At 40.7% G+C, this 72,089-nt stretch overlaps 1 protein-coding gene and 1 non-coding gene across 2 annotated transcripts; both read left to right on the plus strand.

Moving 5' to 3' along the window:
- Nucleotides 1-30,639: 30,639 nt before the first annotated feature.
- Alg10b (asparagine-linked glycosylation 10B (alpha-1,2-glucosyltransferase)) lies at nucleotides 30,640-36,883 on the plus strand. Its single transcript, NM_001033441.3, has 3 exons — nucleotides 30,640-30,937; nucleotides 31,986-32,183; nucleotides 33,653-36,883. The coding sequence occupies exons 1-3, from the start codon at nucleotides 30,767-30,769 to the stop codon at nucleotides 34,706-34,708; spliced, it is 1,425 nt and encodes a 474-aa protein (NP_001028613.1). The 5' UTR covers nucleotides 30,640-30,766; the 3' UTR covers nucleotides 34,709-36,883.
- Nucleotides 30,689-30,741, plus strand: Mir7648 (microRNA 7648). The gene has a single exon (NR_106106.1). It is a non-coding gene; the product is annotated as a microRNA 7648 (primary transcript).
- Nucleotides 36,884-72,089: the final 35,206 nt, after the last annotated feature.

A 72,089-nucleotide genomic window follows, 5' to 3' on the forward strand; every position in this document is an offset into this window, starting at 1 on the left:
AGGAATCTTACTAACAGGAACCAAGACCACTCACCATCACCAGACCCCAGCACACCCACTTCGCCCAGTCCAGGGAACCCCAACACACCTGAGAACCTAGACCTAGATTTAAAAGCATATCTCATGATGATGGTAGAGGACATCAAGAAGGACTTTAATAAATCACTTAAAGAAATACAGGAGAACACTGCTAAAGAGTTACAAGTCCTTAAAGAAAAACAGGAAAACACAATCAAACAGGTAGAAGTCCTTACAGAAAAAGAGGAAAAAACATACAAACAGGTGATGGAAATGAACAAAACCATACTAGACCTAAAAAGGGAAGTAGACACAATAAAGAAAACTCAAAGCGAGGCAACACTAGAGATAGAAACCCTAGGAAAGAAATCTGGAACCATAGATTTGAGCATCAGCAACAGAATACAAGAGATGGAAGAGAGAATCTCAGGTGCAGAAGATTCCATAGAGAACATCGGCACAACAATCAAAGAAAATGGAAAATGCAAAAAGATCCTAACTCAAAATATCCAGGAAATCCAGGACACAATAAGAAGACCAAACGTACGGATAATAGGAGTGGATGAGAATGAAGATTTTCAACTCAAAGGTCCAGCAAACATCTTCAACAAAATTATTGAAGAAAACTTCCCAAATCTAAAGAATGAGATGCATATGAACATACAAGAAGCCTACAGAACTCCAAATAGACTGGACCAGAAAAGAAATTCCTCCCGACACATAATAATCAGAACATCAAATGCACTAAATAAAGATAGAATACTAAAAGCAGTAAGGGAAAAAGGTCGAGTAACATATAAAGGCAAGCCTATCAGAATTACACCAGATTTTTCACCAGAGACTATGAAAGCCAGAAGAGCCTGGACAGATGTTATACAGACACTAAGAGAACACAAACTGCAGCCCAGGCTACTATACCCAGCCAAACTCTCAATTATCATAGAGGGAGAAACCAAAGTATTCCACGACAAAACCAAATTCACGCATTATCTCTCCACGAATCCAGCCCTTCAAAGGATAATAACAGAAAAAAACCAATACAAGAACGGGAACAACGCCCTAGAAAAAACAAGAAGGTAATCCCTCAACAAACCTAAAAGAAGACAGCCACAAGAACAGAATGCCACCTTTAACAACTAAAATAACAGGAAGCAACAATTACTTTTCCTTAATATCTCTTAACATCAATGGTCTCAACTCGCCAATAAAAAGACATAGACTAACAAACTGGCTACACAAACAAGACCCAACATTTTGCTGCTTACAGGAAACTCATCTCAGAGAAAAAGATAGACACTACCTCAGAATGAAAGGCTGGAAAACAATTTTCCAAGCAAATGGTATGAAGAAACAAGCAGGAGTAGCCATCCTAATATCTGATAAGATTGACTTCCAACCCAAAGTCATCAAAAAAGACAAGGAGGGACACTTCATTCTCATCAAAGGTAAAATCCTCCAAGAGGAACTCTCAATTCTGAGTATCTATGCTCCAAATACAAGAGCAGCCACATTCACTAAAGAAACTTTAGTAAAGCTCAAAGCACACATTGCGCCTCACACAATAATAGTGGGAGACTTCAACACACCACTTTCACCAATGGACAGATCATGGAAACAGAAACTAAACAGGGACACACTGAAACTAACAGAAGTGATGAAACAAATGGATCTGACAGATATCTACAGAACATTTTATCCTAAAACAAAAGGATATACCTTCTTCTCAGCACCTCATGGTACCTTCTCCAAAAGTGACCACATAATAGGTCACAAATCAGGCCTCAACAGATTCAAAAATATTGAAATTGTCCCATGTATCCTATCAGATCACCATGCACTAAGGCTGATCTTCAATAACAAAATAAATAACAGAAAGCCAACATTCACATGGAAACTGAACAACACTCTTCTCAATGATACCTTGGTCAAGGAAGGAATAAAGAAAGAAATTAAAGACTTTTTAGAGTTTAATGAAAATGAAGCCACAACGTACCCAAACCTTTGGGACACAATGAAAGCATTTCTAAGAGGGAAACTCATAGCTATGAGTGCCTTCAAGAAAAAACGGGAGAGAGCACATACTAGCAGCTTGACAACACATCTAAAAGCTCTAGAAAAAAAGGAAGCAAATTCACCCAAGAGGAGTAGACGGCAGGAAATAATCAAACTCAGGGGTGAAATCAACCAAGTGGAAACAAGAAGAACTATTCAAAGAATTAACCAAACGAGGAGTTGGTTCTTTGAGAAAATCAACAAGATAGATAAACCCTTAGCTAGACTCACTAAAGGGCACAGGGACAAAATCCTAATTAACAAAATCAGAAATGAAAAGGGAGACATAACAACAGATCCTGAAGAAATCCAAAACACCATCAGATCCTTCTACAAAAGGCTATACTCAACAAAACTGGAAAACCTGGACGAAATGGACAAATTTCTGGACAGATACCAGGTACCAAAGTTGAATCAGGATCAAGTTGACCTTCTAAACAGTCCCATATCCCCTAAAGAAATAGAAGCAGTTATTAATAGTCTCCCAGCCAAAAAAAGCCCAGGACCAGACGGGTTTAGTGCAGAGTTCTATCAGACCTTCAAAGAAGATCTAACTCCAGTTCTGCACAAACTTTTTCACAAGATAGAAGTAGAAGGTATTCTACCCAACTCATTTTATGAAGCCACTATTACTCTGATACCTAAACCACAGAAAGATCCAACAAAGATAGAGAACTTCAGACCAATTTCTCTTATGAACATCGATGCAAAAATCCTTAATAAAATTCTCGCTAACCGAATCCAAGAACACATTAAAGCAATCATCCATCCTGACCAAGTAGGTTTTATTCCAGGGATGCAGGGATGGTTTAATATACGAAAATCCATCAATGTAATCCATTATATAAACAAACTCAAAGACAAAAACCACATGATCATCTCGTTAGATGCAGAAAAAGCATTTGACAAGATCCAACACCCATTCATGATAAAAGTTCTGGAAAGATCAGGAATTCAAGGCCAATACCTAAACATGATAAAAGCAATCTACAGCAAACCAGTAGCCAACATCAAAGTAAATGGAGAGAAGCTGGAAGCAATCCCACTAAAATCAGGGACTAGACAAGGCTGCCCACTTTCTCCCTACCTTTTCAACATAGTACTTGAAGTATTAGCCAGAGCAATTCGACAACAAAAGGAGATCAAGGGGATACAAATTGGAAAAGAGGAAGTCAAAATATCACTTTTTGCAGATGATATGATAGTATATATAAGTGACCCTAAAAATTCCAACAGAGAACTCCTAAACCTGATAAACAGCTTCGGTGAAGTAGCTGGATATAAAATTAACTCAAACAAGTCAATGGCCTTTCTCTACACAAAGAATAAACAGGCTGAGAAAGAAATTAGGGAAACAACACCCTTCTCAATAGCCACAAATAATATAAAATATCTCGGCGTGACTCTAACGAAGGAAGTGAAAGATCTGTATGATAAAAACTTCAAGTCCCTGAAGAAAGAAATTAAAGAAGATCTCAGAAGATGGAAAGATCTCCCATGCTCATGGATTGGCAGGACCAACATTGTAAAAATGGCTATCTTGCCAAAAGCAATCTACAGATTCAATGCAATCCCCATTAAAATTCCAACTCAATTCTTCAACGAATTAGAAGGAGCAATTTGCAAATTCATCTGGAATAACAAAAAACCGAGGATAGCAAAAACTCTTCTCAAGGATAAAAGAACCTCTGGTGGAATCACCATGCCTGACCTAAAGCTTTACTACAGAGCAATTGTGATAAAAACTGCATGGTACTGGTATAGAGACAGACAAGTGGACCAATGGAATAGAATTGAAGACCCAGAAATGAACCCACACACCTATGGTCACTTGATCTTCGACAAGGGAGCCAAAACCATCCAGTGGAAGAAAGACAGCATTTTCAACAATTGGTGCTGGCACAACTGGTTGTTATCATGTAGAAGAATGCGAATCGATCCATACTTATCTCCTTGTACTAAGGTCAAATCTAAGTGGATCAAGGAACTTCACATAAAACCAGAGACACTGAAACTTATAGAGGAGAAAGTGGGGAAAAGCCTTGAAGATATGGGCACAGGGGAAAAATTCCTGAACAGAACAGCAATGGCTTGTGCTGTAAGATCGAGAATTGACAAATGGGACCTAATGAAACTCCAAAGTTTCTGCAAGGCAAAAGACACTGTCTATAAGACAAAAAGACCACCAACAGACTGGGAAAGGATCTTTACCTATCCTAAATCAGATAGGGGACTAATATCCAACATATATAAAGAACTCAAGAAGGTGGACCTCAGAAAATCAAATAACCCCCTTAAAAAATGGGGCTCAGAACTGAACAAAGAATTCTCACCTGAGGAATACCGAATGGCAGAGAAGCACCTGAAAAAATGTTCAACATCCTTAATCATCAGGGAAATGCAAATCAAAACAACCCTGAGATTCCACCTCACACCAGTCAGAATGGCTAAGATCAAAAATTCAGGTGACAGCAGATGCTGGCGAGGATGTGGAGAAAGAGGAACACTCCTCCATTGTTGGTGGGATTGCAGGCTTGTACAACCACTCTGGAAATCAGTCTGGCGGTTCCTCAGAAAATTGGACATAGTACTACCGGAGGATCCAGCAATACCTCTCCTGGGCATATATCCAGAAGAAGCCCCAACTGGTAAGAAGGACACATGCTCCACTATGTTCATAGCAGCCTTATTTATAATAGCCAGAAACTGGAAAGAACCCAGATGCCCCTCAACAGAGGAATGGATACAGAAAATGTGGTACATCTACACAATGGAGTACTACTCAGCTATTAAAAAGAATGAATTTATGAAATTCCTAGCCAAATGGATGGACCTGGAGAGCATCATCCTGAGTGAGGTAACACAATCACAAAGGAACTCACACAATATGTACTCACTGATAAGCGGATACTAGCCCAAAACCTAGGATACCCACGATATAAGATACAATTTCCTAAACACATGAAACTCAAGAAAAATGAAGACTGAAGTGTGGACACTATGCCCCTCCTTAGAAGTGGGAACAAAACACCCATGGAAGGAGTTACAGAAACAAAGTATGGAGCTGAGATGAAAGGATGGACCATGTAGAGACTGCCATATCCAGGGATCCACCCCATAATCAGCTTCCAAATGCTGACACCATTGCATACACTAGCAAGATTTTACTGAAAGGACCCAGATGTAGCTGTCTCTTGTGAGACTATGCCGGGGCCTAGCAAACACAGAAGTGGATGCTCACAGTCAGCTAATGGATGGATCACAGGGCTCCCAATGGAGGAGCTAGAGAAAGTACCCAAGGAGCTAAAGGGATCTTCAACCCTATAGGTGGAACAACATTATGAACTAACCAGTACCCCTGAGCTCTTGACTCTAGCTGCATTGTATCAAAAGATGGCCTAGTCGGCCATCACTGGAAAGAGAGGCCCATTGGACATGCAGACTTTGTGTGCCCCGGTACAGGGGAACGCCAGGGCCAAAGGGGGGGAGTGGGTGGGTAGGGGAGTGGGGGTGGGTGGGTAAGGGGGACTTTTGGTATAGCATTGGAAATGTAAATGAGCTAAATACCTAATAAAAAATGGAAAAAAAAAAAAAAAAAAAAAAAAAAAAAAGAAAGAAAGAAACAAAGTAGTATGTGGGGCTTGGGGACGGGGGGGGGGGGGGCAGGTGGTGGTGGTGGTAATGTTATTGCTATTTTTAAAGATTTTCCTTTTAATAATGTGTGTGTGTGTGTGTGTGTATGTGTGTGTGTGTGTGTGTGTGTGTGTGTGTGTGTGTGTGTGTGTTTAAGGAGGGTTGTATATGTGAATGTAGTATCCTTGGTGGCCAGAAATGGACATCAGATCTCCTGGAACCATAATTAAAAGCTGACATGAGTTGCTCTATGTGGGTGCTGGAAGCTAACCCCTGTTCCTCTGCAGGAGAAGCAAATCCTCTTCGCTGCTGGACCAGCTCTCCAGCCCCTAAACCAGACTTTTATTGAAGTAGGTATGGCATAAAGCCAAGTAAATCCTTTTGTTTATTAACTATAAGACAAACACAAAAAGCAATTTGCAAGGTTACTTTTGGAATTAGCCATGGTTTGTAAGAGAACAGCCCGTGAGCACCTATGACCTCGGATCTTCAGTTAAGAGTTTGTCATTCAGTGGAGTTCAAGGGAAGAAACCTCCGTCTTGATTTGTAGAGTGGCTACACATGTTCATCTCCATTCACTGTTCAATATCCGAACCATTAGAAAGTGTTCATGAGTAGTGAAGGTAATTATTTGATCTTTAATGGCTGCACATCTACATATGAAACTTTAATCAGATGGCAATATTCAACTCTGAAAGTGTCTATATAATGAACAAAGAAAATGCAATACAGTGGCATCTTAGCTACTTGAGAATATTGAAGTTTAAATAGAAAATAGTTAAGTGTTATTTCATCATAATTGCTGTTGTTTCGACGTAAGCATGTTTTATCATACATCAAAAGCGGTATGTGGTCATGTTTACCATATTTTGCAATGTAAGATGGGCACTTTCAACATCGTGCAAAGTTTTGCTGAAGAAAATTAATTTAAATTACACTCATATTCCTCCTGAAGAAGTTAGAATTCAAATACACACACCATTTGCAAATTTTACAGAGAATATGGTTTCCATAGAAGATGTCCATGAAGTTTCAGGGTGAAGGGCCACCTCATAAGAAATATTAACAGTATTTTCAGACTACCTTGAGTCCAGTCCTTTGTGCCTCTCGATAAGCTTGTGAGACTGTTTATTCCATACCTGTAAATACTGACATTAAGATTCTGATTAAATCACCTTGAATGTGTGGATTGCTTTTTGGTAGGATAGTCAGTTTGACAAGATGAATTCTTCTGACCCATGATCATCGGGTGTCCTTTTGTCCTCTAGTGTATTCCTGAATTTATTTCCCCAGTGTCTTAAAGGTTTCACTACCATAGAGTTTCACTTTCTTGCTTTTCCATGTATTTTATCTTATTCACTTTAACTGTAAATACAAGTGTCTTCTTCATGTCTTCTGCAGTGTGGTTATCATTGGTGTATAGGAAAGCTACTGACTTTTGGTGTGTTAATTTTTATCATGCCACTCAGCTGATAGCATTGATTTGATTAATTTTGAGAATTTTTTTGGTGGAATCTTTAGGATCCTTTCAAGTGTAGCATCATATCATCTATAAACAGATTCTTTGCAGGATATTGCTATTGCTGTTCGTTGCACACCAGGACTAGATGGAAGACCCTATAACACATACTTTGCTTGCTGGACGTGGAAAAATGAAGTTTGAACTTACCAGGAAATTCTCTCCCAACTTTCATAGAACCAGAAGGCTCAATGGGGGCATCTGGGGGAGAAAAGACATTAACAGCCTTACCCAAATGCTAGATACTGCATGCTATAATACTTATCTGTCAGGCACAATGGGTCTATGATAGTAACCAAGAGCTTTCTTGATTGGATTTGAGGCCTGATGCACATGGTTCATGTCTGATATTGTAAATATGACCAGGAAACATCGCAGAAGAGAGAATAGAAAGAATAGCAAGCTGGTAGCATGAGGAAGAAGGCTGTAAAAGATGGTTTTCTAGGTATAACATTGCTATTGGCATACATCAACACACAGCAGCTGTGGTCACCTGCACAGGACTTGCAAAAGAAAAAGAAAAGAAAAGAAAAGAGAAGAGGAGAGGAGAGGAGAGGAGAGGAGAGGAGAGGAGAGGAGAGGAGAGGAGAGGAGAGGAGAGGAGAGGAGAAGAGAAGAAATTGAGGCAGTAAGAATAGCAGAACGGATGGGGAGAGAGGCTGCTCACTGAGGCCCTAGCACTAGCTAGGGAGCTATTGGCAGTTGATGGCTTCTGTGGAACAAAGAATTAATTTCCTCTGGGAAGTATCCACTAGGAGGTTGCTTATGCCCCAGTGGAGAACTACATTGCCATGTTCATTTGGGTTAGTGTTTATTTTAACTTAGTGGGTTAAAATAAATCAAGCAAACAAACAAATAAGAAAGATGAAGTTTAAAAGGAGATGTATTAGGACATCCTTGGTGGATTTGGAGGGGTGAGTGAAGGTATCTATAATCAAGATACATTGTATCCACTGATGAATCCGTCAAGTATTATTTTCAAAATAAAAGTAACAGTGAGCTGACGCTGGGTACTGGGTAGGCGGTGAAGAGAGGAGTTCTCTTGGTGCGATTTGATTGCTTGATGCTGAATAAACACTTTTCTGAATTTCCAAGACAAAGCAAAGCCAGAAAATAGCAATAGTGTGTATTTTAAAAATAAGCAGTTCTATAAATTGGGGATGAGAGACATATCAGCAGTTAAGACCACTGACTCATCTTACATAGCATCCATATTCAGTTTCCAGTATCCTCATGACAGCTTTCAACTACCTGTAACCCTATTTCCAGAAAATCCAATGTCTTCTTGCCTCCTAAAGTACTAGGCTCACATGTGGTACACAAACATGCAGGCGCTGACACACATACATGGAATAAAAATGTGTTTAAATCTTTAAATGGAATAAATACATTAATAAGAGACGGGGCACATAAAGACACCAATTTATAGCACGTTGTTGTGAACAAATCTTTTCAAAGGGCACATTATTGCTCTATTGTGCTTATTATAAATAATGACAAAGTTCAAAATCTACCTTCTTGAATAGCTGAGTTAGCCTCTCCAACCTCCACTTTTCCTTTGACATTTTATTTCATATTATAGCTAAAAAAAAAAAAGTACACAAGAAATCATTATGTGGATTTTACAAGTCCAGCATGCTCTGAATAATAACTGTCAAACATTAAGTGGGGTGACTTTGCGTCATGATTCTTACTAAATAGGCACTGTTGTGGGATTTAGGATATTCTATTGGTATTGATGTTTTCATCTACCAACTTTACTGTCAAGAATCCATATGTCTCCACAAAGGTGTAATCAGATTGAGACATTAAATAAATGCAGACTCCTCTCTAATTAAGCTATGGCATTTTCTACACACACAAAAAAAAATTAACTCATTTTGTTGTTCCAGGCCTTGCTTTGTCTTCAACACAGTGAAATCCTGTAATTCGGAAAACAGTTTCCATGGTCCCTGTGTTGGAAATCTGATGTTTGCAAAAAGAAAAAAACAAAACAAAACTGTTTCATTCCTGTATTGATAGTAGTATAGCCATATCACCTCGATTACACAATAGAAGCCACATATGCTAGCATTTTAAAGCTTAACCTATGTACTACTCTAAGAGATTGTTGGTGTCCTGGCATCCTTGCTAGAAAAATGGAACAAGCTTATCAATTTCAAAATACAAACACATATCCTACTTTTTGGGAAATAAGGGTTTTTAATACTAGTTTCTTTAATTTACAAAAAAAAAAAGAATCACAGGTTTTCTTGGAAATAGCATAAATGTGTCCAATGATATATAATGGAATACTTGTATTTCTCTTGAAGCTCTGGTACAATACAATACAATATTACATAATATTACTTTTCTGAGCCTTAAGAAAATAGCCAAAAATGACTTTTGTCAGGATGCTAAAGTTAATATAATGTTGCCAGAAACTCACATTCTCTAGTAGACCATGTTGAACCCAGTAACTTAATTTATGCTGGAAATGATGCTTGCTAATAGCAAAGATTTACTTCCAGAAAGTGGATAAAGTGTTGATTTAGAAGAAACCTTGGCCCTCATCTTTTGAAAGATTTAGTTTCTCTTGTTTAGAGTGTAAGTGCTTCTGAAAGTGCCTAAGAAATAGCTCTGGCACACCTAACCACATCAATTTTCGCTAGCCCAGAGTGACCCGAGTTACTGTGAAAGAGCAGCAAAGTGGGAAGACTGGCAGTCAAATGCATACTTTGATGGGCATCTTTCTGAGAATCGGTACCCCTTCAAGAGCCAGCGTGACTTTCACATGTCCTGGAAATGGAATAATATTTCTCTATTATGAAAGTTTGGTCGACAGAGTAAGTTCCAGGACAGCCAGGGCTACACAGGGAAACCCTGTCTCAAAAATAAAAACAAACAAACAAACAAAAAACATTGCTCTTGGTGGGGCGGTCTTTCCTAACATATTTTGCTGTCACATACCCTGGGGAAAGAAGTGATGGTATTAAGACACGTGTCCGTATATCCCTACACTCTTAGAATTCTCTCAGTGCCCCATCTCAGAGATGACACAGTTGCCAGGGTTGGACGGACACCGGCTGTTCTAGCTGCTTTAAGCTGAGAGTGCTTAGGAGCTGTTGAGCCAAGACAGGCTCCTGGGATTGGCCCACAGTGCTGCCATAGGACCTCCAGCAAACAAGGACATCTGGGGTTCCATTTGTAAGACCATCTGTAGTTTAAAAGCTTTGATACAATGAGCGTCGAACCTAGCGATGCAATTACTACAAAACCCACCAAAGATTAATGACAGGATGGTGACAAAGAAGGGCCCAAAGATTACATGATCCAAGTCCGACAGGGGATGTAGACTTTGATCTGTCCCCTAGCTTTGATCTAATAGCCGGTAGGGAATGTATTCAGGTGGCCTTTGTGTGGAATCCTGAGCATCAGTCTCCACCTGGGATGAGATGCTTATGTAAGTGTAGTAAGGTAAATTTACGACTGCACATAGTCCTCATTGGTCATACTCCTCACTGGCCAGGCAAGCAGGAGGTCTAAAGCCAAGCAATTATGAATTAAATTATCTACAGATGTCTCTGTGAGAGAGAAAGTACGTGTGGCACTTTTTATACAATGTGTTGCTGCTTCCGTTAGCTCCATCACATCCAGTCTAAATTACTGTATGACCACTGATGATATCTCCCCCACCTTATTTTCTAAGGATCCCTGCACTCCATTTAATGATGAGAAGAGGTCGGGAGGTGGGGAGGGGTGACATAAAAAGAGCATGATGTTAGGGAATGTAGGCTGTGATGCATTATCTAGTGTATCAGATAATATATATTCCTGTGTCTAGTCCCGAAAGCAATTAAGAATCTCCATATTAGCACAAGAAACCACCTGGAGCCCAAAATTAATTAACAGTCAGAGGAAGGAGATGGGCCAGAACAGGCTGAATCTGTTCAGAGCTTCTCCTTCATGTATCATCCCTAAACGTGTGACTCATAATGGGCAAGGTTGGCCTTCTCTTGAGACTCTGAACCTCCTTATGGCTAGAAGGTTGAAGATTGCCTCAGGGTCTCAAGAGACTCCTCACTCAGACCACGGAGAAACAGGTCATCTATTAAGGTTACCAACAGGTCATGTGGAGGCTTGACCAATCCATGCCAAACTAAGTGGGGGTTCTCTCTAGAACCTTTGGATAGAGCAGTTCAAGTGAATCGTGTAGCCCTGTGAGTTAGAGCCTCAAAGACAATGGAAGGAGGAATATGCAGGTCAGAAAGAATCAAGATAAGATCCTTCAGACAACTAGGATCTGTGTCAAAAGGGTCTACAGATTGGGAACCACAGAGTGTAGGGGAATACTAAGTTGTTTCAGACATTATCTGGGTCAAAGGGGTCTACAGATTGGGAACCACAGAGTGTAGGGTAACAATGGCCACAACAATTAGTCAGAGATACTGTACCAACCTCCGTTTGTTAAGACCCTTTTGAACGCCCCAAATGGGTGAGGTATAGGAACTAGAATATTCCCTCAGATGTCCCTGTCTTTTACTGGCCAGAATTGTGGTCTGGGACTTCTCTATAGCTTCCAGTTTGAGGTGGGTATTGTTTCTGGTAGAAAAAAAATTGATAGGATCTTTTAGATGTATCAGAACTGGTAAACTGATTGTGGCTTGTCCTACCGTCTTCCTATCTTTCCAGATTGAGGGGGTGAATATTTGTTTCCAACAGAGACAGTCATGGATTCTCTCCTGGAGGCAGGAGACTTGAAATTGAGGCAGGTTATCTCTGTCAGAAGGGCAGAGTTGTGGGAACTATGAGGAATGAGTGTTAGAAAGTTTCCCTGTTGTTAGGCAAGCGATTGTATAAAACTTCCTCGGAGACTGGCCCGATATGCCAATATGATCACAGTTTGCAGGTCTGGGGACCTGGAGAAGAGGTCAAAGCATAATGCTTGGTTCTTCTGCCCACTGGGAAGTTGAGGGGTACCATTCTACTTGTAAGCTTATCTGGGACTCTTCAAATTGAACTTGTATTTCAGGTACTTAGAGTGAAGGTCAAGGATCTATCAGTGTTCAGACGAGGGGGTGGTTGAGAACTCTCGAGGCTCAGAGGACATGCTACCATGCCCCATTATATTGCCTTTGCAGCTGGGACGTAGTCCAGGTGGTGGTAGAACATACTGATCATAGTTCTCTCTTACTCGGAACATTCCTTCCAGAAGTACTCAGGATGTCCATGGAGGAGGCATGACCAAGAGGGGATGCTACAGAATCATCTTTTTGGGTAACTCTCCTTAACAGCCAGGAGGTTGTTGGGTTGTTGTCCTCGTCAGGTTTCTGGTGCTTCGATAAACACCACGACCCAAATCAACTTTGGGTAGAAATGTTTTATGTGACTTACTGCTTATAGTCGACCTTATAGTTCCACCTAAGGTAGGAGCTCAAGCAGAGCAGGAACTTGGTGGCTAGAACTGAAGCAGGAGCCATGGAGGGATGCTGCTTACTGACTTGCTCCTCATGGCTTGCTAAGCCTGCTTTTTTATGCCATCCAGGACCACCTGCTCAGATATTACTTTATCCCCCAGGACCCTGGCCCTCCCACATCCATCATTAATCAAGAAAACTCCCTACACACTTGCCTATAGGCAATCTGATGGAGGAATTCTTTCAACTGAGATTGCTCTTCCCAGATAACGTAAGCTTGTTGCTCTCGCTCTCGCTCTCGCTTTCCTTTCCAGGTATACCCTATAATATACTGAAGTAGCTACCTGGAGCAATTGGTCCAGACTAGCTCTTGCCTGGCTAAGCTAGCAGATTCTTCGACTTTCTAAAGATCTCTGGGACTAATTAGGTCAAGAATTTATCTTTCAAGAGACCCTCTCCCTCCAGTGACTCTGGTTTTCCTGACTGCTTCCCCAAGTCTCTGGAGAAAAATTATAGAGAGTTCAGTGTCGCTCTGGGGAAGGTGGCTGATTGCAAGCAATTGAAAAGCTTTATTTTTGGACCTCCTTAGGATCCCCATAATCCAGTGAATGAAATGTTTTCCGTATGTCAAGCAGATTGGCAGGGAATCATTTCTCAGCCCTGCTTCAGCCTCCATTGGAGCCAAGATTTGGAGGTCCTGTGTTTGGAACATATGGAAATCACTGCCCAAAGCTGTTGCTCTCTCTGTTACTCTCTGTTTTTCCACTGATGTTAAATTTTTTTTTCTGAGATTAGCATAGCATCCTTCCAAGCTAAGTCCAACAGAGTGTTTGCCTGGGGGAAAGCTGGGACATACTGATCAAGATTCTCAATGAAGCTTTGTAGTACCCTTTGGATATCTTTTAATCCCATCAGAGAAAAGAGCCAGTGGACATGGTGTGGGGCACAATTCCTGTAGGGAAAATACCCCTGGAACCTTTGGAAGGGAGACATGTACACTGGGATCCTTTAGAGATTCCAGAATCTCTGGAATTGGTGGTCAGGGTTCAGGGGGAAACAGACAAGGGTAAAGGGACCTTTGAAAAGCCAGAGCAACCAGAGGTGGAAAAGAAAATGTTTTGCCTTTAAAGAAAGAGGGGGAGATTTCAGGCAAGTTTGCTGTAGAATTTATCTGGCATTTTCTAGCCAGTCCAAGATATTCCTAACAGGTAACAGGGCAGTTTTACACAGAGGGCCTTTGTCTATTTTCCTTCCTTTTGGGGAAATAGTTCTTTTCGGAGGAGACCATTATAGTGAAGGAATAACTTTTTCTCAACACCTCTCTAGGGAATAATGACTCCTGGCAGAAAAAAAAAAATCTCTTTTGTTTCTAAGTTTCTAAGGATCTAATTGTTCCCAGTGTTTGAGACGGCAGACTCAGAAGGATCCTGGGCCCAATTTGTCCTATCTGCAACACAACGGAGGATAAAACACGAAGTGTTGTGTTGTGTTGTGTTGTTTTCTCTTCCTCTGCCTATGTCCCCTTTTATGTCTAGACGGACATCTGTAGCCTGTTGGCTTCAAGCAGCTAGTCAGGTCTAGTCCATCCTGGTGAGAGGCTGGACTGCCTGGTGGCATTATTTCTGCATTACGTGTGGCTCAGCCCCTGCCATCTCCCATTTTCCTCATTTAGATCCTCTTTTTAGGATCTTTTTAGGACTAGCATGACGCCTGGCCCCAGTCTGCAGGGGCTCCAACTTGTAGGCTTTGTCTCCTTATAGTCTTTCTTATATTCCAAATACTTTTAAAATGACCACTCCTTAAAACAAAAGTTCTGCCACCTGATTGCATGGCTGAAAGGCTGAAGAAGGTAATGAAAGTTAATTAACACCAAGTTTGCAGGACTCTGCCTAGGAAAGGATTTAAGCATGTCTCCGGTGGCTTTAGAAATACCAAGCTGAGAAGTCCCCAGTAGTCCCAGCAACCATCAGATCTCCAGATCCCTAGAGAATCTGATAAAAAGCCACCAGAAGGCTATTTGCTACCATAGTAACAACTCCTTTGGTACCACCAAAAGCAAGTGGGTTTAGTGAATATGATAGTCCAGATGAACAAGAAGTTTCAGGAAGAGGGGAGACAGATAATGAGGAATAAGCCAACAAAAAAATTGCTATCGGAGGAGTATTGATGGTGTACTAAGAAATGAGAGAGAGAGAGAGAGAGAGAGAGAGAGAGACAGAGACAGAGACAGAGAGACACAGAGAGAGAGAGAGTCTCATTACATTGCTCTTTCCCAGGGCCCCATAAAAGAAGTAGTCCAGATGTCACAAAGGCAGAGGGACCAGTAAGACATGTCAGTTGAGAAGGTTTCTTTCTTTCTCTAAGTTCTTCCCTTGGAAGTGATTGTCCCCTCAGGGTCCAGCAGCAGTGCCTCTTAGATCAGCGGTTGCAGTTTAAATGCCAGCCCAAGTCCTCTGCTGGACAAATTCATTGGTGAAATCTCCCTTTTGAATGTATGAGGTCAAAGTAAGGTATTCCCAGAACCCGGTCCACTAGTGTCCAGAAGACAGCAGGGCTGACATGGGGTCTGAGGGTGGGATTTTTCCTCAGGGTGTCCTCTTGCTTGAAAGGTGCCAGGGAATCTTAGGCACTTGTGAGTCCTTTTACACAATTCTCAGTACAATGGCCTTGACTAGGACTCTACGTAGATCTTGGAGGGATCTGTGATGTAAAGGGGCTGGAGATGGATCATAAACAAATGTCCTAAAAAGACAAAAGACCAAAATGTAGGAGAGACAAAAGAGCAGATACAGAGAGCAAGAGTCAGTGCTTTATTGAGACAAGCTGACAGTCCCCATCAGGATGAAGGAGCCTGAGATTTTGGAGTTCATCAGGGGGAATCTGTGTTGGGTATTATTGGGAAATGGGTCCTCCCATTTCCCTTATCATCCCGTTCAGTGTTTGCCAGTGGGTGGCTTTTCCTTCCTGTCCTTGTTTGCTGCCCCGTTCCCTGGGAGAAGAGGCAGCTATCTTAAGCACACCTCTGCTTTCCCGTCTGCCTATCTCCTTCTCTCCCTCCAAAGTACCTTAAGCAAAGGCGGTGAACTTGACCATCTGGCTGGCTGTTTGATCATGCAAAAGGCCTGGAGTTGAGGAAGGCTAATTCCTTCATAAAGTAGAACTCAAATGAGCATATTTGAACTGCTTATGTTATCATGCTTACTTTTGCTAATGAAATGCTCATTTTCTCAAGTATCTCCTTTTTTTTTTTAACCGAACAACATTTTATCTTATTATTGAAAGCCCGAGCATCTTTGTAGAGCCATTTATATTAATGAGAATAAGTGCTACCAATTTCTAATGTTTTGTCAGGTGTATTAGTTTTCTCAAAGCCTTGTTTTAGAGATGCTGGGTGTGGGTGCAGTAGGTAGGATGCTTGCCTCACGTGCATAAGGCACTGGGTTTGAGCTCCAGGCCCACAAATGAGAAGGATGAATTTGTTTTATCTCCGGTGGTTGCTTTGGTATCGAATGACTACTCCAGAGTCTCAAATATTCACAAGACACCTTTCAAAGCAAAAGACTATAAACTGATTATCTATGGTAATAAAAGCAGTTTGTACTCTTACTTTTGTAATTAGTTAATGTCTTAGTTAGGGTTTTACTCCTGTGAACAGACACCATGATCAAGGCAACTCCTATAAGGACAACATTTAATGGAGGCTGGCTTACAGGTTCAGAGGTTCAGTCTATTATCATCAAGGGGAGAACATGGCAGCATCCAGGAAAGTATGGTGCAGGAGGAGCTGAGAGTGCTTCATTTTCATTGGAAGGCTGCTAGCAGAAGACTGACTTCAAGGCAGTTAGGACCAGGGTCTTAAGCCCAAGCCCACAGTGACACACCTACCTCAACAAGGCCAACCTCCTATTAGTGTCACTCCCTGAGCCAAGCACATACAAACCATCACAGTTAACTTAGTAAGTGGATATTACATCTTTTTTGTGTTTTTTTGTTTGTTTGTTTGTTTTAGATGTTTTAGTTATAAGCAGGTCAAAATAAAACTTGGGGAGAAAAGTAAAAAATCAGGACTGAATGCAGTTCTGGGCCTCTTTTTTGTAAGAGTGTTTGTTCCTTCTGTCTTACATGTTAGATGAGACACAGCTAGACACACCCTCCAAAGCACTTCTGTTCTAGATAACGAAAGCTGGATCCTTCAAAAGATGTAGACAAAGGTGATGTCGAAAGCGATGCCAAAACAAACAAACACCAACAAAAAACAAAACAAAGCCCTAAACCCTAAATCTATGCTGTTGGAAAATAATTTTTAAAAATCATTCTTTCCTTTTGGGGCACGTTGAAACAGTAACTGCTTGTGCTACTGTGAAGGAGATGCAGCAGCCGCAAGGCGGGAGCTCTGCAGTGAGGTAATGGTACTACAGCACAGTACCACCTCCACACAGTGGTTGGTACTACAGCACAGTACCACCTCCACACAGTGGTTGGTACTACAGCACAGTACCACCTTCACACAGTGGTTGGTACTACAGCACAGTACCACCTCCACACAGTGATTAGTACTACAGCACAGTAAAATGAACAGTACTCACTTCCACACAGTGAGTCCAGTACTTGGACACCGAAAAGCATGTGAGCATGGAAATATCCCAGTTCCCGAGAACATCATTTCTGCTTTATCCGTACCCATCAATAACAGGAAAATATCTCAAAGCACAGATTTGATTAAACTCTCCAAACGATGTAATAAATTTGTTGGTCCTAGTTTAACCTGTCACAAATAATGAAAGCAAAAAAAATTTATTCTTCAAAATAAATGAACCAAGTCAATTTGTGGTGCTGTGACCTCGAGTTAATAATGTGGAGTTTTTAAATGATTCATTTGCTAATCAAAACACTGTTATAATCTTTAATAGAGTGCCCTCCGTTCTAGTTTACTTCCTTATTTTAATGAGGCGGCATTCGTTTCCCATGAAATGTTATTTAAAGCAATATTAAGAGCAACAGAAATTCATTAAATATTTACCGGGAACACGTCAAACAGAAAACTCATTATTCATGCGTCAACAGACTATTTTATAGGCTAAATTACTTATGTATTTTGGGGCAGAAGGCACTGATTGCACCATGTTAAGCTCTCTCATCAAGTTCCCATCTTCCTAATATCTAGTCCATCTCTTCAATTAGCTGTGGGGTGGGGGGCGGGAGGGCAGCGGAAGTCGGCGTTTTAAGAATTCTTCCTCTATCACTCCTCACCTTGTTTTTGAGACAAAGTCTCTTACTGAATCTAGGGATCTCTGTTTCAGCTAGGATGGTAGGCCATGGAACCCCAGGATCTCCCCATCTCTTCCCTCTAAAACATACACTGCCGTACGTGGGCTTTGTGTGTTAGCGATTTGTGTGATGATCCTCATGGATTGTAAACACCTCACTCTCTGTACCATCTCTCTATCCTCACAAGTCCGTCTTAGATAACCACAAAACATTAGATTTTCAACACACCAAAAAGGGAGGGTAAAGACAGAAGGTTGAACATTAATATTGACAGGAAGGAAGGTGGTCCACTGACCTCCTGAATCATCAGGTAAGCATACTTAGTGTTTTCTGGGCATAGAATGAAATCAAACTTTTATTTTTAGATGAAGTTTTGTTTATCACAATGCTTTTGAAATTTTCCTCAAACTATGTATGCAACAAGGATTTCTTTCATTTCTAAGTAATCGTATATGGATAACCTTATTAAATAGTTTAGATGAATCACTTCAACTGTGAAATAGTAGAGAAATAGGATATACATGTAATATAGATTCACTTTTTGGACTTAGATGCCAGGGACATAAAGTTACCCTGACAGTTTGCTATTTATAGGGATTGAAAGCCCTATTCAGATTGCTGGTTAGGTGGATTTTGTTGTTGTTGTTGTTGTTGTTGTTGTTGTTGTTGTTTCAACTTTACTCAAGCTGGATTCATTTTAGAAGAGAGAGTATCAATTGAGGAGTTATCTCCACCAGTCTGACCAGTAAGAAAAATCTGTGAGGTGTTTTCTTATTTAACGATTGCTATGAGCCAGCCCAGTCCACTGTGGTCAGTGCCAAGCCTGGATAGGTGGTTCTTGGTTATATAAAAAGGAGGCTAGAAAGCCTTGGGGAGCAGGCTAGTAAATGGTCCTCTGTCCGTGTTCCCTGCCTCAGTTCCGGCCCTAAATTTCCTCGGTGACTGACTGTGATTGGGATGTAGAAGCCAAGAGCACGATTTCCTTCTCAGACTCCCTTTGGTTATGGTGTTTATCACATCCACAGAGAAGTAAACCAATGCATTCTTGGCCTTTGTCTCCATCTGGTCACAAATCAACAGCAGTGTTCGAGATTTGTACCGGCTCACAACACACATTTTTTTTTCAATGTAGGCAATTACATCAAGGACCTTATACCTACAAAGTAAAAATCTGTCCCTGAACTTAGTCCCCCAGGCTAGGACATACTTGGAATTGAATTCCAAATAGTTTATTATGTACTTAATTGATTCTTATATTAATATAAGGAAAAACTTGCCATTTTTCAAAAAAAAGTGATGCTATTCTTACCAATCTTTGATTATTTCTTCTCCATTATAACCATCATAAACTCTCTAAACCCGTCCGAGTGTATGCATTAGCATGGCTTGATTTTTCAGTATTAGACAATGGAGATAAAAGTCCAGAGTAACTTCAGTTATATATAATGTTCTTCTGATATCCCCTCAATGGAAGGTATTTCAATTTTAAAGATTTATATTAACCATTGAAATACAAGGTTCTGACTTATGAAGTCTTCGTGAATGTTTTTAAAAGCACGCAAAAACAGTGAGAAAGAAAATATTCCAAAGGTGCAGCAGCCAAGGCTTGCATTGTGAAGATGGTGAGAACTGGGGAAGTCAGAAAGTAGAAGACAGACAGCAGCTGGACTTTTAAAACTCAGAGGCTGAAAGTGGGCTAAAATGTTATTGCATTTTAATAAAATTATTATTTTATAATGTCCTGCTAATTTGGGATCGTTTAGAGCATTTTAGATGACTACATAAAACCTGTAATAACTATCATGTTTGAAATTCAAAATGTCTAGCTTTCATTCTTGAACAACGATGTGAGAATTATTCTTTTTCAATATTTAGTGAAATCCTTAAAAAAACAAAACAAAAACAAACAAACAAACAAAAACTTTGTGGGGGCTGGAGAGATGGCTCAATGTTTAAGGGTACTGACTGCTCTCCCAGAGGTCCTGAGTTCAATCCCCAGCAACCACATGGCGGCTCACAACCATGTGTAATGGGATCTGATACCCTCCTTTGGCGTGTCGGAAGACAGCTATAATGTACACGTATAAATCAAATAAATCTTTAAAATATAAAAAGAAAGAAACAAGCAAACCCCCCAAACCTTTTTGGGTGATGTTTTCAAATGCATACATGAAAACTAGGCATGTAGGAGTATAAAAGAACCAGAAAGACAGACGTCAGAGTCATCTTCATTGATGCCAGAACTTGGCTCCTGATTCTGGGAACCCTCTCTGGCCCAGAAGCCGACAACCTCTGATCCTGTTAGGACATCGGTCCTCCGCACAGCTGCGACGTTGTCCAGTCGCCATCCAAACATTTGCATGCCTTTTCAGAACTCTTATAATTGCCATCAAAATTGTCTTCTGTTTAAGGAAAAAAAAAAAAAAAAGGCAGCTGAATTGAAAAAGCCCTCTTTAGAAAGAGTGTGTATTCAAATGACCCATAACCATGTCAAAACGTCCTCTTTTCAACCGTCTCCAGAGAGAGCAAATTAAGGCTAAACGAGATACCACTGCGAATGCACTGGTGTGTGTGAGATAAAAAGTGAGCAGCGTCACGTGTTAACCTGGGAACCCGAAGTTAACATGCACCCTGCTTGAAGCAGCATAAACCTGTGCAATCATCTCCTGCTCCCTTGTCAATATCTGGACTAGAAAATATACACACTTATATATGTTCCCTATGGTCTATAACCTTAGGTTACGTAATCAAAGTGCATAAGTGGGATCTTAAAAGTGGAGATCTGCCTTTCCTTTTTTACAGGGGTGCCAAAAGTGTTTGCCTCTTGTCAGGGTTACATGTCCTCCAAACCCGAGGGAGCCTCCGAGCCTCATCCTTTGGCATTACTGCATGACTCAACCCGGGTGCTGTACTCATGGTAGGAGAGGATGTGGACTTGCATCATGGCTCCCTTCGATGGTCATCACTCTCACCTGTCTGAGGGAAGCAGGCTTGCTTTCCTTTCTTTCCTGTTAGGATGGTTTGACTTGCTTCGGCACCTGAGACAGCCCCAGTATTTCATGCTTCCAGCCAAAGCACAGCCGTTGGATTAGTGGGGCATCCTGGCCTAAAGCCTTCTTGGCACTCTAACTAAAAAGGGCAGACTGTTGCCCCTTCTCTCTGTGTCCTTTAGGACCTCTGCTGAGTCCTGGGATGGAAACTCACCTCCCCCCAGAGAGAAGGATTTTACTTCATGTGATTGATGGATCCAGGAAAGCGTCCAGTGTTTTCTATTTATTTCCAGGGACAGCCAGACAATCATATCCATGCCTACTTTTCTCTGCCAGATGCTCCAGTCTCTCTCCTGCTTCCAAAATTTCTGGCCTGACTATATGATTGTTAGAAAACATATCATAGAAAACAGAAAAGGATAGTGAGGAATTATACCTATTGATCATTATGAGCTTTAAAAGCTAAACACAGCCATCCTGACTGGCAGCCTCATTAGGCAACTATCTGATCGCCTATCAGTATGCAGGACTAAAACACAACTGGCAAGGTAATAAAGCGGTCCTGATTTCACAGAAGTTGCCATCGCCCTCTAGTGGGAAAAAGCGTCATTACACCCTTCCAACGGCTTAGACCTTTCTCAAATTTTGGCTTGAATTAATCATCGATAAACTTGATAATTATAGAAAGTGCCATTTGTGGACAATAACAGTAGAGTGTTTTATTTTATGACATTAAACAGGTGTAAGTTATTTAATATAGACAGCCATATTATTCAGGTAAAGAATATAAAACAAAACAAGAAAGAAAGGACAGGACAGGACACAAAATCCGGGAATTCTCTCAAGGGTAGGCTCTGCCTGTGGAATGAAATCTGTACTAGGTTCTGAACTTCAATTTATTAATGGAAACTCACGTTATCTCTGCTTATACTAAATTAATGCATGAAAATAGCTAAAATAATAATAATATTTAAAATGTGTTCCAATCCTTTAACTTACACCCAGTACCAAATCTCTAGATTTAAAGATGCTTACATCTTTCCTCTGCTTCTAAAACCAAAGGGGCAAGTCAGCCTCCCGTCCTCCACTCTGGTCCTCCATCAATTTGGCTGGACCTAGCTTTTCAGATTCACATTTGAATGGCAAAACTCAGTTCTAACTATGAGATTTTTCAAGCTAGACTGTACCAGCATGTCTATTAAAACGGAAGTCTTTAAGGAATTAAAATCGTCACGTCTCATTCCTCATTTTGGTGTTTAAATGGCTCTGATGCTTTAGCACTACGGCGGTCAGACTCATTTAATATCCAGCTCATGATACACCCACACTTTGCATGGATTAAGTGCAATAAATAAATAAGTAAACAACTCATGCAATTTCTGTTTCATGAATGTTCCTCATTATAGGGTGTGAGAACATGAAAATGTACTTTCACTTTATATAGTGATCGTCTGAGAGAGAAAAAATCTGATTATGGATATAAATGGAGAAAAATAATAATCTATATTTGAAGTCAATTGTCTCATTTCTTGGTGAAATAAGTGCATTGACACTATACTTGTTTTTTCTTTTTCTCTTTTTCCTTTGTGTGTGTGTGTGTGACAGGGTTTCTCTGTGTAGCCCTGGCTGTCCTGCAACTCACTTTGTAGACCAGGCTGGCCTCGAACTCAGAAATCCGCCTGCCTCTGCCTCCCAAGTGCTGGGATTAAAGGCGTACACCACCACGCCCAGCTTTTTCCTTTTTCCTTTTTGTCTTCTTCTGCTTCTGCTTCTGCTTCTGCTTCTGCTTCTTCTGCTTCTGCTTCTTCTGCTTCTTCTTCTTCTTCTTCTGCTTCTTCTTCTGCTGCTTCTTCTGCTGCTTCTTCTGCTGCTTCTGCTTCTGCTGCTTCTGCTTCTGCTTCTGCTTCTGCTGCTGCTGCTGCTTCTTCTTCTTCTTCTTCTTCTTCTTCTTCTTCTTCTTCTTCTGCTTCTGCTTCTGCTTCTGCTTCTTCTTCTTCTGCTTCTGCTTCTTCTTCTTCTTCTTCTTCTTCTTCTTCTTCTTCTTCTTCTTCTTCTTCTTCTTCTTCTTCTTCTTCTTCTTCTTCTGCTTCTTCTTCTGCTTCTTCTTCTGCTTCTTCTTCTGCTTCTTCTGCTTCTTCTGCTTCTTCTGCTTCTGCTTCTTCTTCTGCTTCTGCTTCTCCTGCTTCTCCTGCTTCTCCTTCTCCTTCTTCTTCTTCTTCTGGTGGTGGTAGGAGAAAACCAGCAAAGAACCAGAAAAGATACATCCCTCCACAAAGCTACACAAAAAGCAAGAACCTCCGTGGAAATTCACACGCGCAGGGTTCAGATAGAATCTATGACAGTCATAACTTGTGTGTGGAGTGTTGTAGCCTTGTGCATGTGTCATTTGCGTGCAAGTGTGCATGTATGAGCGTGTGCCTGCTTGCGGAGGCCAGACGTTGATGTCTTTCTATACTGGTCTGCACCTCAAGTTTTTGAAACAGGCACTGATGATGCTATAGAGCAATAGTTCTCAACGTTCCTAGTGCTGGAACCCTTTAATATGCCAACTCAACCTCAGTGAGCATTCGCACGTGGAAAACACTGCTCTTCGAGAAGGGAAGTCCTCCTGCAGCGACTTCCTCATCTGATGGTGAGCCCCAACCATGAGATTATTTTTGTTGCTTCTTCAAGACTTTAAATTTGCTACTATGATGAATCATAATGTAAATATCTGATATGAAGTATATATTATATGCGGCCCCCATGAAAGGGTCATTTAACCCTGCATGTGGTCATGACCCACAGGTTGGAAACCACTGATCTAGACTTTACCAATTTCTCTGAACTGGATGGATGGCTAATGAAGCTTCAAGATCCTCCTGCTAGCGTTACAAGCATGCACCACCATGCTTGCCTTTTTGGTCTTTTGGGTTTTGTTGTTGTTAGTGGTGGTTTTTGTTTTTGTTTGTAGCTGTTGGTATCTGAACTCAAGTCTTCATGCTTGTACAGGAAGCATTTTACCTATCAAACCATCTTCCCAGCCCTTTAACTGCTTATTAAACATTGGTTCTATTTCTGACCTTCTGTTTCATGAGTTGCAAGGGCACTGGCATGAAGACTTGGTTTTGTGACAGGTTCTTGAGGGTTGCTAGTATTGCTGGTATGGGGACCCCGTTTTCAAGATATATAACTTTCTAGATAACTGGCCACCAGTGTTTGAGATGCTTAGGGCTAGAACTGGAATTGCTCCAGAAAACCAGGACCACCTTTCCCCTCACCATATCTCCGATATCTTCAGTAAAATCCTTGCTAACATATTTTGTGACAAGGGATGTAAGCTGACCATGGTAACATTGTGTTGGTACCTGGGATGAACTTTATCTGAGTGAGTAAAGTGCCAGTACCCAGAAGTGGGGACCTGAGAAAAACAATTCCGGGAAGAAATGCAACTCAAGGATGCAGGTTCTTTGCAATGGTTGGCCTGACCTCGCTGTTTTTGCTAATTGCACATTTTGGCTTTTGTGACTATCTGCTTAGTCTGCAGCTGTGGGAAGGGAACCTTGTGCACCATCCAGCTAATATGTGTTTTTTCCTTCTTAAATATGTATGGGTCCTGAGAAAGGTTCAGGCCTGCACTTGGCTCCCAAATACCCAGGTATAGTAGCAGCTGGCTGGAATAAAGGCTTCCAATCAGCTCATAGACTCATAGACTGTGTCTGAGAGATCTTCTCTGTGGGAAGCCCCGCACCATTTTGAAGTGAAATGGCATGTTTTCTTCATGCAAAACTTTGTTTGCTTATTTCCCAGTGATAACACATCGACCAAAGATTGATGCCAAGTCTTAAAATTGCACTTTGGAGCCTACTGTGTAGGACATTGATGCAGGTTACAGTGCTCATTGTTGCTAGAACCAATTGTGACCTAAGTAAATCAGCAGCACCACTATCAATTAGTCAAAGTTTGGTTCATCGACAAGGGGGAAAGTGTGGCTAGAGGCAGGATGGCTTTGGACAATGCTTCAGTGTAAGAGGACCCTTACACACACTCTTCACTTACAGGTACAGGACTTGGGAGAACCCTTATTCAGAAATAGAGTTTCACTCCGTTTACTAAACTAATACTATCTTAATTATTAAGAATGTATAAATTCATATGACAATAATAAATGCAAAAAAAACCCCTCAACTGTTTTTCAACCAAAGGTTTACTTCTTGCTAACAATTTCTAGCTTCAGGATTCAGCAAAAATTGCTCAGTTTTTTCATAGCATCAAATATCGGAATCTAAGTTACAAGCCTCAAATAGTTTGACATTTAATAATGAAGGAATTCATCAACTTATGGATGACTCCTCTTCAAAACTAAATATCTATGAAAAATTTAATGTTAATGATGATCCTGTTTCTAAAATTAGGTCTAAGGAGATACAGTGCACTTCAAACTCCAGAAGGAGATATTCTAATGTCTTGATTTAGGGGCAGAGCTTAGGAAAATGTTTAGAATTTATAAAAAAAAATTGGTATTACCATCTAGGGGTCTTGAGTGGGTCCATTTTCTCTGCCAGTTAAAAAAATTAAAAGGCAGGGAAATTTTAGACAGCAACAAAGCATCAAATAGAATCAGCACATAAAGAAAAGGTTGTTAGGGTGAGGAAACACACATGTGCACACACACGTGTGGCACATGCACATGTGTGTACACACACACTCCACAAAGAGATGATCTGCAGTGCAGAGGGATGGTGCAAGAAATGAGAACTGAATCATCATAGGAAAATGAATAGCCTGTTTGACTCCAAAATGGTGAGAGCAGACTTTATTGGTCTGAGAGAGTGGCACAGGTAAACCCTGCAGCTCAGTATAGGAGAGAGTAGTGGAGAAGGCACCTTGCACGGTCTGAGCTTTTGTAGTGGGGTGGGAATGTGTGTGGCTTGATTCACCAAGCTTGCAAACTTCTTATGGAGATAAACTTCAGGGTAGTAGTTAAGTCAGATTGCCTGATTTTGTGGCCTCAGGATTTAGGCACGTGGTAGTGGTTGGTATTCCACTGGTATTCCATGGGTAGCAGGTTTCTTTTAAGTCTTGGGCCCATCTTGTGGCCCTAGTTTGGGGGTGAGAAGTTTCCTTTAGATGGAAAGCCAAAGCCAGGGCTCTTCTTGAAAGCTGGGAGTTTTAACGGTCTTGGGGGAATGTAGTGGGAATTCTGGAATTTTGGCTTCTTTTAAACACACACACACACACACACACACACACACATACAGAAATATTGTAAGAATATGTTTTCATTTTAATCCCAGGTGTGGTGATATGGGACTGTGTCACAGAAGCTCTGATTTGCTGCTGCAGTAAATCTCCAACCCAAATATGCCCCGGCAATGAAAACACGACTCAGTTAATATGATTACATGCTGTGCACGTAGATTGGGCAGATCTACCACTACATGACCATCTTCTCCATCTATGAGACCCCTTAGAACTTGCGGATGAAAAACCAAGACATCAGGAGTTCAGGCAGGTCAGTTCAGCATGTCTGACAATGAAATTCACCAAGACTGTATATTCTGTAATATATAAATCTCAAAACAAAATATTAGTATCATCAAGATAACCTTTTTGTTTGGTTCTCTGGAATCTAGTTCTTCAGGGGGGGTCTCCTTCTATCAAGTCTGATCCATAGAACTCTGGAAGGTGTAAAAACCTTAAACACCTTTTCCAAAAACACAAAGGCAAAACCTTTCCCCCAAATCAGCATATTCTTCAGCTGGTAACCAGGAAAACCTGTAGCTTGCCCTCTGTCCCAGAGGAACAATAAAACCACCACAATACTCAGAATCACACACATTTTAGACTATTTAGGCCTTTCTAATTTGTCATGTCAGGATATTAATCCAAAATTCCCATGGAGTCCACGTTAGAGAATATGAGTCTCCTGCAGACTGTATCATACCACCTTTAAAACAACTGAGTCACACTTCTAGTTTCCTATCCTTTTTCCTATCCTTCCCTTTCTTTTCCTTCCTCCTCTCCTTTCTCCTTTCCTTTCCTTTCTCCTTTTCCTTTCCTTTCCTTCCTTTTTTCCTTTCCTTTCCTTTTTCTTTTCCTTTCTATACCTATAAGAGGCAGCTTGTCAAACTAAGATTCAAACCCAAAATTCTCAAGGAATCAACATTAGACAGAATATGAGTATCCTGTAAGACTTATTAGAGCAATATGTCTTTATACCATCTTTAAGTATCAAGAGGTTATATTTCTCCCTTTATATCAACGAATTACCTGGTCCGGAGTCCGTTGTACCTTTGTCTCCCAATTCTTTATTCACAGGGAGAAGGTGAGTGTAAAAAGACTCAAGTTGTCTGTGTCCCTGTTTGGAGGTGGGGGAGGAAGGGTGGGGAGCAAAGGATACGGGGAAGCAAACACAGAAAGGCTCTCTTGGGCATAGATCCCTTTCTGCCATTCTCTGTAGGTCCCTCAAACCCAGTCAGCTTCGAATCCATACTGCTACAGCCTAGGTCACTGCCCAAGCCCTGTTCAGGGGTTGGGGGCAGTGAGTTTTTATCTCAGGTTAGTTGAGTTCATATCAATACATTGGGCGCCATTTTGTTGTGGTAAATCTCCAACCTAAATATGCCCTGGCAATAAAAACACGACTAGGTTAATATAATTACATGCTGTGCGCCTAGATTGGGCAGGTCTACCACTGCACTACCATCTTCCATGAGACCCCTTAGAACTTGCGGTTTCTCCAGGCCATGTGCATCTGCTCTGCTTTTCTTCTTCCTACTCCTCCTCTGCGTCCTCTCCCTCTTCCATTTTCTCCTTCTTCTCTCTCCCTACCTTCCACTCCACCTTCCCTTTTATCCGCCCAATCATCAGCTCTCCTTTATTTTACAAATTAAGGTGGGAAGCAGGTTTACAGGATATCACCTGAGTGAACTCATTCCTTGTTCAAAACTCCTCACAGGAGATAGGAATTAGCATCAAATATAATTAGCCCCAGGGCTACCCACAACAATTTGCCTCTTGCTCTAGCAGAGCCATGGTTTTGCCAGCTGCAGATAGTTTCTGCCATTGTGTGACATTTGGAATTCTGGGTACTTTTCAGATGGTATCTAAATGCTAGGGTTGAGAGAGGTGGGGTGGGTGGTTATTGGTCATTCAGAGGGGTCAGTTGAAATTTGTTAGTAGTCATGCTGAAAGGGAAAAAAAAAACAAAGCAAAAGAGATAGATTTGGGGATCTCTCTCTCTCTCTTGCTCTCTATCTTCTCTAGCAATAGAGGTAAACCTGGGGAGATTAAAGGCGGCAAAAGGAAGAACCCACAGCGTAGCAGTGACCAGCTACAGGGGAAGTCTTCCTCCCCTAATTTCAGATTGGCCAATTGGAATAAAGGGAGGCTGATGGACCCCTAAATTTGGGGTAAACATGTCCTGATCTGATCTTGCATTTCTCCAGGATCGTAATTTGTCACACAGGTTCACAGGGATGGGGCAGAAAAAGCTGCCAGGCTTTTGTCTTCGGTCAGGAGGCTGAGGAAGAAGGCAGCTATGTTGGAAGTTCCACAGTCCTGTTCCTCTCCTATGTCTGCCTATCTGAGACTCTGTCTAACTTCTAGTCCCTCAGAGTTTCATAATCTAAAATCATTGAGACAGAAACAGCCTCAGGTTGTAGTTAATAAGAGTGTACCTTTACTCAGAGTTTCTTGCACCTGGAAATGATTTTTCTGTGTATTGAGAGAGAGCTTATACTTTAGGTTTTTTGTGTTTACAATCCTGTCCAGCACATTTTGATATTATCTGTCTATAAAGTGAACTTTTTGAACCAATGGCCTTATTTTGGGTTTTTCCTAGGAGCACTGCATAGGGAGCAAATTTATCAGTGGATTCCCACTCAAAAAAAAAAAAAAAAAAAAAGTCTTTTAACCATTAACCAAGCCAGGCGTGGTGGCATACGCCTTTAGTCCCAGCACTCGGGAGGCAGAGGCAGGCAGATTTCTGAGTTCGAGGCCAGCCTTGTCTACAAAGTGAGTTCCAGGGCTACACAGAGAAACCCTGTCCGAAAACAAAAACAAAACAAACAAACAAAAAAACAACAACAACAAAAAAACCCCAAAACTCTAATAATAAAGTTTTACATTTTTCTACTTGGCTGATGGGAACAGAAATGAGATATAAATTTAAACTGCAAATGATGAAGCACTTTCAATTCAGTAGAAATTATAAACCATAAGACTATAGTTACAACTCCCAGTAAACAGCCATCTTCTACATAATTTTAGGTATATTACTATCTTCATCTTGTTCCACAAAAAAAAAAAAAAAAAAAAAAAGCTTAAATTAATAGAAAAGGTACCTGGCAGTTCTGAAACCTTACATTTTTAAATTTTGAAACGTTTCAGTTAACTAAGGAGAGTAGGGAGCACATATAAAAGGAGTTGGATGTCCAACCAAGTTCTTAGTGGCAATTATTCTGACGAGAATGTCTAGCATAGGAAGGCAGCCTTGTGCTCTTCCCTTTATCCATCATATCTAGCAAGGGCCAGAAGCTTCTATGGTATGCACTGGCCATGATTGAGCAAGCCCACTGGGCCTGAGGTCAATTGTAGACTAAATTATCTGGGAATGGTCTCAAATTGGTAAGTGTAACGTGTTCTCTGTAATCAAAGAGGATGTAAAGGGTGGAGGGAGTTAAGAAACGTCATCATGAATCCTAACGTAATTTAATTCTGGTTATTTCTAATAGTCGAGGAGAACTAGTAGAATACCCAGTTTCTTTTGATTCCAAGGTTGACAATTTAAAAGCAATCTCAGCTGCTATATGATGTGCTGCTGGCAAAATCAACCCGAATTTTCCAGAAGCTTTTCCTACAAAGCATCACCAACCATGCTGAAAACATACTTTGTCTTCAGCTTTCTTCAAATATCTTCCACCGTCAGTCTCAATTCCAATCTCACAATAAAGGGGTTATCTGAAGTCTCCGTAGCCCTCAACTTCATACATGTGAGCACTTTTTGAGACTACACACATAAATACTCCATCGCACCACACATTAAGATGCATAAGGGAAACGTACTCCAACAGAGACAGATATTAATGACTATTTATTACCTATTTTTAAGGACGACATTTACAGTGTCCCAGGCTGATCTAGAACTGGGAACAATCCTCCTGCCTCAGCCTCTCAAATGGGGCCAGTACAAGTGTGAGCCACCACTCACGGCAATAGCAACTAAAATTATATTCACGGAGGAGTGTTCCTCACCTACAAATGCCCCAACTCCTCACCAGGCACCAGGAAAATATTGCCCTGTAAACGAATAGATTCTTCAAAAGGGAAAGTCGCCCTGAAGCGAAGGGCTGGTTGTATGTTTCCATCTAAAAAGCATCAACCTTCATTATCAGCCAGAGACGATGAGAGGAAAAGCATTGTAATGATGGTTTTAGCGTCTCATCTCACTGGCAATGGAGAACAGGGATAACCGCAAACGAATGCAGTTTGGGAGCTTGGAGGTTAGAAAGCTGGGACCACTCATCGCCTTCTGGAGAGCAACAGACAACACAAGACACCCTTCTTTTCCAGAGCCTAGCGGCGGCGGCAGCATCACCTACAACAGCTCCCGCGCCCGAGCCCAGACCCGCCCCTCCCTCAGCCTCTGGCCACTCTGAGAGCTGCGAGCAGTGATTGACAGAGAAACCGTCCCGTCGTTGCATAAATGCTCCACTCCGGAACCGGTGACCCCCCCCCCCCCCACGCTTCCGTCCGACGCTCTCCCAGCATCCATTGCGTTGCGTCCTGTTCCCTGCTGTCCCTCGTCCCGCAGCGCTGGGCCTCTGAGCCCGCGTTCCGGGCTCGGCGCTCCGGGCTGCCCAGGGCTGGGCCCGGGACGCGGCTGCCCGCCCGCCCGCCCGCCCGCCATGGCGCAGCTGGAGGGCTATTACTTCTCGGCCGCCTTGAGCTGCACCTTCCTGGTGTCCTGCCTGCTCTTCTCCGCCTTCAGCCGCGCTCTGCGGGAGCCGTACATGGACGAGATCTTCCACCTGCCGCAGGCGCAGCGGTACTGCGAGGGCCGCTTCTCCCTGTCGCAGGTTGGTCTCTGCTGGCCCTGCCCCCGGGACGGATCCTCCCAACCTGTGCCTTTCCTCTCCCCGTCAGCCCTCCCAGACTTAAACCGTGAAGGGAGCTGCCTAGTGACTGTACCTAGCCTCGAGATTATGGCATATTTGTTAGGTGAATGCATAAAGATGATAGCTCCTCTTGGCAGTTGACCGATTTGTCTAACTAAGCCCTAGCACTAGAGACATGCAGGTGCTCCCTTGAACATGCATTAAAAACTACCTAAAGCTTAACCTATGAGGTTTTCCACCCGGTATTTTGAACGCGGAGTGGAGGATCTTAGGGCCCCCCAAAAGTTGATAGTTTTATTCTAACTTCATTCTTGGTCGTAGAAACTTACTGTTGTCTGGATTAAATTGGCAACTAGTCAGATTGCATCATTTAAAAAAATACATATCTGACTACAGAAATATGCACAGTGCAAAGAATCTTAAGATCCACCAGAGTTCTCATTATTGTTTGCCTGGTAGTTTGTAAAATTGGGACCTGGACAATTTAGTCGCAGAATATGCATTTTCTAAAGAGCAAGCCTTAGGAAGTAGAAATGAATAACTTACTGTCTGTTGGTTGTTGTCACCTTAATAATGGCAGACAGATTTGAGACAGGGAGCAAAACGTTCTTAAAATGGGGCTGGGGTGGTAGCTCAGTGGTTGAGAGCTCTTGCTGTTGTCCTGGAGAAGGCTACCAGACTTCTTTCTACCACAGTGAGCTGCTCACAACCATCTGTGACTCTAGGTCCAGAGGATCCAGTGCCACCTTCTGGCTTCCTCGGGTACCTGCATGCAGATGTTGCAAATAAGTATACTCAGGTGCATGGCACACACACTACATCTTAAAAATAAAACTTAAGAGATGTCTAGTCTGCCAGGATTTATTAATTATGTCATAGACGATCCTCTCCAAGTTCTTCATTATTAGGACAAATGAAACTTGATTATTTATTTATTTATCTTTTTTTGGCATTTTATATCAATGGGATAACTCTTGCTGTGCTTGACTGGTGGTCTTTTCTTTCTAAGTGGGATCCTATGATCACTACATTACCTGGCCTGTATCTGGTGTCGGTCGGTGTGGTCAAACCTGCCAGCTGGCTCCTTGGATGGTCTGAGCATGTGATCTGCTCCATTGGGGTGCTCAGATTTGTCAATCTTCTCTTCAGCGTTGGCAACTTCTACTTGCTGTATTTGCTCTTCAGGAAGGTGCAACCCAGAAACAAGGTATGTGCAGGATACAGTTACAACAAGTTTCCGTGCACTAAAGTCCACAGTGAGGAATTGGCTTTATAAGTTACGGAAGAAAATGTCTACCAGTTAGAGTGTTGGTGTCTGTTTTTCAAACCTAAGTGGAAATTCTCTACTCATGTTTAGAAGATACTTGCATTTAAATTCTGGAATAACTGTATTTGAAAATCTAAAGTAGATGTTTGTTAGTGAACAAAACCAGTTTAATAGTTCCATGTTTTCTTTGGGAACTTAGGTCTTCTTTTGTGGAAATGAGTTTAAGTTGAGGAGTTTTGGTGTGATTTCATAATTCAAGTCTTGGAAGTAGATTGCCTGGGTTTAAATTTAATCCTGGCCACAGCTTCTATTAACTTGAGCAGATTTACCTCCTTTGTGATTTTAATAATAATAAATTTGTCTCATTGAATTTGTATTAAGAGTAAAGGAACTTAATAAATGGAAGGTGCTTAGGCTAGTACCTACTGCAAGACTTCAATAAATGTCAGCTATGGCAACAATGTTTATAAGGTCTTATGAATTATGAAGAGGAGGTAGGTATAAAGTACTGTGAGGATTCACCCGATACATGACAGGAGCAGAGAAATACTGTCTCAGCCTGATGGAGTGATGGGAGATAGGAAGGCACAAGGGTTTCGGGAGCAACAAGAAGCAATGTATATGCTAAGTTTATAAGCTGTTGTGGAGCGCCACTTTTGTGTGGTTGATTGATTGATTGAGACAGGGTCTCACTATATAACGCTGGTTGACCTCAAACTCTGTGTACAGTTTTGGTTGGCTAGAACTCACAGAGATCCAGCTGTCTGTGCTTTCCAAGTGCTGAGATTAAAGGCATGCATCACCACACCTGGCCTGAGGAGGACTTTAATCAAAGAGATTCCATACACTTAACTAAAATTGTTAGAAAAGGAAAAAGAAGACATTTGAGTTCAGAGTAGGCCTGCATGCTTTCTAAAAGGAAAAATCCTTGTAATTTTGTCATACAAAAAGTAGGATCATGGGGCAGGGTATTTAGTACGATTTGCACATTTCTGTTGTCTCCAGTGTAGAGATTTGAAGGGCTGTCTTCAAAGGGTGGTGAGGATGGCTAAGACGTAAGTTCAGGGTGATGCAGCTGGCCACGTCTTTTCTGTGCTCTAGTCTCTGTATTCCTCATGTGCCTTAGTCCAGTGTCTTAGATCCAGTGACCACTAAATGATTTCTTCTGTGATTCTTAAGATTTTAAGCTATTAAGAGCTGCACCTCATTAGTATTTTATCAGTTTCCAAGATGATTAATATAATTAACAATTACCAGAAGTGTTCTTAAACATGGTGTTGCAAAGCCAGAAATACAATTCATTTAAATTAAACTTCAGTGAATATTTAAATAAATCTCTTTATTAATTCAGCAAGAAAATGTCATATTTATTTTATCCTAAAAATAGTACTTTTTCTTTTTCCTTCAAGGCTTCTTCAAGTATCCAGAGAATCTTGTCAACATTAACCCTAGCAGTGTTTCCAACCCTCTATTTTTTTAACTTCCTTTACTATACAGAAGCTGGGTCTGTATTCTTCACTCTTTTTGCTTATTTGATGTGTCTTTATGGCAACCATAGGACCTCGGCCTTGCTTGGATTTTGTGGTTTCATGTTTCGTCAGACCAACATCATCTGGGCGGCCTTCTGTGCAGGACACCTCATTGCACAGAAGTGCAGTGAAGCCTGGAAGATTGAGCTGCAGAAGAAGAAGGAGGAGAGGCTTGCGCCCACGAAGGGACCGCTCTCGGAGCTCAGAAGAGTGCTGCAGTTTCTGCTGGTGTACGCCATGTCCCTAAAGAACCTGAGAATGCTCTTCCTGTTGACCTGGCCCTACGTGCTTCTGCTGTTGGCGTTCTTTGCCTTTGTGGTAGTTAATGGTGGCATTGTTGTTGGTGACCGGAGTAGTCACGAGGCCTGTCTCCATTTTCCTCAGTTGTTCTATTTCTTCTCCTTTACTGCCTTTTTCTCCTTCCCTCACCTACTTTCTCTGACCAAAGTCAAGACTTTCCTTAGCTTAGTTTGGAAGCGTAGAGTCCAGTTCTCTGTGGTTACGTTAGTCTCGATACTTTTGGTTTGGAAATTCACTTATGTCCATAAGTATTTACTGGCAGACAATAGGCATTACACATTTTATGTGTGGAAAAGAGTATTTCAGAGACATGAAGTTGTCAAATATTTATTAGTTCCAGCCTACATTTTTGCTGGTTGGGCTATAGCTGACTCTTTAAAGGCTAAGTCAATTTTCTGGAATTTAATGTTTTTTGTATGCTTGGTTGCTTCTACAGTTCCTCAGAAACTACTAGAATTCCGTTACTTCATTCTACCATACATTATTTATAGGCTTAACATACCTCTGCCACCCATATCTAGACTCGTTTGTGAACTGGGTTGCTATACAGTTGTTAATTTTGTAACTTTTTATATCTTTCTGAACAAGACTTTTCAGTGGCCAAATAGTCAGGACATCCAAAGGTTTATGTGGTAGTGGTAGGAATAATTTGAACTTTAAAAGACTGTTTCTACAACAAGTAACTGGGTAAATAGAAGTGGAATTTCTTTTGAGTAAATCCAGGGAAGTGAGTAGAATTAAGTTTGAGACTAGCCTAAAAGCTCTGAATAGTAGGAATAAAGTTGCTTGCAGTTGTCGTGAGAGTCTTTTCAGCGTTTGGGGAACTTTTCTGTGTGTGTATAGATTTAGGGGGCTGGGTAAGCTGTGCAGGGCTTGAACTTACTCACCAACTCTCTTTTGTAAAGAACAGCAAGTAAGTTGAAAACCACTTACAAATAAATGACCCAGCAGTATTTCTGAGTGAAATTGCCAGATATTGTCGTACCCACAGCTCCGATCTTAGAATAGATGCACATATGTAACAAATAGTGCATTGGAGGCTTTGGGCTAAGAGACAGGTGTTTTAATTTAGGGCATAGAAGTGATGATAGCATTTGAACTAATTCCTTATTTGCAGTTTATGCAGGCCAAAGATAAACTGTGTTGATTATAATACTTTTTATGGATTATCTTCTGAAACAATGCCCTGTTAGTTATCCAGGCTCCTACACAAAACCAGCCACAAACCTTCTGGCTTCAGGGTTTCTCCTCACATTTGTATAAGGGCACCTAAACTCAAGTGTTGGCAACGCTCACAGGAGCTGAGAGTCCATTGTCCCTGTTTGCCCCACTCCAGCACTGCTTAGAGGGGCCTTGCTTTTGGACAGGTCCCTCCAGTCTGTCTGTGTCTCATAGGACTGTCTCCACTGGCTTCTTGTGCAGTTAATGCCATTGGGTTTAGGGATCCTCTGATTCAGGGTAGCGTTATCTAGAGACCCTTGATATTATCTAGAAAATGTTTAAAGTAAGGCCCCATTCATAGGTCTCACATCATTTTGGTGTGGAGTGGGAGGGGGAGGGGGTGTATGTGATAAGATGCCCTTGATGAGAGCTTTTAAGTAAAAGTTTGTTTTTAATTGAGAAACAACAAAAAAGCCAAATGGCCAAGGTCATGTAATTTACAGTTGTCCCTATTATTCAAAACCAGAAGAACTCAAAAGGTGAGAGAAGTCATTGGTTTAGTTTCATTTTATAATTTAGTGAGCAGTACTAGGTGTGACTCTGGGGTTTGCTTTGTTTCGCTTTCAGTTCTGTGCTACTGTTATAAACTATGTTTCTGCTTTAAATTTTAAAAAGAATTATCAAGTATTTTTTTATTAGGCGTAATTGACTTTGTTGGCTAGTTAGTGCTCCTAAGGGGCTTAGTGGTTAAAGGCTTGGGCCACCCCTTGCAGGGACCCCCGGGGGGGTTCCTGGCTCCTAGGGCAGCACAACCACTTACACATCCACCTCTAGGGCACAGAGTGCCGCCTCTGGCTCTGCAGTCTCCCGTGCTCACCTGCATAAAACCTCCACCCATGCGCATTTAAGTTAGAAATGCTAACAGGTCATTGTAGACCATATCACCCGCTGAAGGGGTTGTGGGCTCTGCATTCTCCACCACGCTTCCAGTAGGATCTTTTAAAGCCTTCGTGAGAACGCCCGTCTTTTGCCTGAGCTGCTCTGCGCTCAGTACTCAGTTTCAGCAGCTCTACTTTATGTGAACATCCACAGGCCTAGCCTCCTCTCCCAGATCTGACTTTGTGTGCAGTGCAGTGCGTTTGCTTACATTTGTGCTTTCTGTGGATCTGTGCTTTCCCCTTATGGCTGCATCTCCCCAAATGATGTGGAAGTAGTGGTTTATATTTACACTTAGTACCTTATCTTGGAAGAGGAATTTCTGGTTTCATAGACATCTCTGTTTGTCCTGTTACAAGATGCCCACTATAAGCAATGCCGCTTACTTCTAGGGAATGGTTTAGGGTACGATGTTTCCAGTGTGGACTGGACTGACTGGGCGTTATGATCATCACCTTTGTCTAGAGACGACAGAAGGGATTCACAGCTTTCATTTATAATTCCTAGAGACTGAACATATCTTTTAGGTCCAGTTCAAACTGTATTCAGATAAAATCATGTTTATTGTCTTAGAGCAATTAGAAAGTCTTAATGTACATAATATTTTTCATAGAGGAAATTAAATAAGATGTAGAAAAAAATGTCCTTGATTTTTGGCTCCAGAATAAAAAGACAAATTGTTGAAGGACGGTTGTTTGTTCCTAATCTCAAATGAGAATGTTAGGTCTGAACTCCAGTTAGTACCTGGTGTGACTCCTACTGTGTTTCAACAGGGATTCATGCTGTACTCCACATCCATGAAGCCCATAAACATGCTATGTGATGTATATTGAGTAAACTGGTATTGAATGGCGTTTTCAATATAGAAGGAAGCAGATATTCTAGAAAAGTACCTTATAACCAACTTAATCTTAGGAAGTAAATTGTGTTTTATAATAAGAGCCCTCCTGACCCCTTCTCCATGTTTTCTGAATGTTATTTTCTGTAGTGCTGAGTGCAGACATGCACATTTAGTATGTGCTGTCTGCAGTAGGATATGATTTTAGTAACACCACTTAAGATGCAAGACCATTCAGTATTATAGTAGGTTTTGGTGACTTGCCTTACTTTAATCATGACATTTCAACCAGCTAGAAACATCTTTGGGTGTGTTTTATGAATTTGAAGTCAATGGCAATATGTTGTTAAGAAATATATAGTAAATTAGATACTGGTGACATAATATTAATATATCCATGATTCCAGCACTAAATTCCATAATGTTTGGAAGTGATTTCCAAAGTAAGTTTTGTGATAATAGGTAATCCAATAATTTCTTTATATTATTTAAGATGAGATACTGATTAGTGGCCATTTCTTCGTACCTTAGACACTGTTAAAACAAAAGTAGGTAGGACGTATTTTTCTTTAAAAAGTAAATATTATATATGGAATTTGCATTCAGAAATGTGCTCAGTTGAGTTTGAGCCCTGCATTTACCACTGTCCTGCTCGAGATGAGGAAGAGTGACAAGGATTGCAGTGTCCTCTTTATCAGTAGTGGTTTGATACACGCACACATCATAAAGCTGTGAGCTGCTGCTGTTGTGCTCACACTCAAAGCTCATTAAGAGAAAATACGAGGGAGGTCTCTACTCTGTACTGGTCAGACCTCTCATAGTTTGTTACTGTGTAAGTCATATGTGTAAGTCACATTTCATATGTTTCTGAAATCGTTAGGAGCTTTTTAGAAGAAAATGAATAAAATGATAAACACCTAGGTTTTATTACAAGACGAATTGTTAAACAAATTGTTGATGTTTAATTGGAAAAACATAGCTCCCATAACAATAAGTTCTTACAGTCACTTGAAAGCATTGTTCGTTATCCATTGCTTTAAATGTAGATCAGAGGTCAGCAAATAGTTTTTAACTCACAAAAATACACCTTTTCTTTTTAATTATGTAGTCTTTTCAGGAGAATAACCCCCCCCCCCCCAAATAAGTTTTTTATTTACTGAAAATATTTCATCGGGAAAGCTTCAGTGACTTGAGAGAGAGTAGATAGAACATAGTGTCTTTTCAGGGGGTTTCGCAACCTGCCAATTTAAATGTGGATTTACTGCAGCTAATCTTTATATTCTTTGGTAAGTCAAGTTCAGAAATCTCTTGAAGTATTCTGCCTTTCATATATTTTGTTTCTGAAATAAAGTGGACATTTTGCTGTTGTTATCCTGTTTTTGAAATTGAGTTATACAACCAAACCAAAGGTGGTATAAAATTTCAGTGTACTGGCAATGCAGTAGTATTTATCTTACATACATTTGTAGTTCTTTGTCAATACAAAAACGTCTTTGGGTTTCCCCTGTAGTGATGAACAGGAAAGTAGTGTGTAATAAAACTTGTAATGAAATGTATACTAGGTGATGACAGTGTGCTACGCTTTAATGTATTCCTGTAATGTAACTTTTTCTACTAGTCTAGAGTAAACTTTTTATAGTTTTGTATTGTTTTGAACCACAAAGATTTATAATTCGCCTGTGTTAATTATTGTTCGTTGTTCACGAAGGGGCTCATGATCCAGGCTAGCCTGGCATTCGCAATGTAGCCAAGAGTGACCCTGAACTCCTGATTCCTTTTTGCCTCTCCCTCTGGACTGCTGCAGCACGCCTCCTTTGTGTGGCTAGGGATCACACTTAGGACCTAAAGCTGCTAGGCAAGCACTCTGCCAGCTGGGCCGCATCCTCGGCCCTGCTTGTTGTACTGTGACCGGAAATGTTTCCTGGGTTACATGAAGTGAAGGGAAATACGCAACCACAAGTCATTTGTTCACGATTGTGTCTCAGATGACGTGACCTAGCATACCCTGCCGTGGAACTGTTGTTTAACCTCACGGATTTGGGGTTTGTTTCTGATAGTGGTAAAAGGTTTGAAAGCAACCTGTACCATCTACATGTCTCACTGTTTCTCAGTTCTCGGTGATAACTACCACACACGGAGAAACTGAGGAGAGAGAGTGTGCGTTTGTCTAATATTAGAGACTAAGCAGAAAAAGGTTATTTTTCTAATGTTACAAAGTAGCTATGTGAGCTCGGGTTTATGACTAGGCATCCTGACAAGAACCTGAGCTCTTAGCTGCTGCTGATTGACCGGTGGGAAAGGACACTAAATCTACCTTCATTTCTGTAACATTTTAGAAAAATGGAAAATAGAACTCCACTATTCTTCTAGGTCAGACAGTTGAGGCACATACAAACTATCTCTTCCAGAGCAGACAATCTTTCATCTCCCATGTGTCATCACTGCCTCAGATTGTGAGAACACAAAAAATCTACATCGCAGGCTGAAGTTGACAGCCCTATTTACGAGGAAGCAAAGATCTTTGATATCCAATAGAGATGTAGTTGCTTACAACTTAATTTCTCAAAAGAACTTTGGTAATAAATGGTTGTTTTAAACTGATCTGTGATTTTTAAATCTTTCTTGAAAGAACTTGATCTTTATTTTAAATATGTGAAGATATGTTTTAAATGTTTTTTAAGGTTTTGCATTTTGTTACATTAAAAACTGCAGATGTTTGACTCTGAAATTGTGATTCATGTCATTTAAACTCTTGAATGAACCTATTTATAAGAATAAAAGCTTTTAAAATAATTGTTGAATATATTTTATTGGTAAATTAATTCATATTTTGTAATATACTGTGCCCCCTCAACATGCTCTTAGTCCAAACTGAGGGCTGACTGCTCTTTCTACCCTCTCTATTTCAAGCCATTTTCCTATCCAACTTTAAACTACTCATCTTGAAACAAAAGGAGTATTAACATCTTAATTATCTGTAGAAGTGCTCATCACCACCCTGGGTATCCATAATTTACTAATATTTTCACAGTTAACAGGTCAGTCAGGTTGCTGGATGGTCACATTGAGTTTCTGGCTTGCATTTGTTTGTTTGTTTGTTTGTTTGTTTGTTAGTCTAGGTCCATAGAAAAGCTGAGACATTTCAACACCTCTACCTTGGAAAGACTCAAATCTTGGACTTCGGCTATTAGGAAGAGATTTCGCTCTTGGGTGTGGACTTTTCCCCTCATCCTGCCAAGAGGTCAGCCAAAGACTTACACACAGCACACTTCTGGGAGGGGGTCTCTCTCTGACTCTCTTCTTGGACACCATCTATTTACAGCTGTCTTGGCAGTCTTAAATTCTATCACAACATAGTTGGTCATTTCGGCTTTCTCATTGGTATCCTCGGGAAGTGATATATGAGTGTGGATCCACTTAGTAAAATCTCTTTATTGAGTCTGCCGGTTTTGTACATATGTAAAGTAAATTCTGCTTGGTAGAACCTCCCTCCCACCTCTGGTGCTGTGCAAGCCCTTATATACTGTTTTGAGACCCATTGAGTTTAAACAGGATGATCAGAGTGATCATGGATGATGTGGAGCTGACAGCCCGGGGATCTGACCAGTGGGTCCAGAGCTGGAGACGAGGACTGTCCTTCCACTTGCTGTGGAAAGGAGGGTAATGGTAGAGTTGTAGGACTCAGTTCATTTAGGGAATGAACACTTTTCTTTTTTCCCACTTATTTATATAGCATTTAGCTACTAAACACTTAAAACAGGGTTGATCAGTCTTTATGACCCATCTGTTCCATTCTCTGAGTTCCTTTCACTGCACCTCCTGTATCTGGAACTGTGGAGATCTGTATCCTAAAATCCCTAGAATCCATTCGTAGCAAGTAGAGAAGGGAGTGTAAGAATCCATGATCCCTTCCCTCAATTCTCAATTCATAGGGTGCAGTAGGCCTGTAGCAGGCAGCCCAGCTGATGTGAAGCCATGGCTACATCCCAGAAGATAGCACCTCCTAGTCCTTGTCTTCTGTCTCTTAGATTCTGCCTGCCCTCCTGTGGTGATGAAGTATGAGCTTTAGAGAAAGTTGTAGCAGCATCTTGCATTCACCAACATCTACTGCAAACATGAGCTGCTTCCGTTAAGGTTGAGAGTAGCATAGTCATTAACAAGTAACTTGGCACAATGTTAATTTAGCTACACGACAGCAGCAATTTGCCTTTGGGATGCCTAAGGCTTCTTCATCCATAGGCTTTATTATTATCACCATTATTAACAAGTTTTGCACCACCATGCATGAATACCTTCTTGTGGATTGGGCCCCATATCTAACCAGTGAGCAGAGCTGGTTACCCCCATAACAGTTGCGCTTCTATTGTATCAATGAATGCATTTTACCTGGGAGGTTGGTATTTTAGTTGGTAGACTTTACATCTGGGTGTGATTATTGATGCCCCCCCCCCCACAACAGCCTGTATAGTACATTTCAGCATCATAAAAACTAGCCAACAGGAATGTAGCGTCTAGCTCAGTTCCAGCTTCATTTCTTTATAACTTGGCAACCAGCTGTGCTGTCTTAACCAATAGGGTCTTACCAACTGGTTCTGGTGGACTATCAAGAAGAGTAGCAAGCATATATTTTAGGGAATCTGAGGTGCTCTTGAGCCAACAATTCACAAGAAAGTGTCTCATGCCTGGCACTGGGGATTTGTTTAACAATCCTTTATTTTTCAGGAGCAGTGTTATGCTGACATACAGGCTATCTCCCTTCCAAATCTCTATTTTTAGCTTAAGTTTTTAATACATGGCTTCTCATACATTCTTAGTTTGGGTTAAATGTTTCTCCCTACTCTGTCACCTTTCCCATCCCTCTGCCCTGATCCCTGCTTAAGTTAAAGTCTAAAGCTTTGACGCTAGGATCCACATTCTCTTCTCTTCAAGAGAAGCCATGGTGCTTGTCTTTCTGACTCTGGACCACCGTGCTCAGTGTAATCTCCAATTTTATCTATTTACTTATTATATGGCATGGGGAATTTGTTTTCTGCGCCTCATTGAAAGTATTTTATTTGTCTTTGACCTGGATTTTCTTCTCCTTCTATGGCTATGATTCACTGTTGGGACTTTCACTGTGCCCCGAAGGCCTTGGATGTTCCATTAATGAGTTTAGCCTCTTACTTTCTTTGACTGAGTGATTCAATTACTTTATTTTTTTCTTTAAGTTCTGATATTATTTACTTGATTTCCTTCTGTTTGTGAGGCTTTGATCTTATTAGTCTTACTGAATATTTCATTTCAATGTTTATTACAGCTCGAGCTTTCTTTAGTGTTTTTCTTTGTCGAAACAAGGGCCATTACTATGGGATTAATAACTTTTGGGAGAGCCACACTGACTTAGTTTTTCACGTTGTTTATCTTCGTTGGTTGTTGTTGTTGGTTGTGCCTTTGGGGTTGTTGTCTCCCCATGCTTTGTTGGTTATGAGTTTGGATCTCTATTTGCTGTTCCCCTGGCTTTGTTGGGTGGTTCTTAAAGTTTATTCTTGGACCTACTCAGTGCTGATTCATGTCTATGGTATCCAGGTGGTCCTGTGTTGACTGGGGGAAGTGGTAGCTTCTGGTGTCACTAGCCAACACTCAGAATTTAAGTTTAGATTGCCAGATAGGTAGAGGTGAAAGCAGCCAGTGGGGTGTGCAAGTGCTAGACACAGGTCCTCAAGAGTTTCCACTAGGGTCACCAGTGAGACTTTTCAAGTAAAAATCCTATTTACTTAGTCTCTGGTTGCTTTTGTCTAACACTCTGTGGTTTCACGTATTGCTTCTTCTTTACATGATTAAACTGCGAGAGAATGAATACGAAAAGGTTCCTCTGCAGTTACTTACTTAAGAGCCCCTGTCTCAATTGTATCCAGGGAATTAATTGTACAAGAAGGAATCTCAATAGAGAAAATGCCTTCATTAAATTGCCCTGTGGTTCTGTCCTTGTTAGGAGTTTATTGCTGTAAAGAGACTCCATGACCATGGCAACTCTTACAAAGGAAAACATTTAACTCTGACTGGCTTACAGTTTCAGAGGTTTGGTACACTATCACCATGGCTGGAACCATGACTCTGTGAAGGCAGACATGGTGCTGGAAAAGGAGCCGAGAGTTCTACATCCAGATCAGCAGGTAGCAGGAACTGACTGAAACACATTTCCTCCATCAAAGCCACGCTTTCTCCAACAAGGGTACATCTCCTAATAGTACCACTCTTTATGGGATAAGTATTCAAAGACATGAGTCTATGGGGGGGGGGTGGCTGTGCTTATTCAAGCCACCACAGGTTCTTTTTCTTGATTGACGATTGATATAGGAGGGCTCAGTCTATTTTAAGTAGATCCACTCATGGAAAGGTGGTCCTGGGTTGAGTAAGAAATCAGGCTGAACAAACATCAAGGAACAAGGCAGCACGAGGTATTCCTCCATGGCCTCTGCTTCGGTTCTTGCCTCCACATTCTTGCTTTGAGCTCCTATCCTGACTTCCTTGTTGCTGAACAACAATGTAAGATGAAATAAACCCTTTCTTCCTTAAGTTGCTTCTGATCGTGGTGTTTATGATGGTAACAGAAAACAAGCTAGGACAGTACATGAGACGTAATCCGGCCTTGAACCTGGGAAAGTTGCAGAGAGGGATCTTAGTCAGTAAGTCTTAAATAGAACCACTTAGAAATCTTTACTTCATTCATAGGACTCGATCCTTCTTTGTAATACAGAGAGAAGCACTCAATTAAAACATGAATTATAAATACTGGAATGCCATATGAAAAAAAAATCTATGATTCCCTCTGACCATATAAATATGTACCTCACACTGTCTGCCCACAGGTGTATCCAGAGATTAAAAAGTATTACAACTTAAGAGCTAGTGCACAGAAAAGAAGAAAGAAAGCGTGAAAACTGTGGGCAGACAGGGACAGCCAAAGAGCATCCTGTAAGGGCAACACGTCTACAATGATGACTCTCAGAGTCCTCTTCTGCATGATAAAATTTCATGTGGGAGACCACTTTGGGAGGAATGAATCCGCCACATTGTAGAAAAGAGGCTACAATATGGCTGACAAACTCCCTTCTCTCTGCTTCTACTGCTTGTGTGGAAAATGTTCTTGTTCTAGCAATTCCTTGTGACTGTGGTGGGCAGATTTCCATGGCTCTTTGGGAATTTGATTTCCAAGGAGCAGTATTCTACATTTACCTCCAGGTGGCAGTCTTGGACATCTTTTCCAGTCAGTTTGATAGAAATTTTAAATCTACTCTGTTAGCTTTTCTGTTATTAAGGATGTCAATGTAATTTCTTTTCATTACAAGCTGAATCAGATAATTATAGTTCCATTCCGTTCTCCATAATTAAGAATATACTGAATGATTTATAATTCCTGGAGCTTATATATGGTCCTACCATAGAATTCTATTGTTGTTCTTGTTGTTATATTTGGCTCATTGATTGAGAAATCAAATCCCTTTAGGCATTTGTTGCAGACAGCAGTATAAAACATTGAATCATGGTGTTTCAGTCATCAAGTATAAGAGAAAAACAGCCTCAGCCGTTAGCCTTGACCTTTGATTCAGAAAGTTCGATTTCCACTGTTAACAGAATCCACCATTTTTCCCTTGGAACATTTTAAGGGCTTCTTACACTGGCTTTCTTAGGCTTTTAAAATTCTGTCTTTGATCCTCTAATAATGTCCTTTGCGCTTAAATTGGGTTGTTTCTCTGTTATTCAAAACTACCAGCTTTCTCTGGGAACGCGGCACCAAGCTGTACTCTTGTGCCAGATAGTACCCAGTGAGTCTACTTTTATTGAAATGATAAATTTCTTTTCAACATGTTTTTACAAGTGATTTCAGAATTCTGAAGTCAGACTGGGGCGATAAACAAAAGCCATGTGTTTCTCCTATAGGCATGTGCTACCCGCTTTCTTCTGTGGCCCCGCCCCTTCTGCTGTCACTTCCGTTAGTCCATCCCAGGCCACCTATCTTTCTTCTCCTATGGCAGTGGATACTCAGGCAAATCCTGGTGGAATCAACTGCCGCTGGACTGACCCGAGAAGCTGAAAGTCCTGAGTGAGCACGGAGTCTGTCTACTTGCTTTGTCCAGTTTGTTCTGCTCTGCCAGGAAGTGTTTGTGAACCCCAAAAGACCACCAAGGAGCTGATTATTCCTATGCAATTGCATTAGGATTTCTTTATTACAAGCTTGAGCTTGGGCTCCCGCCCACCCTGACACAGCAGGACGGGAAAGGCGGAGCCTGAGCCTAGTTTCAAGCAAGCATTTATAGAGGCAAGCAAACAAGCAAGGGGGTTTCTAACCTGGCACACATTTGTTTGGGGGGGGGGGGCATTATGGCCTTTAGCATAATTGGCTGGTGCTGGGAGCCAGACCGTAAACTTAACTTCTGTTTTCCTCCTGATTGGTGGTTGTTAGGAAGTGAAGTGACAGGGGCAGGCTTGTAACTTGGAAGTACAGATTTGTTGGGGAGTAGCCTGGAAACTGATGCTAGACACCGGCTTGTTAGGGAGTAACCTGGAAACTGGTGCAAGGTGCTGGTTTGTTAGTTAAGGCGAGTTCAACCTTAGGTCAGATTCTCTAAGATGGAGTCTAAACCCAAAAGATCTGGCCTCTAAGTTCTACATTCCAGGAAAAAAATCTATTAGTTTTAAATAAAATAACTCTAGCTGAAGCACAAACAAAATCAGAAAGAGTAGGACTGAGGTTTATCCACATTCTGTCTTTGATTATTCTGAATCTTGGGTCCAGGAAGCTATTGTCAGTAAGTATAAATGACCAGTGTCTGCTGCGTGCCAGGCTCTGGTCTATGGATTCTCATTATTAACTAACTTAATTCTCAGAGGAACTATGAGAGACAATCATATAAAGAAGATATAACTCCAGGATGTCTGTCTGTCTGTCTATCAATCTATCTATTTACAGTTAAAGAACTGGGAAATGAAAACAAACTAAGAAGCCGCTCCCACTTGGCTGCTCTCCCAAGTGCCAGAGTCATGTTCAATACAAGGGAATTCTCAGAGAACATGCAGATTCAAGTGTTTGGATCACATAGCAAAGATTATCCCCAATTTTTTTTCATAGTTCTCTCCCAAGAAAAGGCAATCCATGGGGTAAGATAGAGCATTATAAGCAACTACTCTGGAAAAATTATGAATGTGTACTACATTTATAGTCTTTGGTGACTTTTTTGGGCAGTGTTCTATTAAGGAATTTTTTAAAACATTATTTATTTATAGTAGGTGTGTGAGCATGTGTGGGTCATGTGTGTGAACATGTCCACAGAGATCTCGTTTCCCCTGACGCTGTCATGACAGGTAGTCGTGAGGTATCCAACGTGGGTGCTTGAGAACCAAACTCAGGTCCTCTGCAAGAGCAGCAAGTGCTCTCAACTGCTAAGCCACCTCTCCAACCTGTCTACTCATTATGTGGGAAAACAATTAGCTTCAGGATTTTCTGGCTATCAGGAGAATGAACGGACCAAATGCAAAGTTGAGAGGAAGCAAATTGATCATGGGAAGAAACGGCCTTTCAATTATCTTATAGTTGGGATATAGAGATGGCTCAGTGGTTAAGAGCACTCGCTGCTCTTCATGAGACCCAAAAGTGGTTGCCAGTGCTTGCCTGTCAGGTGGCTCACCGCTAACTTCATCCAGGTGATCATAGCCTTTCCTAGACACTGCAGGCACCCACAGAGGTGCCATACCCATAAACATGTTTTAAATGTATATTGAATCCATAGACCTCCTGTGAGCTTTGTATTGTTTCTTGTTCTTTGTATGGGCAGTAGTTACCAACTCCACAAAAATATTTATTTTACTGCATTTTTTTAAAGGAAATTTAAAACAAAAAGAAATACCAGGAAAATTTTGTACAAGAAGTATAAACCAGTGATTTGGATGCAAGGAAGTGATGTGGTAGCTGGTGGACTGCTGTTCCAGACTGCAGAAAACTTCTTTGAATGGCAGAGCAACACGACTGAAGGATTTTCTGAAGTGTAGTGTTGCGGTAGGGCAAGCTAAATTTCTGGTAGTGATATTCGCTGTTCTATCATCTCCTTCCTGCCTTTAATTTTTAGACTGATGTTCCGTTTCTTTATTTGAATTCCACGGAACACCCAAGCTTCCTGCTCCCTTCTTTCTCTGAAGTCTTTAGAGAGCAGGGAAGAAGATGGAAGGAAGTTCTCACAGGTTAATGATTGCCTCATCTATCCCTTGGGTTATTTTATCAAGTCCAGTAATTTCTTTTTCTGACCACAGTTGTTAACCAAATATAAAACCTGTTAGTACTCTCAAGATCCCAACCATAAGCGAAGGATGAGGCAAGGGCTGACCACTCTAGAGTGAATGCCTGTCTAGGGACAGTTCTTGCCCGCTACCTCCAGGAGATTTATCATTGAATTTTATATAAAGATGCTGCTTGGAAATGCCAGATGGAGCTACGGTCAGCAGGGAATTTTGCTAACTAAACCAGCAACGCATAAAACACAATGGTTAATTTTAACTTGCAAGTTTGATTGGATTGAGGAAGGCCATGGCGATTAAGAAAGTACACTTCTGTGGTCTGTGGGGGAATTTTTAGAGGTGATTACCAGAGGTGAAAAAGGCCTGTCCTGAATGTGGCCAGCACCGTGAATAGAATGGGGCCCTATGGGGAATGGAAAGTGGATCAGGAAGAAGTCCGTTAATGCCTTCCTGCCTCTCTCCCTCTCTCCCACCCACCTCCCACCCCTTTTTGTATCCTGTCCAACATGATTTGAATAGCTGCTATCAAGGTTCCAACCATGGTACTCTGCCTTGTCTCTATCCATTTGGACTCTGCTAATCAGGACCCAAACCTCAGGAGCTATGAACTACAACAGAGCTTTCTTCCCTGAAGTCCTATAGGTATTTACACAGTAACCGAAAATGACTACACTATACGAATATTGAAGGATGGGTTTTAAGAGATGGATCTAGAGATGCTTCCTATACAGAAAAATGCTCTGATTTCTCACATGGGTTTTTCGATCCCTTGATATCGAGTGTGTTAACAGTTGGTGGTTTCCTCAAGAAAAGAGAAGAATCATTAATTAAATAACATTTATTTAATAAGGAAATGATCACCCATGCATTCAATATATTTCTATTTTGGGAAAGGATGTACAACCCTGAACTAAAGGAGGTGAGATAAATTCCCAGGTCCAGGCAGTTAACAGTCTCTCTTGTAAAGAAGAAGAGAGTAATTGAGGGAAAAAGGTTTATTCAGAGGGTAGTAAGTGCAATGAAGAAAATAAATTTAAGTGATGTTTTCTTTTAAAAAAGGTCTGGGTTTAGAAGGGACCTGAGAGAGAGGAAAGGGAGTCTCTTGGGAGTGTGGAAACTTGAATATTAAGATTGGAACTCACTTATTAGAGTAAGCAGGAGGGAACAGTATTCCAGTAGACAAGAGCCCCAAAGACAAGGCTGAGTTGGAACACAGCACCTCCTGCAATTCTCACTATGTTTTACAAAAACACTTTTATAAAAACAGCCCATTTTAATAAATAATAGAACCAGAACCTGTACTACGTCATTTCCTTAGCCCTAGGGCAAGGTGCCAATCATCACCACAGAATATTATTCTGCTGTTCTGTGGGATCTAAAGCTCAAATTCAGAGTATCGGTGTCTTAGTTAGGGATTTACTGCTGTGAACAGACACCATGACCAAGGCAAGTCTTATAAAAAAAACAACAACATTTAATTGGGGCTGGCTTACAGGTTCAGAGGTTCAGTCCATTATTATCAAGGTGGGAGCATGGCAGTATCCAGGCAGGCATGGTGCAGGCAGAGCTGAGAGTTCTACATCTTGTTCCAAAAGCTGCTGGTGGAAGACTGACTTCCAGGCAACTAGGATGAGGGTCTTAAGCCCACACCCATAGGGACACACCTATTCCAACCAGGTCACACCTATTCCAACAAGGCCACACCTCCAAATGGTGCCACTTCCTGGTCCAAGAATAAACAAACCATGACAATCAGTAAAGAATTACAAAGGGAGAGAGAGATATGCCCACCTCAACCATAGGAAATCTTCTGAATGGTACTGCTTATTAATTTTCTTTCTCTAAGATTTACACACAACGTTTCTATTGTTTATTTTTTATTAGGTATTTTCCTCATTTACATTTCCAATGCTATCCCAAAAGTCCCCCATACCCACCCCCCCACTCCCCTACCCACCCACGCCCCCTTTTTGGCCCTGGCGTTCCCCTGTACTGGGGCATATAAAGTTTGCAAGTCCAATGGGCCTCTCTTTCCAGTGATGGCCGACTAGGCCATCTTTTGATACATATGCAGCTAGATACAAGAGCTCCGGGGTACTGGTTAGTTCATATTGTTGTTCTACCTATAGGGTTGCAGTTCCCTTTAGTTCCTTGGGTACTTTCTCTAGCTCCTCCATTGGGGGCCCTGTGATCCATTCAATAGCTGACTGTGAGCATCCACTTCTGTGTTTGCTAGGCCCCTCTATTGTTTATTAATGCATTGTGTAGATGTTCTGTGTGTCTACAGTATAATTATATGATTTATGTTCAAGGATAAGAATATAGAATTTGATGGTATTGATCTATTTTCTTTCAAGGAATTGATAGTGGTTTTGCTAATAGGTTGTTTATTGATTCTAACCATAGGCTATATTTTTGTAAGCAATTACCTGGAAGAATCTAATTCATATGTAGACCTCGTGGTTGGCAGGGAGTTGCCTTCAGAGTTTATTATCTGACAAGTACACAAAGCCTACTATTTTTTCCTCTTTTGACTATGAAGGGAAAAGCACTGTTGACATCTTTTATTGATTTCCAAAATGAAGCAGAATTTGACATGTCACTGGTTTATAATGCCCCGAGTTATTTTATTACTTTCTCTGACCTTTGGTGATTCCAAAAATCTTAGCTCATTCTTGTGTTGATAGACTATTGCCAATTGTTTTCTTTTGTGGTGTTTCTGACTTATTCTTCTTATTAATTAGCCTGATCATAGAACAATGATGAAGTAAAAAAAAAAACATGCATATCTACCCATGTTCTATAAATACGTGAGTGATTTTGTAAAGAAAAACCTGTGTTAACTTAAGGAGAGGCTGTATTTGGGGCTGGTCATAGACATCCTTGTGCCTGGAGTCTGTGGCATCAGCAAGAATCTGCAAATACTGAGTACTAAATTTTGCTGACTTGAAAGATAACTGATGCCATATGTTATTTTGTTAAGGCTTTCATAGTCTTTAGAATATTGCACTGTATTTTTAATCTCTTATATGTTTTTGCTAAGAAGCAAAGGGGTTGGGTAATGCAGGATCTGCAGTTTTATTATATAAAGAGCAAGGCTTAGAACTAGTTTAAGGAAGTGTTGGTGGCACTGGACACTTGCACAACAAAGATGGCTGTGATTCTGAGGAAGGTTAAAGGGCAAATGCATAGGAGTGGGGAAGTTGTAGAGGATAGAAAACCCTGGCTGGTACAATGGAATGTGCCAGAAACTGAAATATAGACATGAAAGCATAGGAACCTGATCTTAGTCACTGTATCTCCAGGACTCACATGCTCCACAGGAACAGAAGGGGGCTCAGCGCTGCCTGTCTCAGTCCGTGGGTAGACGGAAGTTAGGCCTACGTAACTTCTGCTCATGCTTACCATTTAATTTTAAAATCTTGGCTACTTGTTCTTTCCTCTCGTTTTTAATTAAAAACAAAGAAGAAACCAAAGCAAAGGAGACAAGTTCCTCCAGAAATTTAATAGAATTCAAGAAGTTGTTTGTTTGGTTTTTTTTTTTTTTAAGCACTTTTATGATATGGCTTTTGGGAACTAGTAAGGACACCAGATGCTCCAGAATGTTCCAAGACTATGAAATGAGATTATTGTTCAGGGTCAGGACTGTGGCACCACACCACAATTTACTTTAAAATTAAAATTGCTAGGCGGGATTTAATTTCCTCCTCAGAAGAGCAATAACCTTGTGAATGAATCAGACCCAGCTACTTATGCTTATTGCAAATAACTGTGTCTCCAACACTACAAACTGCTCTTACAGCAAAGCCATATTTGAGAAAGCAAACTAAACAACATACATGCATGCATGCCTGCATACACACACATGCATACACAGACAGACACACACACACACAACCCCAAACCACACAACTATTTTTGCAACATGTAAAGAAACATGGATGGATGTGGGTTGCAGTGGAGTAGTTGGAGTAGCAAGAATGACTGCAAAGCGGGGCAGGGGACATGGTGCAGATATTTTAATAAGTGTCATTCTGTGAATGATCGTGTGACTTATTGCCTATACAATGAATGAATGATTGAATGAATGAATGAATGAATGAATGCATTGTAAAAGTACCCAGTATTCAACCTCCCTGCCACTTAACCCTCTGTTTATTCCCACTACATGCCGACTTGCCAAGATGCCTTTTAGAAGCTTGTTGGGGTGGTAGCGGAGAAACTCTTAGGGCCCAGGGTAAAAGCGTCTGTTTGCTGTGTCACTTTCTAGCCCTAGTAAATTGGAATTTGAGCCAACAATGTAAACATTCATAAGCAATACCTGAGGGTGTTATCTTTTTTTCCTTGAAGAGTAAAGACCCTGTATGTGGTCTATGAAACGGCTAATTGCTCAAAGGAGGAGCCTGTGCAGGAGGCTGGCGCTCCTAGAGCCTTTCAGATGCCAACAGAAGTAAAATTTGTTATGGATCATCTAACAAGAAGGTGGTCTAAGAGTCTGATGTGCTGAGCACTCCTGTTTCAGTTCCATCTAAGCAGCTGAAGCAGCCAGGCATCCAGGCCGTAGCTAGCAAGCATCACAATACTTCACTTTAGTTTGAGTGTTTGACAGCCAAAAGCAGCATGTCTGCCTGATACGCCTACAATCTCCTCCTGTCAATCACGGCTGTGAACCATCCCACGATGCTAAGGCGTCTCACGAGTTAATGCCATGCCCTTGTGTCAAGTCTTAGATTTTTCAGAATCTTTTCACTTCTTTTATCGTATGGATTCATGAAAGCTTGAGGGACGGAGGAGACTGCGAATGTCATGACTCCCGTGTAACAGCCAAGCTGAAACCATCATTCAACTTCGCTGCCTCAGAATCCAGCGTCTAATTCTATTACACAGCACCCGGCCGGGAGCCTCTATCATTTCACTCTTACTATGTTGTTCTTGGTCAGTTTTTATTTGTTTCATGCTTTGTGAACTAAGGGAGACATTAATCAAAATTTATCCTTATACTTATGGCATAAAAACTTACACAAAATATAATGATATCTTAGTTTGGTTGATACAATCAAAACCTGCCACGATGCAAAAATATTTTTGTTTGCTTGTCTTTATTTTTGTGTATTTACTTTTGTGCCATACAGTTCATCTTCATATTCCTTGTTCTGCATCCTGGAAATTAAATATAAACAGAAAAACTAGAGATTTCAACTGAGACTTTATGAGATTTGTGACAAGTTGGAATCTAAAGATGTTTTTCTTTGAGTGTATGCTTTCCCAGTGATGCATACTAACGAAGGCTCTGCCAAAGGTCTGATGAGAAAAAGTTTCAAATACTATGTCAAGTTTTCTATTTTATTATGGAAAAAAAAAACCCCACATTTATAGCTAAATTCAATTTTACTGAAAGAGAAAGACCTACATCTAGGTCAAGTTCCAACACTGCGAGGTCAAGATGTTCTTACAGTTCACCCCGATGCAGCCTAGCCCCAGGGACATGCATGCAAACAACATTGTAGAGTGGCACTGTCACTTGGCCGAGGGATCCTTCTGTAGTGGTTCTGGTTCTGTTCTGCCCCCTTTCCTTGCATTCTTGGGCTCCATGGATACCACTATTCTGCTTGGGTAGTTCTGTGGCTATTCAAAGAATGGTAAAGTCTTACTGGAACATTTAAGGACTCCCTCTTAATTGATAAAAGATGCAGCGTTTCCTTGTTTTACTGTTACTACTCCTCATTCATGTTGCCGGCATTGGGACAATTGTCTGCCACGTGTCTTAACTTGTGGAACCTATAGTGCATATTGGGAAGAGAGGTTTTCCTTAGCTCATTTGACCTGACTCCTAATGGGTCAATGTTCTAATATTTTTGTTGGGGGATTCATGAACTAAGGAAATATATTCAAGACAGTCTCCATACTAAATCAAAACTTAGTAAATTGGAAGAGAAAGTCCAAAATATACAGGGAAAAAAAAATGAAGAAGCCCTTCCTGTTCCTGCATCGGCAGAATTCATACTGTAAAAGTGGCTATATTTTTGAAAAGTCATCTACAGAGTCAGTGTACTCACCATCAAAATTCCAGTGATATTCTGCAAAGAACTAAAAATGATGAAAATTCATATGGAAACATAGAGCACGAGTATTCAAAGTAATCCTTAGTATTAAAAAAAAAGGAAAAGAATACCTGATCTTAAATAATAATACAAAGAAAAAGACAACATGGTATTGGCACAGGTATACCAAAGGAACAGAATAGAAGATTCAGAAATAAACCCACCCATCTATATTATATTATATTATATTATATTATATTATATTGCCATGTGTTAATTACACATAATATTGCATTTCATCAGGACACTTTCATGCATGTATGTAATTTACTTTGGTCATGTCTTCCTCCACGCATTTGCTCCATGGTCCTTTCCTTTCCAGCCAGTCTCAGTTCCACTACCATATCCTTATGTGAATGTATATGTGTCTTAGTCGATGGTCCAATGCTGTGAAGAGACACCGGAACCACAACAACTCTTATAAAGGAAAGCATTTAATTGGGGCTTGATTACAGTGCAGAGGTTGAGTCCCCTCTCAGGATGGCCGGAAGTCTAGTTAGAACCATAGTGGGAATTCTGGTGGGAGGCATGATGGCATGCAGGAAGACATAGGTCTGAGAGTTCTATGTTCATATCTGCAGGGAGCAAGAGAGAGACATCCTCTGGACTTGGGTAGGGCTGCTGAACCCACAAAGCCCATCCCCAGTGAACACACTTCCATCCATAAAGCTACAACGACCTCAACTAAGCCCCACCTCTAATCCCTCTAGTAGTGGTTGCCACTCCCTGATGACCAAACATTTTCATTCAAACTACACAGTAAGTGATCCACTGAATTTAATTAGAGTTGCTTACAAAAGCACGGGTGAAGGCAGGCTAAAGTACTACAGAACAACTTAGCATAGTCTACACCACTAGGGAAAAATGTCTTTACATCTGGCAGCAACTATCAAGTGCAGGTGTATTATTCTCAGGACTGAATAGGGATCCATGATCCACCCCCCCCCTCCCATCTAGGATGGAGTATTGATGAGCTCAAATCTTCTGTGGGTCTTATGCTGATAACCACAGTTGCTGAGAGCTCAAAGACACACTGCTGTGTCATGCCCAGAAATAAAATGCTCTACAACCCTCCAGCTTCCTCTTGACTCTCATGTTCTTTCTACACCCTCTTCTGTGATGTTCTCTGAGCCCCGAAAGGGTGCTAGATGTGTTCCCCTTCGGGTTCTGCTTTCAACACTCAGTGAATGTCAGTTCTTCGAGCAGTTATGCGTTTGTGAAGTAACCACTCCTCACTACTCTCAAAGTCTCTCTCTGTACAAGGCTGACAACAGCATTGATCTGTGGACATAAATACAAATGTTTAGAAGGTGATTTTGCAGGCATACCCTGTTGAGTTAGCAGAATAGAAATAGGGTAGTTCTCAACCGGGGTCTATGAACTTCCTAGCCATGAGATTTTGAGCATACTTTTTGTTCTAGATGTGAAGGCCTCAAATCCAGGCAAAGAGCAGCCAGTTACTCCAATATCAGATTTTCTATTATTGCATAATGACATGCTCTACTGAACGTGTCTTGCCTGGCCCATCAGTGATGTGGAATGCAGGATTCTAGTAAGAGTGTTGATAGTTATTCTCTAGCAGTCTGCAGAACACTTCTTGGCTCTGGAACACTAGCCAGTAGTTAGGAAGTTTCCAGCCTGATGCAAATATTTGACAAAAGTCCCAAAGCATAATCTGGGGGGTGGACAAATTATACTGGCAAAATTCGGTACCCTCCTGTAGAAGAATGAAGATAAATCCATATGCCTATCTCATCAATTCAAAGTGGACTTTAATTTCAAACCTGAAACTGGTCAATGATAACATGACTTCAGGATGCAGGTGTGTGCAAAAACTTGACTGGACAGGTCAAGAAGGAACAAATTGAAGCACATGAAACTGAAAACTTTATGCATAGCAAAGGAAACACAGTAGAGCAAACAGACAGCGTGGAGAAAATGTGTGCCAGCGATCCTTCAGACAGAGGATTAATTTCTATAGTATATATTTTTAAACTGCAAAAAAAAAAGTGAATGTTTCCCCAGTTTGTCAATCAACAAGTGGAACAATGAAACGAATGGGTAGTTCTCACAAGAAGTAATATAAATGACCAATAAATATATTAAAAAACTGATCTCTAGCCTTGTCCATCTGAGAAATGCCAACTAAAACTGCCATGAGTCCATCTCACCTTAATCAGGATGGTTATCATCAAGAAAAGATACAGCAACCTTGGCAAAGAGGTGGGGAAAGAGGAACCCTCCTGCACAGCTGATGGAGGTTTACTAGCCAGTATGGAAGTCGTATAGCACTGTCTCAGAAAGTTAACATTGTAACGATTGTGACCACTGTCTGGGCATGTAGCCAGAGGGTACTGAATCCCAGAGACGCTTGCAGGTCTGCATTTAAGACTGACTTATTCACAACAGCAAAGAAATCTCAATCAGCCTTTGTAAACATATGGATAACGAAAATGAGGCTACATTTTACATATACACAATGGGGCTTTATTTAGCCACAGACAACGTTCTGAATCCTCAGTAAAATGGATGGAACTGAAACACGTAAGTGTGGGAACAGTCTCAGAAAGACCAACACCACTGGTTCTTTCAAAGGTCTTATTTTAGTTTTGTATATTTTGTATGCATACATTTATGAAAATGAGGAAGGTATGTGCTAGGAAATTAGGAATGGGTTCATGAGAGGGGGAAAAATACTTTCAGCAGATAACATTTTAGCAAATGCTATCTAGGTGAACTTCTCCAAAAGTCATTGACTGGGATGTTAGTGTTGTAATACTGCACTCTAGCCACTAGCTGGCACTGTATATCTGCTCTCACTGTGGCCAGAGCCAGGTGAGATAATTCCAGCTATTCCATAGTTTTAGCTGTCACCTACCTAGGGAAACCAGAGGCCCGTGGAAGCTTTCCGCTTACAAGTCTCTTAAATACAGTGCCTCAGAAGGAAAAAAATCCATGTCCAGAAGGAAAAGAATATGCATGCTTAAGTGAACACCTCAATAATGATGCCATTCACTTAATGATGCCTCCCGGCAAAGGAGGGCAGCAACAGCGGAGCGAATGTGAGCATACAGGGGTTTATATGTGAAAATGCCACAATAAAACTCACTTTTATATACTAGCTAAATAAAAAATGGCATGATATTTCTGCCAATATAGGTTATGTGAAGACTACATTGTTATCTTCACTCATCCTGGTTTAAGTGTTAGGAATGTTTGGATGGGATTATATGTGTGTGAAACACGTGGAGTTCCCGTTCAATTGGATGAGAAGAGTCCAGTCACCGGGGCTCTTTATGTTATGGCCAAGGAGCTGGTTTACACTTGTGTCTTCTAACTGCGTTTTCTGTACTCATTACCGAAGATAAAACACGTGTGTTTAACTGAACAGGGTCTTCTTCATCAAGTAAGAAGAGTAAGGAAGCGAAATGGTGATCCAGACAGTGAGGCTTGGATCCGGTCGGGAATATTTGTAAAATTTCATAAAAGAGCATACATTCATGGCTAAAAAGGGAAAACAAGAGTCAACCTACTGATCACTTAAACGACATGCAAATTAAGCTCGAGGAGATAGGCGACTGCAAAAAGCAGAACACGGAGTCACCTTGCATACATCCAAGACCAGTTTATCAAATGACCTTAGAAAACTGATTACTGTAAACCCCTAAGCAGTGGACCCATCCCTGGGTATATGTGTGAGAGGAGTTAGGGTCTGTCCGGCAAAGGGCACAAAACTTCAGAGCAGAGTTTTCGACATTACTACAGTAAACTGGAACCAATCCCTATAGGCTCTTGGGGGGTAGGAAATACATAAATTATAGTCCAGCTGCACGCTAATAATATTAAATAGCACTGAGGACAAGCCAGCACTCACCAGTGTGGGCTCAGGGAACACGGTGGGAGAGGGGCAGGAGCTTGTAAGAGCCAGAAGATCAGAGAATCTGCTGCTGTGAGATCGAGTGTCCTGGAAATGAACGGAAGATTCACCCATGAGATCACAGCAATATGGCTACCAAATGAGACTGAGCAAGGAGACGCCTATGGAAGAGCTAACATAGAAGGAGCAGATCTCGCGGCATTCCACCCCTCAAGAAAGAACGACAGGCAGCTAAAGGATGCTGAGAGCGGGAGACTTAGTTCTCACAGGTGATGAGCCTTTAACGATTTACCCGCCCGACACCAAGTAGTTAGCTCTGAAATCTCCTATATACCAGAGACACTAACAGGATCCTTCACTTTTCCAGTCAGTGCTCTCATATAAGTGAAGGTATCTTTCAAGGCTAAACTCCCATTGAAGATCAGTCAATTGTCTTTTGCAGACTTGGGTTGGTTTGGTAACCTCACCAGACGGTTGATTCAAAGACCCTTAAGCCACACTGAGAAATTTTTAGAAGTCGTAGCTCTACATGCCCTGTGCTGCAGAACTCGAGCTTTTCCTGAGGTAGAAAGAAGAAGGCCCGCCTTGAATTTTAGTTGGGTTCATTTTCTGTCACCTGTGCTCATATGATTTACCAATAAGTGTAGAGTGGTTGCTCCCTCCTGATCTCTTGCTCCTCTTAGCACAGGATCACTGTAACAAAGCAGTTTGATAACTTGTAAGAGTCATTGACATCAGAGTCAGGGGACACTGAGTAGTGCTATGGGGTCAAAAGATCACTTTTTGCGTCGTTTCTTTCGCTGTACCAGTAGTTTAAACTGACTTGGTGTCTACCCAAGAAGAGTAAAGACCTACCTGGGCTCATGGCTTGAGTTTTCACCCTATAGTCACTTGTCCTTACCACACCTAAGCCATAGTGAAGCAGAGCTTAATGCTGTGCGGAGAAAGGAGAACAAAGTGTCTTACCTCATGGTGGGTAGGAAGCTACAAGATGGACACAGGAAGGGCCAGAGCAGGATACATCCAACCCTAAGGACTTTTCCCTCCTGGCTACCAAGTTAGGTCCCATATTCCAAAGTCCCCAGCATTTCCCAAAGCAGGACTAATAGCTGGGGACAAAGCTGTCAACCCATGAGTGTACGTTTGTCATTTTGTGTTCAAGTCATACCGTTACATGAATAGGTTTAAAGAATCATAGTCTTGGGCAGTGTTTCTCTTGGAAGCTCTATTGTAATTTTTATAAAAACTATAAAATATAATAAATACCATACTTATGAAATACCTTGCTTAAAATTTCATTTATTTATGTATTATTTTGAGACAGAGTTTCTCTGTATAACCCTGGCTGTCCTGAAAAATCCCTCTGTAGACCAGGCTGGCCTCGAACTCAGAGACTAGCCTGCCTCTGCTTCCAAATGCTGGGATTAAAGGTGTGCACCTTCACAGCCTGGCTGCAGTGCTTTTGTTGTTGTTATTGTTATGGTTATTTTAAATATTTCATAGGCAAGCTTTCTGACAATGACAAGATAGTGTTGAGAAACAGGTAGTGTCATGCAGAACTCAGTGAAGGAAATTGCCACTTATGAAGAGAAGAGGCTATCGCCAGAAAGGGCAAAAGAGTGTTGTGGGCACATTAAGGACAGTGTACGTTTAAAAGCTATTCAGAGAAAAAATGAGTCTACCAGGAATATTCCTCTTGTACAACTCCAAGGTTGTACAATGACCTACTTATGTAGGTCAACATGTGGGCAGACCCACTGGAACTGTAGATCAACATATGGGCAGAGTCCCTGGAACTGTGCTATTCCGCAGTACTGTCCCTGGCTTGCCCAGAAGTAAACCTGTCTTATTTGGCAGTTAGGTACATCTGTGCGTCTACACTGCTTTAGTTGTTAAGAAGGAGGCTATTAGGCACTGTAATCAAATCAACAGTTTCCCCTGCCTTGATTCGAGAACCACTAAACAATCTTCTGAGTCTAATTTGATTTCCTATACATCTTCCTATGGACACTTGACAGTAATTTTCGCATTGAAAATGAAACCAACACTCTGGAATAGTACACTTGCATGTATGTCTTAAGTTATGGTACGGTAAGCAAACACTTTATCATTTCATACAGTATAAGATGTAGGCTGGGCTAATTTTGAATTGTAAAAATCTAAAGATCAGATGCACGACTGGTAAGACTTTGAAAATGTAGGAGAGTTTGGTGAAAGTTCTTAAGGATTGACAATGGGCATAGCCCAGCATTGAAGTCATCTGAAGAATTTTACACTTTAACTTACCTTTCCAGGGATTCCGGACGCCTCTGACAAGTATTATCCTTCAAGTAATAATGGAGGTTTTGTCCCTTGTGTTATAGAGAAAGAGATTTTACATGGCAAATCCAGACTAGCATTCCAATTTTTCTGAGTGTTTAAATCCATTTTGCATCATGAATTCAAAGAAGATCAGATGTCTCCATCTTCCTCCCAGCTGGTCATCTTCTGGTGCACACTTCAGCCTACCGACCAGGTAAACATTAGCACCTTTGTTAAGACCTTCAATGATAAATCCTTGAGATCTTCAATGATAACTCCATATTGATAAATTTAGCTTGATCGGGCTATATATTTCTTTTTATATTGTCCTACAAGTTTAAAATCTGCTTTACATAATCCTTAAACTGTTTGTAAGAATTAGGAAACTCAGAAAATTCTTTAGGTGTGTTGCTCACCTGCCCTTGGGGCTAACTGAGTATGTCAACTTTTGTAGCCTGATAAGACTTGAGTCTGGGGGTGACTCCACTGGTAATGTCGGATTAAGTTATTTTTAAATGTGGAGATGGCACTACTTCAGCGGTGTGGATCGGGATTCTTCCACCACTCAGTGTGGGGACAATGTCTTCATATGAAACAAAGCCACAATAATCCGAATTCGGTGTCATGGGACCCACCAAGGTCACTCAGCACATCTCTACCCTGTTTTAAGGTCCCACTTTCCTCAGTCAGTACCTCATTTTAACACACATAGCCTTCAAGTCTGGACTTAAACTTGTATCACAAGCAGATGATCAGATGACAAGGACTTGAGTTGGGTTTCTGCCAATTCCAGGTCTATGGTTTTCTTGAACGATCTCTGAGGGAGTGAAGGTTCCATATTGCTTATGACTTCAACTCTGAACTCATTCTTTTTCTTTGTTACTTTTTGTCCTGAGATGTGAGAAGAAACAAACAAATACTGTTATATTCCACAGTTTCTAAAATAGCAACTACATACACACACACATACACACACGCACACACACACACACCCCAAGTTCTTTGCCTCTTGCTACCAGGAATGTTAAACACATTTATTTTACATAATTAAGTACATTATGGATTATTAGTTTTGCCATACTACCAGGTATATATTTAGCAATTTTATGTTTCAGTCAATTAGAAAGTCAGCTCCAGACAGAGTTAAACCCAGTAGAAAAATTCATCTTTACAACTTTACAATAATGTTTCTCTAGGACCACTACTTGTACCACGATCTTTATTGGTCATGATGGTCTAGTAGAACCTATGTTAATATATGTACATATCATATGAGGTTATTTACCAGAATAGGTAATAATATTTGGGGTAGGTTCTGATGGTGGCCATTTACTGGCTGTAGAGGTTGAGTATCTGGTACATACCTATGCTCTGGTCAGAAAGTTGAACGCATCAATATTTCCAATCTGGTACTGGAAGATCCAGGAAGATTCTTGGAGAGAGGATGGTCTTCCATCCACACATTAGAAGGCAAGTTGTATGATACAGCAGCAGCAGCAACAGCATAGGCACATTCTAAAGAGAAGTGAAGGCAGGCAGAAAACCAATGTTGATTTTTTTTTCCTTAGATATCCTTGTAGCTGGGCTGCCCTCTAGGTTGCCCTACATAACTTGAGGGAAGGTCTTCTCACTTAGTTCTTCCTGGTAATGCTCCCACAGATCTGTATACAGATCTTTCTCATAGCGATTCATAAAACGTTGAACGACGCTTTCACGGAGGTCAGATATCCTGGGTAACAGCTATTTGCATTACTGTTCATAACAGTAGTTATGTGTAGCAATGAAAATGATTTTCTGGTTGGGAGTCGCCACAGTATATGGAGCTATATTAAAGGGTTGTGGCATTAGGAGGGTTGAGAACCACTGTTCCAGATCACATCAAATTGTTAATCAAGTTTAACTATTGGTAGGTTTATCAAGTAATTCAGTGCTAATAATAGCATGTATGAGCTGGCATTGGTTATGTGAAACCTTTTTGGAGAGATATGTATGGGAGTCTCTAGGCAACATATTTTATGAGCCAAAAATAATCTATACCATGCCTGCTGGGCATTAACCACATCTCATTGTATTAATGACATGACTAACCAGAGAAACAGATGTGGCCACTTAAATCTTAAAAGTATACTCATTTATTTTTTGTCCAAAGAATGAATACATACAGCAACATTTTCTTTATCCTTAGTGAAAAAGATGGCTTGTGTGGAGTAACTATAATTTCCCTGTTGCTTGTGAATAGTTCATGAGTCATGGCCAAAGCCGAATCACCTGCATATTTCTATTTTAAACCCTTTGTCACTACTTATGGACTGAAATGTCTCTGGAATCCTGAAATAGATCTAACACATGTATTACCATGTTTATTTGGGGGATTTAAAAATATATGATATGATTAGAAAAATATATGATATGATTAGAAAGCAAAGAGCTGTCAAATAACTAAACTAAAATAACAGCTTTGAAAAGGCATGTATTCAAAGTGGGGCTTACAAGCTGCAGACAGAAAAGATTAGAATTTCACAGGCATACTTGGACCTACTTCAAAATCAAACTGCCTGTGCCTTTGTTTAACAGTGAATGATCATATTTGCAACAAATTTGACCCACTTTGGTGAAGAACTGAAGATATCGTGTTAGTCACACTTCAGCTTTTAAGGATCTCAACAAACTAAATACTTTCAGAATCTAAAAGATATTTGAGAACTTCTCAAGACTTTTCAAAGCTTTTTAAAAGTAAAGAACAAGATCTACTGTGTAGAATGTATTGACTAGTGAGGAAGAAAACTGCTGTAGAGAAGTATACTTCAAAGCAAGGTGTTGGGCAACATGCCTGATTCGATTGAATAGCCCAGTGAGACCACCACAATCAATCTATAACCAAATATAATCTCCATTAAAATCTCAATTGGCCTGCCTGTGTGTTGGTTTGAAAATGCTTGGCCCAGGGAGTGGCAGTTGGAGATGTAGCTTTGTTGGAATAGGTGTGGCCTTGTCAGAGGAAGTGTGTCACTGTGGGCCTGGGCTTTAAGACCCTCAGCCTAGCTGCCTGGAAGCCAGTCTTCTCCTAGCAGCCTTCAGGTGAAGGTGTAGAACTCTCAGCTCCTCTGCCAAATCTGCCTGGGTGCTGCCATGTTCCTGCCTTGATGATAGTGGACTGAACCTCTTAACCTGTAAGCCAGTCCCAATTAAATGTTGTCCTTATAAGAGTTGCCTTTGCCAGTGCCTGGCAAATACAGAAGTGGATGCTCACAATCATCTATAAGATGGAACACAGGGCCCCCAATGGAGGAGCTAGAGACAGTACCCAAGGAGCTAAAGGGGTCTGCAATCCTATAGGAGGAACAACAATATGAACTAACCAGTAACCCCCTCCCCCCAGAGCTATGTCTCTAGTTGCATATGTAGCAGAGGATGGCCTAGTCGGCCATCAATGGGAAGAGAGGCCCTTGGTATTGCAAAGATCATATGCCCCAGTCAGAGGAATGCCAGGGCCAGGAAGTGGGAGTGGGTGGGTTAGGAGCAGGGCGTGGGGAGGGTATAGGGGACTTTGGGGATAGCATTTGAAATGTAAATGAAGAAAATATCTAATTAAAAAAAAAAAGAGTTGTCTTGGTCATGGTGTCTGTTCACAGCAGTCAAACCCTAACTAAGACGAACTGCTTCGAATAAACTGTCAAATGAAGGATAAAATTTTTATGAAAATTCATGATGCTCAGGAGAAATCTTTAGAGCTCAGTGAAAAGAATCCCTGAAAACAAAACCAAAACAAAACAAATCTGAACTCAGACGTTCTTTAATTTTTAATCTTCCTAGGAAGGAACTGTAATCAACACTGCATCTGTGGTATAAGCACATATGTATGGATGAGTACAAGTTTGGAGCTTGGAAATACACTTCCACAATTATATTCAATTGATCTGACAATGCAAGAGCGAATGAAAAGATTCAAAAAATTGTTCATGCTTATAATCACTGCACTTGGGAGGTCTGGCAGGAGAAGCAGTTCAAGGCCATCATCAGCTATATAGTATATTGAAGGACAGTCTGGGATACATAAGCTCTACTGTAGTATGTTCCTGTATGACTCCCCAAATGGCCCTTAGAGTTTGCTGTCCTTCTTGCCATTGTCTCCTTACCCCCATTCCCTCCATTTCTCTACTTGATCATCTCTTTGCAGCCCCCCCTCGTATTTCTAACTATATATTCTATTATTTCCTTCTGAGGTCCTCTCCTTCTTTATAGTTCCTTACTCTAAAAACACCTCTGTGGTTTTATTAGTACTAACATGCCTATTAAAGGCTTAAAAGCTAGTTTCCACTTATAAGACAGTATCTACCATATTTTCCTTCTGGGGTCTGGGTTCCTACTCAGGATGATTTTGTTCTAGTTCCACCCATTTAGCTGCAAATTTTTATTATTTTTGATTGTAAGTAATATTCTATTCTGTAAATATTTTTATCCATCCGTCTCCTGATAGACATCTAGGCTGTTTCCAATTTCTGGCTATTATGAATGGAGTAACAGTGAACATGGTTGAGTAAGTGTCTCCTTAGTAGGATGAAGTATTTTTTGAGTTTTTGCCCAAGAGAGTGGTATAATGGGATGTTGATGTAGATCTGTTCTCATCTTCCAGAGGAACTGTCACATTGATTTTCATAGTGACTGTACATATTAGCACTTCAACCAGCTATGAGCGAGTTTTCCCTTTACCCCACATCTTTGCAAGCACGAGTTGTCATTGGTTTTATTGCTAATGACCATTCCGACTGGTTTAAGATGAAATCTCAAAGAAGTTTTGATTTCCATTTCCCTGAAGACTAAGGATGCAGAGCACTACTTCAAATGGTTCTCATCCATTTGTGTTTCATCTTTTGATAACTCTGTTTATGTCTATACCCCATTTCAAATTGGATTATTTTTGCATTGTCTAGTTTTTAAAAAATCTTTATGTTTTAGATATTAAACTTATATAGGATATATGATTAGTAAAAATATTTTTCCCTTCTGTGGTCTGAAAAGTGGTCTCCTTTGCCATATGGAAGCTGTTAAGTTTCATGATTCCCAATTCATTAATTGTTGGTCTTAGTGCCTATACTATCTGTATGCTATTTAGAAAGTCTATTCTTGTGTCAAAGAGTTTAATACTATTCCCCATTTTCCCTTCTATCAGATTCAAGTTATCTGACTTTATTTTGAAGTTCTCCATCTAGATAGAGTTTTGTGTGGGGTAATAAATATGAATCTATTTATATTCTTATATATACAGTCATCCAGTTTGACCACTACTTTTTATTGAAGATGCTGTCATTTTGTTCCAGTGTATATTATTTTGTAACAATCAGGTCCTTATAGACATGTGAACTCCAGATGTGGGGCTTCAATCTGACTGCATTAATCAACCTGTCTGGTTTTTTCCCCCAATACTATGAATTTTTTCTCACTATAGCTCTATTGTACAATTTGAGATCAGGGATGGTGATCAGTTCTTTTATTATTCACGACTTTTAGAAAGATATTCTGGGGTTTTTGTGTTTCTATATGAACCTGAAAATTAGTTTTCTACTTTCTGTTAAAAATTTGTGTTGAAATTTTCATGGGGATTGTGTTGAATCAATAGATTGCTTTCAGTTGGGTGGCCACATTCACTGTATTAAGCCTACTGATCCATGATCATGGGAGAACTTTCAATTTCTTTCTTAAATGGCTTAAAGTTTTTATTATATAACCTTTTTACTTGCTTGATGAGAGTTATCCCAAGATATTTTCAAGGCTATTGTGAAAGGAGTTGTTTTCTTGTTCTTTTCTGATCTGTCTCATCTGTATATAGGAAGGATACTGACTTTTATGTGTTAATTTTGTAAGCTTATGTTTAATTGAAAGTGTCTATCAGCTATACAACTTTTCTGGTGGACCTTATAGTGTCACTTAAGTATACAATCTTATATGCAAATAAAAATACTTTGACTTCTTTCCTTCCTATTCATATCTCCTTGATGTCTTTCAGTTTTATTATTACTCTAGCTAAGAATCCAAGTACTATATTGAGTAGTTGTGGAGTGTACATCCTTGCTTTATTTCTAATTTTATTGGAAATGATTTGAATCCTCCCACACCTTTTTTGATGTTGTCTGTGGGTTTGCTGTAATTTGTCTTTATTGTGTTGAGATGTGTCCCTTATATCATTAGTCTCTCCAGGGCTTTAATCCTTAAGGAATGTTGGATTTTTGTCAAAGGTATTTTCTATATATTTGAGAAGAGGATCATATCATTTGCCTTTCGGTCTACTTATGTGTTGGGTTATATTTATCAATTTATGTATGTAGAACTACCCCTACATCTCTCGGATGAAGCCTAGTTGATCATGTAGGATAAACATTATGGAGAATTTTTGTATCTGTGTTCTTAAGGGAAAGTGGGCTGTTATTTTCTTCTTTGTTATGTCTTTGTGTTGTTTAGGTATCATGGTAATTGTGACTTCCTATTTGCTTTTTTCTTCCATAATAAATTGAGGACCACTAAATTATACCCCAGACATTTTTATGAGGGGAATACTTTTATACAATCATATAATTTTGTCATATCTACCGCCTCTGCCACCTTCCAACTTCTAACACCTCTCCCACCTTCATATACCCCTCCCTTTTGTTGTTTTATAACCTTCTAAATCTTAACTAGTGCTGTCCATACACACATGGGTGCAGGGTATCATCCATTGGAGCATGGGCAACCTACTAGTAGCCACATCTCTGAAGAAAACCGACACTCCTTTCCTGAGAGGCCATAAGCTACCAATCACGAATCCCTTCCCTCTGCATACTAGACTGTTGGCTGACTTGATCTTGTGCAGATTTTGTGCTGGCAACCACATCTGCTGTGAATTTATGAGTACAATAGCCCTGTTTTATCCAGAAGACATTTCACAACAATCTTCCTCGATCCCAGATTCTCACAATCTTTCCACTCTCTCTTCTTACCATGTTCCCAGGTCTTGGGGGCAGGGGTGATTCATATAGATGGCTCATTTAGTCCTGAGCATATACAGTCACACCTCTACTCTGTGATCAGTTGTGAATCTCTGCCTTAGTCTTCATGCACTGCAAAACAAACAAACAAACAAACAAACAACTACAAGACTTCTCTTAGGAAGACTAAGAGTTGCACAGATCTCTGATTATAAGGATACATATTTATAGGAACATTTTACATTGTTACTTCAGCAACAGAATAGTAGTAGGACCTATGACCTACACAGCCACAGGTTCTTAAAGTTATATAAAAATAACATTAACAGGATTCCCAAGATATAAGATACAATTTGCTAAACACATGAAACTCAAGAAGAATGAAGACTGAAGTGTGGACACTATGCCCCTCCTTAGAATTGGGAACAAAACACCCATGGAAGGAGTTACAGAGACAAAGTTTGGAGCTGAGATGAAAGGATGGACCATGTAGAGACTGCCATATCCAGGGATCCACCCCATAATCAGCATCCAAACGCTGACACCATTGCATACACTAGCAAGATTTTATCGAAAGGACCCAGATATAGCTGTCTCTTGTGAGACTATGTCGGGGCCTAGCAAACACAGAAGTGGATGCTCACAGTCAGCTAATGGATGGATCACAGGGCTCTCAATGGAGGAGCTAGAGAAAGAACCCAAGGAGCTAAAGGGATCTGCAACCCTATAGGTGGAACAACATTATGAACTAACCAGTACCCCGGAGCTCTTGACTCTAGCTGCATATGTATCAAAAGATGTCCTAGTCGGCCATCACTGGAAAGAGAGGCCCATTGGACACGCAAACTTTATATGCCCCAGTACAGGGGAACGCCAGGGCCAAAAAGGGGAAGTGGGTGGGTAGGGGAGTGGGGGTGGGTGGGTATGGGGAACTTTTGGTATAGCATTGGAAATGTAAATGAGCTAAATACCTAATAAAAAATGGAAAAAAATAACATTAACATGAGAATAAAGCGATCTTTGTGCATTATTTCTTCTAGCCTTAATCTGTCCACTTAAGCTTGCTGCTGCTCCGCCCTGCAACTTACATGACCCATATGGAGAACTACAAGGGTTTCAAAGCAATTTCATTATTGCTCTCCAAGGCAAGGGACAAATTGAGTACCTGTGATGTGGCCCTCAATATGGCAGCTTCCAGCTCCCAGCATGCAATTGTGTACATTGCTGCTCCCCATCACTTTTCCCATGGCACCAATGTCTTCAGTCTATGTGTATATCATTTTATCTCATAGTGAACGTAAACCGAACAAGGAGAGCACCAATGAACACACCTACTGGACAGAGAAAAGCCCACGGGGGTCCAAATCTGTACAAAGAATTATAGGCAAATGAGGAACGCTGGGAGCAGGAGAGGGAAGAGCACAGCAACTGGTTGCACAGTACCAAATGATCATCCCTAAAAACATGCATACAAGTAGCATTACACAGACTGAACGGGTTATATTTAGGAATACATGTGCATACATGCATGCAATAGCAATTAATGAAAAATAGGTCATGAATTTGAAAGCGAGTAGGGAGGGTAAATGGGAGGGTTTGGAGGGAGTAAAGAGAAGGGAGAAATGTTGTAGTTAAATTATAACGTCAAAAAATTAAAAAGATAGAAGTCAAAACAGAAACTACACACAGGAATCAGAGAAAAGCCCATGTAGCATGGCTGTTTACTGCATTTCTCATTTACATGGCTTGCTTGCCCTGCTTTCTTAAACAACATTAGGAACACCTGCCTAAAAGTAGCACTGCTCCCAGTGGACTTGGCACTTTAATCATTGATCTAGAAAATTGTTCAACAGATTTGTCTACAAGGGAATCTTATGGACAGCATTTTATCAACTAAGATTCTCTCTTCCCAGATATGTCTAGGTTTGTGTCAAGTTGATAAAAGCCAACCAGCCCACATGTCGGAAATTCACATATATGATGCTTGTTTCTAGGCGTGCTCACATGACTCCCTTTTCTAATACAGTGCAGCTGCTTCCCGGAGTCCTTGACTTGGGTGTCTATTTTTTTCCTAGATGTGCTGCTTACTCCTTTGTTTCTCTTCTCTTTCTGTATGAGGACTAAATATCTGCCATTTATATTTAGATGCATTCCCACGTGATTTGTTGTTGTTCATTAGTCACTCATCGTGATATTTTTATTTGGCATTTCTATTTTTGATTAATTGATGCCTGGTGTCAGGGCAAACTTCCAGAGGATTGAAATTATCTCAACATCATACAACAAATCCTTTCTCCTGCTCAGGGGGAAAAAGATGATTATATTGTAGTTATGATTTCTCAGCAAGCTTTGCCAGAACATTGTTCACTGTGTTAACTTAGTTGTGCATTTGTACTGACAGAGCATGATTAGAATATGCAAATTTCATTGCCCTGTTTAGATTTGTTTAAAGACAAGATGGGTTCCAGGAGGATTTGTTTATGTTCTATTAGGATTGACTGGGTGGAAATTTTGCATAATATAATGAACTTAATTTCTGTGAAAGCTGAGTGGATTGTATTACCAGTCACAGCCTCTACCCTCCTCTTAAATGTGTAGAAATAGGTCAAGGCAAAGGCTGCTTGTACCCACATGTGCACACAAAGTCATCAAACAGAACATATGCCATGTGCCATCTTTCTAGAGCTGTCAGTCATTTTCAATATGAGCATGACATAGAGATTAGATGGTTCTGCTGTCAAGTAAATATCAAAAGCAGAAAAGAATGTTTAAAAATTGAGATATAAAATGAATAAAAGCAACAGGGTTTTTAAAATGCTAACCAATGTATTTGCAATTATAAAATATCTATTATATGTGGTTAGAATGTAACTAACCAAAGAATACAAACAACTTTATTTGGGGGATATGAAAGCTTACATTTGTAAATAAGGAAAAATTTTTACAGGACATAAATATACATGGTAAATTTTTATTGATATCAGTCTTTATTTGCTTAAAATCACAAAAAAAATCACAAAAAGCTCAAATATACATCCCCTCCATACTATATTGTAATCATCAGCTCCATGTTGGAGCATGGTTCATTTAAGCCTCAAAATAACCTTCTGAGGAAAGTGACATTGTCTTTGTAATAAAGACAGAGAACAGGAGGTTCCAAGATTGACTTGAATAAATTCCCATCCAAGATGAGTACAAAAAACAAAAACAAAATAAAACAAAACCAAACAATCAATAAAACATCTATCTATCTATCTATCTATCCATTATGTTTTTTTATGTTGCCATTTTTGGTAATGTTTTCTTCACTACCAAGACCATTCACATATTCATTTCTACCTCCTTTGATGTTCTCATGCCTGCCTTATATGTTAAACTCTTCACCATCAAAAATTAATGTTTAGATGGTGTGGGAAACTATACATTAGATCAATTATAAGACATACTGTCTTAGTTAGGGTTTGCTGCTGTGAACAGACACCATGACCAAGGCAACTCTTATAAAGACAACAGTTAATTGGGGCAAGGTCAAAGGTTCAGAAGTTCAGTCCATTATCATCAAGGTGGGAGAATGGCAGTGACCAGGCAGGCATGATGCAGGAAGAGCAGAACAACATCTTGTTCTGAAAGCAAGCAGAAGATTGGCTTCTAGGCTGCTAAGACGAGGGTCTTAAAGTCTACACCCACAGTGACACACAACCTCCAATAAGGCCACACCTCCTAATAGTGCCACTCCCTGGGCCAAGCATATTCAAACTACCACACTATCTTTCATCATTTTAGCATCTCTAACACCAGAATTCTCCATAAAAACAGGAAGTTGGAGGTCACTCTGACTCTCTCTGGAAAGGTCAAGGCAGTGCCAACATCAAATTTGAGATGTTAATGTCAACATCCAGGATGAAAATGCACACATAAAAAGAAAAAACAAAAATCAAAACCAAAACCAAACAAAACCCTACACATTTAAAACATGCCTTTTCAAGAAACAAACAAACAAACAAAAAACCCAAAAAACAAAAAATCCCCACTAATATGTTCAAAATAAATTGTATAAAATTCTCAAAGAATTACTGAAATCAAGCTATAAGGCTTTTGATTGTTGTGGAAAATAGCGAGAGCTAGCTAATGTGCCAGGTGATCTCACTGGCTTGGTCTCTTGGTCTGCCAACTCACCAACCCTGCTAGGCCACATGGCTCCCACCAGGCCATCTCTAGGATGGGCCCCGAGATCCTCTCACTTTCATGCAATACTCCATGCACCCCTGGTTAGCCATCTCAACACCTAATTACCTGGTAGAATCAAGACTTTTAATGCTTAATTAGCCAATCAGATTTATGTATCAATAATAACACAATTTACAAGATGCCGATGCAATAATTTCAGAGCCAAATGATAATGATAAAGCTTTAACCCAATTATTCTAACCTTTTGATAACACCACGTCAGCCTCCATTCTTGTTCTCCCTTTCCTCCTCAGACCACTCTCTCTGTCTCCTCAACTCATCGCTCTGCCTCCCTTCTCCTGTCCAATCACAAGCCTCCCACTGCCCTAATGTGATTGGACAGGGAAAATCCTGCAACATTTGGTTTTGGTAAATGAACATAAAATATTAATGACTTCTAAATATGCCTCTCTGTGTGCACAGAGCAATGCTGCCCTCACCTGAGATGCTTTTATTTGCAGTGGGCTATGGTTAACATATAGGCTCGTAACTTAGGCTTCCAGGGACATCTATGTCATATCCCACACGTTCCTGAGTTCAAGGAACACCTCAGACTAGGTGGTGAAAAGACTGATATCAGTCTTGCCTCTACCTCCCAAGTGCTGGAATTAAAGGCGTGCGCCACCACTGCCCGACAACATTGATGTGATAACATTAAGGACTGCTGTGGCTGACTGCATCAGATCTGTTCAAAATCAGGCCAATCAACATTCCAGCAAGAATGACGAAGTCCCTCAGGAAGCAACACTCAAGGTAAGGAGCTATTGGTGGCTGCAGACCACTATCAGAGGTAGAGCCAGCTTTCTCTAAGAGTATTGATCCTGCTCGGATGCCAGTGACCTAGGAAATGCCCCCAACACCTGTGCCTGTTGGCAGCAATAATTGGACTCAGTAGATTGAAAAAAATAGACCATGGGACTGGGAGGTTCGTGCGTAAGGAAATCCAGGAGGGATTGGAGAGGGCAAGTTGAGGTGGTTGTTCTCAAAATGCATTATAATCTATTTCTGAGGCACAGAAAAATACGTTCTGTTAAAAGTTTTAAGTTTTAGTAACTAAAATAGCTCTTCTAGAAAGCTAACAGATGGAGGAAGGTTGAGAAGGAAGGAGGGAGGGGGAAGAATAAGAGGAAAAGGAGGCAGAGGAAAAAAGAGGAAGGGAAGAAAATAAAAGAAATAAGAAAAGTTGAAGGTAGTAAAACTTTTGGGCTTTGGGAGCTGGGTAGTTCCTACCACATTTTGCACCAACTTAAAACATTTCCTTTTTCGTTCTTAACTTTTATTGCTATACATATCATTTTTTTGTGTTAGAATTCTAAACATCTAATATATTAGAAACACCTAATAT

Source organism: Mus musculus, chromosome 15 (genome assembly GCF_000001635.26).
Source record: "Mus musculus strain C57BL/6J chromosome 15, GRCm38.p6 C57BL/6J".
NCBI lineage: Eukaryota > Metazoa > Chordata > Mammalia > Rodentia > Muridae > Mus > Mus musculus.

What these genes read in the sequence shown, in the direction of transcription:
- Alg10b (NM_001033441.3), top strand. Translation starts at nt 30,767, where the DNA reads ATGGCGCAGCTGGAGGGCTATTACTTCTCGGCCGCCTTGAGCTGCACC. An exon ending in GCCGCTTCTCCCTGTCGCAG is followed by an intron (nt 30,938 to 31,985) that starts GTTGGTCTCTGC and finishes TTTCTTTCTAAG; the next exon opens with TGGGATCCTATGATCACTAC. An exon ending in AGGTGCAACCCAGAAACAAG is followed by an intron (nt 32,184 to 33,652) that starts GTATGTGCAGGA and finishes TTTTCCTTCAAG; the next exon opens with GCTTCTTCAAGTATCCAGAG.